The following is a 72089-nucleotide window of genomic DNA, read 5'->3' as shown; positions in this document are numbered from 1 at the left end:
TGCTATATGGATTTATTCCAGGATAGGCAACCTGAATTTTCACAAAGATGTGAGGTGGGGATGCAACAGACGAAGCTATGGTGTTAACGTACGAAATTTCTTCAACAGGCTGCGAAGAGCTGTAAGGAAAAGAAGGCACCAGGATATGGATCAATACATCCAGACCTGGTAAAGTTTGGACCACAGAAATGGTTGGAGATGCTAAAGCAGCTATTTGAAAGAGAAAGAAGAAAATTTTCCATCAGAATGGAACACATGTTATCTAACACCAGTGCATAAGAAAGGGCACATAATGACCCACTTAATTATATTGGATTGACTGTGACCCCTTTCATTGGGAGACAGTACACGAAGGTACTGAAAGGTCGCGTAGAGAAAGAAGACCAACAACGAAGTGCTCGAATTAAAAAGGATGTAAGACAGGAATGTAATATTTCGCCATTCCTGTTCAATCTATATATCAAAGAAGCTATGACGGAAATAAAAGAAAGGTTCAAGAGCGGAATTAAAATTCAAGGTGAAAGGATATCAGTGATAAGATTCGCTGATGGCATTGCTATCCTTATTGATAACGAAGAAGAATTACAGGATCTGTTGACTGAAATCGTTTCATGAGTTCAGAATATGGACTGAGAGCTATCCTTAGTGATAACGAAGAAGAATTACAGGATCTGTTGACTGAAATCGTTTTATGAGTACAGAATATGGACTGAGAGCAGATCGAAGAATGACGAAAGTAATGAGAAGTAGCAGGTATGAGGGCAGCGAGAAACTTATCAGGACTGATGGTCACAAACCAAATGAAGTTAAGGACTTCTGCTACCTTGCCAGCAAAATAACCAATGACGGACAGATCAAGGAGAACTTCAAAAGCAGACTAGCACTGGCAGAAACGGCATTCCTGGCCAGGAGAAGTCTACTCGTATCATAGACCTTAATCTGAGGAAGAAATTTTGTGGGAATGTACTTTCGGAGCACAGCATCGTATGGTATTGATATATGGACTGCGGGAAAACAGGAGCAGAAGAGAATCGAAGCATTTGAGATGCGGCGCTGCAGAAGAATGGGAAAAATTAGGTGGACTGAGAAGGTTCTCCACAGAATTGGTGAAGAAAAGAATATATGGAGAACACTGACAAGAAGAAGGGACGGAATGGTTGGACATTTGTTAAGATATCTGGGAATAGTTCCCATGGAACTGGAGGGAACCGTAGAGGGTGAAAACTGTAGAGGCAGACATCCAGCAAATAGTTAAAGACTGAGTTTGCAAGTGCTACTATGAAATGAAGACGTTCGCAGAGGAGAGAAATTCGTGGCGGGCAGCATCAAACCAGTCAGAAGACGTACGACTAAAATAATAATAACAATAATAATAATAAAACCCGTGGAGGCCCAGAAAAAGAATACGCCTCCGGTATGTTCTGCCAGTCGTAAAAAGCGACGAGAATAACAAACCACTAATAGGGCTAACCCCCTTTTAGTGTGATTAGTTGGTTCAGGACAGAACTAATGAAGCCTCGGACAAGCGCTGTCATGGTTGGGGACGACGCTTGAACCCTATGCCCGTCCACAATGGTAGCGACACTGCTAGCCACACGGAAAATGATTTAAATCCAAATAGAGGTGTTTTGCAGGACATGCTTCCTGCAACCACCCTAGAAGGAAAACAAAGACAGAGGATGAGATGGTCAGATGAAGTTAACCGACACCTCATGTTCTGTTATTACCAAGCAACAAACTTAGGAACCAACACAACTGGATAAAGATCACAAGTATACACAACATTTATTACCAGATACCTAGAATTAAAATCTTTAACAGAACAACGACTAGCTGATCAGATCCGTGTAGTAATCAAAAATAACAGGATACCCCAGTCAGAATTAGAAAACATCAAACAACAAGTACAACAAATACTGGAACAAAATAATGTACAGTCAGAAGAAGAAGAAAGGACAGTAATGCACTCAAATATCCCAGAGCCAACAAACCAAGAACAACACGCATCAATTAAACAATCAGAGCAAAACGAAATCTTAAGACAGCCACCAGAACAAGCACAAATAGAACACGAAGTGACACACATGTTAGATATCGAAGAAAAATTTCAGCTGACATATATAGAATACAAAGACACCAATACAGACATTAGACCATACTTGCATAGACCACCAAATAACCGACAAGTCGAAACAACAATAACAACTATCAACACAATCATACTCAACAAAATAAATGAAAATACAACTATGGATAAATATACACACTAGGAAGGGTTCAGAACCAACCAACACACAGAATAAACCCACAAAACCAGCATGGTAACACAGGATACAGATCAGAATAGAAAAACTGAGAAAAGATATCGGACAACTAACACAATTTATAATATAATTTTAAATGAAATATCAGACAAAAAACGAAAAAGTTCAGGTAAAATCTCACAACAAGAAGCGATAGAGCAATTAGATGAAAAGAAGCAGAAATTACAAGAACTGCCCAAACGACTTAGAAGATACAAAAAAAGTGAAAATAGAAGGAAACAAAACCAAACATTCAACAAAAACCAAAAGAGATTTTAGCAGACAATAGATAACACACACATTAAAATAGACTATCAACCAAACATAACAGACATGGAACACTTCTGGAGCAACATATGGTCAAACCCAGTACAACATAACAGACATGCACGGTGGATACAAGCAGAAACAGACACATACGAGGTGCTACTACAAATGCCTGAAGTGATAATTTTGCAACATGAAGTCACCCAAGCAATTAATTCTACACACAATTGGAAAGGCCTTGGAAAAGATAAAATAGCAAATTTCTGGCTAAAGAAGTTCAGCTCAACACATTCACATCTAACTAATTTATTTAACAGTTACATTGCAAACCCATACACATTCCCTGATACATTTACACATGGAATAACTTATGTGAAACCTAAAGATCAAGCAGACACAGCAAACCCAGAAAAATATCGCCCCATAACATGCCTACCAACAATATACAAAATATTAACTTCAGTCATTACACAGAAATTAATGACACATACAACACAGAACAAAATTATAAATGAAGAACAAAAAGGCTGTTGCAAAGGAGCACGAGAATGTAAAGAGCAACTGATAATAGATGCAGAGGTGACGTATCAAGCTAAAACTAAACAAAGGTCGCTACACTACGCATACATTGATTACCAAAAAGCTTTTGTAGTGTACCCCACTCATGGTTACTACAGATATTGGAAATATACAAAGTAGATCCTAAATTGATACAGTACATAAACACAGTAATGAAAAATTGGAAAACCACACTTAATATCGAAACAAATTCAAATAATATCACACCACAGCCAATACAGATTAAGTGCGGAATATACCAAGGAGACTCATTAAGTCCTTTCTGGTTCTGCCTTGCTCTGAATCCACTATCCAACATGCTAAAAAATACAAATTATGGATACAATATTACTGGGACATACCAACACAAAATCACACATTTGCTATACATGGATGATCTAAAACTACTGGCAGCAACAAATCAACAACTCAACCAATTACTAAAGATAACAGAAGTATTCAGCAATGATATAAATATGGCTTTTGGAACAGACAAACGTAAGAAAAATAGGATAGTCAAGGGAAAACACACTAAACAAGAAGATAACATATTGGATAACCACAGCGACTGCATAGAAGCGATGGAAAAAACAGATGCCTATAAATATCTAGGACACAGACAAAAAATAGGAATAGATAATACAAATATTAAAGAAGAACTAAAAGAAAAATATAGACAAAGACTAACAAAAATACTGAAAACAGAATTGACAGCAAGAAACAAGACAAAAGCTATAAATACTTATGCTATACCAATATTGACCCACTCATTTGGAGTAGTGAAATGGAGTAACACAGAACTAGAAGCACTCGATACACTTACACGATCACAATGCCACAAATATAGAATACATCACATACATTCAGCAACAGAAAGATTCACATTAAGTAGAAAGGAAGGAGGAAGGGGATTTATCGACATAAAAAACCTACATTATGGACAGGTAGACAATTTAAGAAAATTCTCTATAGAACGAGCAGACACTAGCAAAATACACAAAGCAGTCACTCATATAAATACATCGGCTACACCATTGCAATTTCATAACCACTTCTACAACCCTTTAGATCACATAACATCAACAGATACGAAGAAAGTAAATTGGAAAAAGAAAACACTACATAGCAAGCACCCATATCATCTAACACAGCCACACATGGATCAAGACGCATCCAACAGAATGGCTAAGAAAAGGCAATATATACAAAGAGACGGAAGGATTCATGATTGCAATACAGGATCAAACAATAAACACCACATATTACAGCAAGCATATTATTAAAGATCCCAATACCACAACAGATAAATGCAGACTTTGCAAACAACAAATGGAAACAGTAGACCACATCACAAGCGGATGTACAATACTAGCAAATACAGAATACCCCAGAAGACATGACAATGTAGCAAAAATAATACATCAACAACTTGCCATACAACATAAACTAATAAAACAACACGTTCCCACATACAAGTATGCACCACAAAATGTACTGGAGAATGATGAATACAAATTTTACTGGAACAGAACCATTATAACAGATAAAACAACACCACATAACAAACCTGACATCATACTCACCAATAAAAAGAAGAAATTAACACAACTAATCGAAATATCCGTACCCAATACAAACAAATATACAGAAGAAAACAGGAGAAAAAATTGAAAAATACATCCAACTGGCTGAGGAACTCAAGGACATGCGGCATGATTATACTATCAACTACAGGAGTCATACCACACAATATCCACGAGTACATCAACGCAATACAGCTACATCCAAAGGTGTATATACAACTACAGAAATCTGTAATTATTGATACATGTTCAATTACCTGAAAGTTCCTAAATGCAATGTAACATATACCGTACAGTTAAAAGGAAGTCACGCTTGATCAAGGTCCGCGTCACTTTCCTTTTTTAACCAGACATAACGTCTGAGAAAGGAAAGAAATTATAATAATAATGGGTTGGAGACGCGTGTTGCGTAGGCTGCCCAAGAAACAGAAAATGATAATGTACTCACCAACGAACTGTGGTAAAACTTTCAAAGGACAGAGTTGTATCAAATGTAGCTTAACGCTGTTATGAAGTTATATAAAAATAACACATCGAGAGTAGGGACTGGCAGTGGTTGAAGAACTCGAAGTGAACAAGCTTCTGCTGCAGGGATGTGGGCTGTCACCTACCCAGTTTATTCTGTATCTAGAAGTAATCCTGCAGGCTTGGCATAGAAAATGGCAGGTTACTGGAGTGACAGTAGAGGATAGCAAAATAGTTAGCATGTATTTTGCAAATGACCAGATTGTACTAGCAAAGGATGGAGATGATCTGAGCTACGTTTTCATTAAGCTTAAAGAGGAATACAATAGGCTGGCCTGAAGATGGACATGAATAAGTGTGAGTACTTGGCCTTTGAAACGATAAAAGTAAATAACTTGGAGGTAGATGGAAAGTAATACTTCTAGACGTGGAAACGGCAAAAAAATTCTTTGGGGCAATATTTAATAAACAGAGCGCAAGTAAGAATGAAATCGCTGGTAGGATTAGCAAAGAACGAGCTGTAAGAAGAGCAATGAACTCTGGTCCGTGGAACAAAAGGATAAGAACAACGAAGTTCAGACTGTAGTTTTGTACGGGGCAGAAAGCCTACGACTTTAGCAAAGGAAAATAAGGATAAATTGCTCACCGCTGAGGTGGATTACTTAAAACGAAACTCAAACTGTACTGGGATGTATAGGATTAAAAAATGACGTAATCTGACAAATGGTGAAAATGGATAAGGATATCTGTGGCAACATGGAACGAAAACAGCTTATGTGATCTAGCCATGTGAGTGGGATGAATGAAGAAAGAATATCAAATAGGATACTACTATGGATACCACCCCAGCGGAAGAGATGTGGTCGCCCACGACATAACTGAAAAGATTATGTAAAGGAAGCAGCGGAAGCAAGGGATATGAACGCTGCGGAAAGTCAAGACAGAAGAAGATGGTGACTGGTGATGGAGAAGCTGTGCCAACCGTAGATAACACGCAAGAAGAAGAAGGGTACACAGATGTGATGACAGACAATTTATATCTAACAAGGACACGATCAGACGCAATATCTTTTGATACCCATGCAATTATCAGCCGTCATAAAGGTGCTGTTAATGTTTATATAGACAGAGCTGACAGTTTAATGTAATACTGTTAAAACCGTAACGACAGCACTAATATTGGAGAATTTGCAGAAATTAGTTGAACAGTCTTTCACATAGCGCACAAGTACACTACTGGCCATTAAAATTGCTACACCAAGAAGAAATGCAGATGATAAATGGGTATTCATTGGACAAATATATTATACAGGGTGATTCAAAAAGAATACCACAACTTTAAAAATGTGTATTTAATGAAAGAAACATAATATAACCTACTGTTGTACATCATTACAAAGAGTATTTAAAAAGGTTTTCTTTCACTCAAAAACAAGTTCAGAGATGTTCAATATGGCCCCCTCCAGACACTCGAGCAATATCAATCCGATACTCCAACTCGTTCCACACTCTCTGTAGCATATCAGGTGTAACAGTTTGGATAGCTGCTGTCATTTCTCGTTTAAAATCATCAATGGTGGCTGGGAGAGGTGGCCGAAACACCATATCCTTAACATACCACCATAAGAAAAAATCGCAGGGGGTAAGATCAGGGCTTCTTGGAGGCCACCTTTGCTCAAACACACATTCTCTGTAAACTGTTTATACAAACGTTTAATACACCAACTATCAGGGCCACCAACTATCAGGAGGTTTAACACCATACTTCGTTCGAAATGCACGCTGAACAACTGTCGTCGATTCACTTCTGCCGTACTCAATAACACAAAAAGCTTTCTGTTGAGTGGTCGCCATCTTAGCATCAACTGACGCTGACGCCTAGTCAACAGCGCCTCAAGCGAACAAATGTACAACTAAATGAAACTTTATAGCTCCCTTAATTCGCCGACAGATAGTGCTTAGCTCTGCCTTTTGTCGTTGCAGAGTTTTAAATTCCTAAAGTTGTGGTATTCTTTTTGAATCACCCTGTACTAGAACTGACATGTGATTACATTTTCACGCAGCTTGGGCGCATAGATCCTGAGAAATCAGTACCAATAACAACCACCTCTGGCCGTAACAACGGCCTTCATACGCCTGGGCATTGAGTCAAACAGAGCTTGTATGGCGTGTACAGATGCAGCTGCCCAGGCAGCTTCAACACGATACCACAGTTCATCAAGAGTAGTGACTGGCGTATTGTGAAAAGCCAGTTGCTCGGCCACCATTGACCTGACGTTTTCAATTGGTGAGAGATCTGGAGAATGTGCTGGCCAGGGCAGCAGTCGAACATTATCTGTATCCAGAAAGGCCCGTACAGGACCTGCAACATGCGGTCGTGCATTATCCTGCTCAAATGTGGGGTTTCACAGGCATCGAATGAAGGGTAGAGCCACGGGTCGTAACACATCTGAAATGTAACGTCCACTATTTAAAGTGCCGTCAATGCGAACAAGAGGTGACCGAGACGTGTAACCAATGGCACCCCATACCATCACGCCGGGTGATACGCCAGTATGGCGATGACGAATACACGCTTCCAATGTGCGTTCACCACGATGTCGCCAAACACAGATGCGACCATCATGATGCTGTACACAGAACCTGGATTCATCCGAAAAAATGACGTTTTGCCATTCGTGCACCCGGGGTTCGTCGTTGAGTACACCGTCACAGGTGCTCCTGTCTGTAATGCAGCGTCAAGGGTAACCGCAGCCACGATCTCCGAGCTGATAGTCCATGCTGCTGCAAACGTCGTCGAACTGTTCGTGCAGATGGTTGTTGTCTTGCAAACGTCCCCATCTGTCGACTCAGGGATCGAGACGTGGCTGCACGATCCGTTACAGCCATTCGGATAAGATGCCTGTCATCTCGACTGCTAGTGATACGAGGCCGTTGGGATCGAACACGGCGTTCCGTATTACCCTCCTGAACCCACCGATTCCATATTCTGCTAACAGTCATTGGATCTGGACCAAAGCGAGCAGCAATGTCCCGATACGATAAACCGCAATCGCGATAGGCTACAATCCGACCTTTATCAAAGTCGGGAACGTGATGGTACGCATTTCTCCTCCTTGCACGAAGTATCACAACAACGTTTCACCAGGCAACGCCGGTCAACTGCTGTATATGTATGAGAAATCGGTTGGAAACTTTCCTCATGTCAATACGTTGTAGGTGTTGCCACCGGCGCCAACCTTGTGTGAATTCTCTGAAAAGCTAATCATTTGCATATCACAGCATCTTCTTCCTGTCGGTTAAATTTCGCGTCTGTAGCACGTCACCTTCGTGGTGTAGCAATTTTATTGGCCAGTAGTGTAAATGTACTCCACGAGATGTTAACGCGATTCGTATGAATAGCTCCTGTTAGCGTTGATACCGGCACGCGGAACAATTTAAAATCGACCTTACTACACTCATGAGATTCGTACTGGACAAATATGAACGAAGGGTGATTCTGGAGTAATCCGATTTTTTGTGAATTATATCATTCTCAATGATGAGGACATAATTAGGTATTTCTTTTAAGGCTAATAAAATAAGGCTATGGACATCGTCTTTTACTGCAGAGGATCCTTGTCATCGCTATCTACTTTGTGTGGCAGTTATTACAGACCTGTCGCTGCCAGCAGGCATACTGTTTCATTAGTTTTCTGGGCGTGAACCGTTTGAATGTTGTCTCCCTTCGAATCGTCCAACTGCGTTTAAATTAAATTAAATGAAATGTAGAATATGGAGGAAAAAGGGGAGCTTACAGTCTTGTCCTTCGTCTTTATTTGCAGAAAACACAACCTCACCACACACTCCTATGCATTTCGGAGAAGGTAAGTGGGAAGAAAGGCTGTCGGTATCACTGGCAGGAAAGGGAAGCGTTACACCATAAAGCATCACTGGGTCATTTATCAGACATTATAGAGACATTCATCACATAACGGGTCTTACATAACTGAACTTGCATTGCACTCAGAACAGATGTCCATCGTTATCAGCAGTATTAGGTGTGACCCCACGGGCATGAACACACTCTTACAGTCATTGTAGCATGGTGGTAAACCATCTCTGAATACCGTCTTAAGGAACTCCGTACCATGACTGAGACACATGCTGCATCAGTCCGTGACTTGTTATAAAAGTGTACGTCTTCCCATCACAACCCAGACATGTTCTGTGAGCTATACATTGGAGGGCTGGACAGGTGAGTCAAGGATCCATACATTCCTCAAGCCTTGCAATGTGGGGGTCTTGCATTACCTAGCTGGAAAATGTCACTTGGTACCAACGTCGTAAAATGTATGTCAACAGGGTTTACTATTTTTGCAACATTCAACAAGAACCAAATCAATTCTGTTGTCGTATCCAATAACTTCTCAGACCATAGTTAAAGGATCTGCAGAAATATCGGTCTCAGCAGTTACATCTTCCTGCGCCCTTCCACTAGGTCCTCTACGACTCATTGGCGCTGACTAGATCGCCAGAATTAGAAGCTAGGTGCGTCACCGAACACAACAGAACGCTTGACATTGTCCCAGTTATTCTAGATGTGTACCATGCAAGTCACTCTTGCCTGTTTAATGGTGCCTGCAGTAAGTAACTAATGACAAGTAGAGATCAGAACCCAGCTTACAATAATGTTTTCCCTACTTTTCATGGTGATTCTCTGTCTGTAGTTCTACCTGGATTTCAGTTATCAATCTATACAACAGAGCCAGTTGAACAATCCTACCATCTTCTCACGGCGTATTCCTTCTGGAAGGATCCGCATCTGCTCCTTTTGCCACACTGTTGTCCTCAGTCCACGACGCCATCACTCGTTCTGTAGTCATCGCACTGCTGTCAACTGTCTGTGCGATCTGTCAGTTTGATGCCCCAATGCCCTTAGGGTCAATGATTCAGGCTTTCTGGAAGAACCAAAGGTGACACACAGCTGCTCGTACACGGCCTTTGGCGATACTGTGTTGCGACCCCCACGTCTAGAATTTCTTATGTGTCCTACACGGTAACACCCATCAGTAATGGATTCTCCCAGGTGGTATTTATTTGTCAGTTCAACAACAATTCGCAAAAACAGAGAGATTGTCTTTCTTGACTACTGGTGTAAATTCAGTAGCCGGCCGCTGGTGGCCGAGCGGTTCTGGCGCTACAGTCTGGAACCGGGCGACCGCTACGGTCGCAGGTTCGAATCCTGCCTCGGGCATGGATGTGTGTGTTGTCCTTAGGTTAGTTAGGTTTAAGTAGTTCTAAGTTCTAGGGGACTTATGACCTCAGAAGTTGAGTCCCATAGTGCTCAGAGCCATTTGAACCATTTTTTTTTTTTTTTGTAAATTCAGTACAGATGAGCTTTACTAAGAACTAATGGTTGACAAATCAATAAACTATTTAGTCGCTGTCTACGTTCGAACGCGTCAACGCTGATATGTTCCGCAGAATGAAACACGGATGTCACAGTCACTGAAATCTACATCTACATCTACATCCATAATCCGCAAGCCACCTGACGATGTGTGGCGGAGGGTACTTTGAGTACCTCTATCGGTTTTCCCTTTTTTCCAGTTCGTGGAAAGAATGATTGTCGGTGTGCCTCTGTGTGGGCTCTAATCCCTCTGATTTTATCCTCATGGTCTCTTCACGAGATATACGTAGGAGGGAGCAATACACCGCTTGACTCCTCGGAAAAGGTATGTTCTCGAAACTTCAACAAAAGCCCGTACCGAGCTACTGAGTTTCTCTCCTGCAGAGTCTTCCACTGCAGTTTATCTATAATCTCCGTAACGCTTTCGCGATTACTAAATGATCCTGTAACGAAGCACACTGCTCTCCGTTGGATCTACTCTGTCTCTTCTATCAACCCTATCTGGTACGGATCCCACACTGCTGAGCAGTATTCAAGCAGTGGGCGAACACATGTACTGTAACCTACTTCCTTTGTTTTCGGATTGCATTTCCTTAGGATTCTTCCAATGAATCTCAGTCTGGCATCTGCTTTACCGACGATCAACTTCATATGATCATTCCATTTTAAATCACTCCTAATGCCCACTCCAGATAATTTATGGAATTAACTGCTTCAAGTTGCTGACCTGCTATACTGTAGCTAAATGATACAGGGTCTTTCTTTCTATGTATTCGCAGCACATTACACTTGTCTACATTGAGATTCAATTGCCATTCCCTGCACCATGCGTCAATTCGTTGCAGATCGTCCTACATTTTAGTACAATTTTCCATTGTTACAACCTCTCGATACACTACAGCATCATCCCCAGGAAGCCTAAGTGAACTTCCGATTTTATCCACAAGGAATATATATACATTGTGAATAGCAACTGTGATAATAATTCCGTGTCCAATTAGCATTGGTCCCTAATGTCCGGTTGCTCATAAAATGACGGTCATCACAGAGCACAGTTAGCAGTCTAGCTTCCAGTCCCAGGGGGAGATTAAGTTGGAATAAGCGAATTTCCTTGGTGAAGTCTGGCGACCAGTAATGGCTGTGGTGTAGCATCCTCGTGGTCTGGCTGTTGCAGGAACTGCGAGGTGTATTTTCTGGAGATGACTGTGCATCGGAACTGCTTGCAGTGGCCCAGGGAACTGAACTGGTTGAGAGCGGCTGTGCGGTGCCCTAAATACTCTCCTGGCGGAGTTAGTTATGCTCGATGCCTGAAGAGCACGTAATTGTCGGAGGCAAAGTAGTGCTCCTGATTGTGGGCTGTTATCCGGGAAGCGTGCACCTCTCGACTCGAGGCTGGCGTGCCTCGTGGGTAAGCTAGGGCCGCACGTTTTCGTGCTGCCGTCAGATCTACTTCGAAACAGACCGACGTGTCTTAGACACAATCTAGCTCCTTGTAGTGAGTACCCCGCGCTCGAAGTGCAGTTGAAATCGGGACCTGCCGAAGGATTGTTCCCTTTTGAGCTGGGGCGCAGGCAACTTGTCGAACATCGGTGTAACGCAGGCAGCTGTCGTCGCAGGCGAACGTCCTGGATGAGGTAGTCTCAGTAACGTGACAAAAAGGAATTAATGACATTTGCTAGTAGTGGGCATTGATTTAAATCAATGGGGAAAGTTGAAAATTTGTGCCATCCAGACACAGACGTCAACACAACTGTGCGGACGACCCTAGAACGCCTCCTGTCACATTCAAATTGTCCACTTATCCACTGACTATTGATGCAGAATCCCTTACTCATTATGCTTATTATTCACGTGATTTCGCTGATTCCCGTACTAGTTCGAGCATGGTGTGCATCCGCAATGAAGTGGTCATTGGCTGTCTTCGCCTTAATTATGTATGCGGTGTCTGTTCATTCGGACATGTCCGTTCTTCGTCTGTAGGGATAGATTTTTCCTCAACTGAAAATACGGTCGCGTAGTAATAGAGCTTTAAGCATCAAATTGTATAAATCCTTTGTGAGATGTTGCGGCCATATTTTTAACTCGCTCATAAACTGATATTAGTCTTGACCAGTGTATTTATTAATTTTGTACTGCCTTACGTGTTACGGCTCAGAATATCTATAACGCTTTCTTAGGTAAAACGAAAGCGAATTGACCGAACATGAATACAAAGTATCTCGTCTACATTACTTGATGACATTTGAGTGCTGAAGCTTTATAATATCCGACATATCCCATAGGCATGTGTGTGGTGCGCAAATAGAATAGCTAATTTACAGGATAAAATTAAAACCATGTGGTCAGTTGTTAAGGAAGTGTCTGGTCAGCAGCACAAGGTCGACGACTTAAAGTCTGTTCGTAGTAAAAATATTTCTGTTACTGGTAATTCAGATATATGTACAATATTTAACAATCATTTTCTGAACATTTCTGGTGAATTAAATAAACATTTAGTTTCTACAGGGAACCATACAACTCTCTAGGAAAATGCCTTTCCGAGACTGATGTCTGAAACACTCCTCTGTGATACTCCGACAAGGGGGAAATTGAGTCAATAATTAAATCACTGAAGACTATGGACTCTTATGAGTATGATGGAGTGCCTAGCATAATATTAAAGTACTGTGCGGTACATGTTAGCTCTGTACTTAGCCATATTTGTAGTTTTCCTTTAGGAATGGTCAGTTTCCTGAACGATAAGTACTCAGTGGTAAAGCCGCTTAATAAAAGGGGACGAAGGGATAATGTAGAAATTTTAGACCTATTTCTACGCCATCAGTGTTTGCTAAAGTAATTGAAAAGTCTTTGTATGAAAGGATAATTGATCATTTTATATCATATAATTTACTATCAAATGTACAATTCAGCTTTAGAAGTCGTTTAAAAACTGAAAATGCTGTAATATCTTTTCTCTGTGAGGTACTGGATGGATTAAGCAAAATATTTTGAACGCTAGGCATATTTTTTGATTTAGCTAAGGCGTTTGATTATGTTGAACACAAAATATTGCTCCAGAAGTCTGCCCATTACGAAACACAGGGGGTAACTCACAGTTGGTTCACCTCTTACTTCAGCAACAGACAACAAGACGTCATCACATGGCTGTGATGAGGGGTCTGAGTGGGGTACAGTCAAGTAGGGTCGCCCCAGGGATCAGTGTTGGGGCCACTTCCGTTCCCTATTTATACAAATTACATGCCCTCTAGTATTACGAGTAACTCTAAAATATTTCTGTTTGCTGATGACACTAGCTTGGTAGTAAAGGATGTTGTGTGCAACATTGGCTCGGTTTCAAATAGTGTAGTTCATGACATAACTTCATGGCTCGTAGGAAATAAACTAACGCTAAATCACAGTAAGACTCAGTTTTTACAGTTTCTAATACATAATTCAACAAAACCTGACGTTTTAATTTCACAGAATGGGCATATGATTAGTGATACTGAAAAGTTCAAATTTCTCGGTGTTCAGATCGGTATTAAACTGTCGTTGAAAGCTGGTGTTCGGGATCCTGTTCAAAGACTTGACGCTGCCATTTTTACTATTCGAACGGTATCTGAAGTGAGTGACCGTTCGACGCCAAAATTAGTCTACTTTTCTTATTTTCATTCGCTTATGTCGCATGGCATTATATTCTCCGGCAACTCTTCCCATTCTAAAAGGACATTTTTGGCTCACAAACGGGCGGTTCGGGCAATAAGCGGTGTAAGTCCATCAGCCTCTTGTCGACCCCTGTTCACGAGTCCGGGTATTTTGATATTGGCCTCTCAATAAATGGATTCCTTACTGTCATTTCTTGTTAACAATATCATGTTATTCCCAGGAATAAGCAGCTTTCACTCAATTAATACTCGGCAGAAATCAAACCTGCACGGCCCCTCCCGCCGGAGGTTCGAGTCCTCCCTCGGGCATGGGTGTGTGTGTTGTTCTTACCGTAAGTTAGTTTAAGTTAGGTTAAGTAGTGTGTAGGCTTATGGACCAATGTCCTCCGCAGTTTGGTCCCTTAGAAACTCACACAAATTTCAACGTTTTTTCAAACCTGCATTTGGATCGGACTTCCTTAACTCTTGTGCAGAAAGGTGTACAGTGTAGTGCTGCATCCATTTTCAAAAAACCACCACTCGAATTCAAGAATCGTAGCAGTAATCCACGCGCTTTCAAATCGAAACTGAAGAGTTTCCTAATGGGTCACTTCTACTCTGTCGAGGAGTTCCTTGAAAAATTACGCTGATTCTCATGTTATATTGTTGACTGCGTTTAATGAAACTTACGGCTTGACTTTTTTGGGTTCATAAACGGTTATTCTTATCTGTTATTACTTTTATGTTGTAATTTCATGTGCTGACACGTTCCATGACCTTGGACATTTGCTCTCCACTTTGGTCCTACGGAATTTGACGTGCAAATAAAGAAGTAAATAAAAAGTACCGGGTCTTCAGTCTGGTACCGTTCGAACAAAGTGTTCATGGTGTAATGCTCCCAATTTATGTAAGTGCTTTGGATCGGATGGAAATTTCAACTACTGTCGTTATCAAGAGAATTACTGTGTTGGGCAAAGCGAGGACTGTTCGTGATAAACCTTCATTATCCAATACCGGAAAACAGGTGGTGGGAACCAAGATGGAGATTTGAAGGCGAGCTGGCAGATTGTTATAAACCTGAGACTTTTCCTAGACGTTTACTTCCACATGGGGAGGGCTTAGTGACCCTTTCCGCAGTCGCTATAATAAAAAAGGACAGAATTATTCGGTTGATACAAAATCCATCAGATTTCACAGGAAGGGAAATTACAAATCCAATGAACGCAGTCTTGAGTCGATTGCGTCCATATTGGATGAACTGAAAAACTTAGTACGCACAATTCCCCCATAAAATCGGTTGCTCGAGATTCTGTTCCCGGCTAGGTGTTGCTAAAGTACAAGACCAAAAATCAAGATAAATATAAGTTCGATACCTTCCAAGCATTTTGTTGAAAAATGTTACAATACTGTTGGATCGTTGAAGGAAAAAGAGTACTTGAGTTCAAATTATCTTAGCAGCTATGCTGGCGCAGAGGAGCTCTCGGTGAGCTCTAGTGATATCACCTCAGGATGGCCAACTTAATGCACTGAATGTCGCCCCAGGCGCATTGCATAACAACCAGTAGAAGAGGTCAGCGCTGCCTCCCCTTTAGGTTGCCTGCAGGGAATACATTCTTTACGGCTGGAGACACACCATTTAGGTAATAAAAGTAACGGAGACGAGCTACCAGTCCTATCTGATGCAGGCCGTTTGGTTTGGGATCCTTTTCGAAAATTCGTGTGGCAGTCCGCCGCTGTGTTTGCGCACTGCGTGTTCTGGCCTCCATTACCTTGGAGTCAGAGGTGAGCAGAGTAATCGCGGTACGGATCCGGTTGCGTCGCGAGAGGATGTGCACAGACGTCGTTATTGCTGAAACACGTGCACACAGTCTCCTCTTCGAGCCGACTGCACAGCATACGTCGATGATACTGTGGCAAGAGTTGCCGCCCCGCCACCCTTTACATTCAAATGTCATTCACTGCCATGGACATTAATACCTCACATTCTTCGCCTAGAGGTCTTTCCCCCCTTTTTTTGTTCCAATTATATCTACATCTTTTCCTCGACACAGATTCCGCAAGTCACCGTACGGTACATGAGGGAGTCTACCACTGCCAGTCATTTCCTTTCCTGATCCCCTCGAAAATAGAGCGACGGTAAAACGACTGTCGACAAGCCTCTGAACGAGCCCTAATTTCTGCCACCTTATCTTCGTGGCCCCTACGTAAAACGTACTTTGGCGGCAGGAGAATCGTTCTGCAATCGGCTTCAATAGTCGGTTCTCTAAATTTTGTCAACAGTGACTGGCGAAAGCAGATTCCCATTTTTGCTCCCGAAGCATCTCCGTAATACTTGCGGGTTGATCGGACCTACCGGTCACAAATGTAACAGCCCGCCTTCAACCTTCCCCCATGTCGTCCTCTAATCCGACCTGGTGGAGATCGCAAACACTCGTGCAGTACTCAAGAATGGGTTGGGTTCAAATGGCTCTGAGCACTATGGGACTTAACTTCTCAGGTCATCAGTCCCCTAGAACTTAGAACTACTTAAACCTAACTAACCTAAGGACATCACACACATCCATGCCCGAGGCAGGATTCGAACCTGCGACCGTTGTGGTCGCGCGGTTCCAGACTGTAGTGCCTAGAACCGCTCGGCCACTTCGGCCGGCGAATGGGTCGCACTACTGCTCTATACGCCGTCTCCTTTATACATGAGCTACATTTTCTCAAAATTCTCTCTATAAAACGATCTCGACCGTTCACGTCCTGCGGTACCAACGTCACGTTCTCATCCCGTTTCTTATAGCTTTGCGACATTACGCCTAGATATCTGATCGACGTGACAGCGTTAAGCGGTACACTACTAACGCTGCTGCAGTCTTGTTTTTCCACTCATCCGAATTAACTTACATCTCTCCACATTTAGTGGAAGTTGCCACTCATCGCACCAACTACAAATACACCACAGCATCATCTGCAAACAGACATGAAGTGCTTTCACTCTGTCCGTCAGATCATTTATTTTTATACTGTAGAAGAGCGGTCCTATCACAGATCCCTGCGGCACACCTGCCGAAACACTTGTTTCTGGTAAACACTCGTCGTCGACAATAACCTACTAGATTCTGTTGCTTCGAGCCACTCACATGTCTGGGAACCTAATCCTTATGCTCGGACTTTCGTCGACAGTCTGCAGTGGATTAACGCGTGTAACGCTTTCCGGAAATTTAGGGAAATGAAATCTGCCTGTTGCCGTTGGCAGGATACCACGTGAGAAAAGGGCAAGATCACTTTCTCACGACAGATGCCTTCTAAATTCGTATTGATTTGTGGACAGAAGCTTTTTTATCTCAAGGAAATTTATTATATTTGAACTAAGAACGTATTCAAGATTTCTGCAGCAAACCGATGTTAAGGAAATTGTTCTGCAACTACACAAGTCCGTTCTTTCGCCCTTCTTTACATAGAGAAGACACCTGCGCTTCATTCCAGTGTCTTGGTACTTGGTGTCGGGCGAGTGATTCGTGATAAGTGCAAGCTAAGTAAGGGGCCAATGCCGCAAAGTACTCTTCGTAAAACCACATTGAGATTTTAACTGTAACTGGCATTTATTTGTTTTCAACTCTTCCAGATGCTTCTTTACGCCAAAGATGACTGCATCTGTCTTTTTCGTGTGGAAGCCTTTGTGACACTCAAACGACCGTATTCTTGTACGACCCTACTGCCTGAATGATTTCTTAAACATGCAATTCAAAACTTCAACTTTCCCTTTGCTGTCTGCTACTGCAACCCCCAGACTGGTAGAAAACTTCGACCCACTTAGTGATTTTATGTACGACCAAAATTTTCTGTCGTTCTCGACAAGATCTTTCGCTTAGTTATGACACTGAAAATTGTTGTATGCTTCGCGCATCGAACTTCCTACTGCTCCGTTACTCGCGCGAAAATTCGAGACATGGTCACTCGCGCGGATGACAGGTGTCATCCACAAAGCAAGTAGTCTATTTGTATACTTTGAACGATCTTTATGCCTGATTTTATACTTTCTTATTAAATGTAAATATAATACATTTAACATTCGTACACAGTATAATATATTCGAGGGTTTGAAAGAGTTCAAACATTCGAAGAACAATATCTTCAGCTGAATTACTGACATTATATGGTCCCTCTGGTTGCTTACCGACGTACGGTTCTAAATTCAAAGTGTAAGCTGTTTTACATCAACCAAAGCGAACACTTTTAACCCATACTTTGCTGGTTTGCTAGGGTTATATTGTCTGAATGGAATGGGCAGTTTGCCGGCCGCGGTGGCCGTGCGGTTCTAGGCGCTGCAGTCCGGAACTGCTACGGTCGCAGGTTCGAATCCTGCCTCGGGCATGGTTGTGTGTGATGTCCTTAGGTTAGTTAGGTTTAAGTAGTTCTAAGTTCTAGGGGACTTATGACCTAAGATGTTCAGTCCCGTAGTGCTCAGAACCATTTCAACCATTTTTTTGAATGGGCAGTTTCCTCTAAATACCAAAAGCTGTTCGTCAACAGTAAGATATTCTCTACGTGAAAAATATTTATGGCAATTGTTCGTGAACAGTTCGAGTACCTCTTCGATAGGAGCCAACTTGTCAGTCTCTCTGCGAACAACTCTATCACGGATATTATCAAACCTAACACATCTCAACAGAAACCTGAATCGGTTTCCACTTATCCATAAATAACATGATTCAAGTCAGTTTCCCTTTGAGTTATCCCACAGTTTCGATATACTCTTCCTAGAACATCTCAAAGATCCACACAGATATAACAAACCAATGAAAGCTCTGATCTCTATCGCATCTGTTTCTTTAGCATCCCTTTCCCTAGAGTAGTTACCATGAACTTCAGTGATGGATGTATTTGTGCATGTTGCTATAATGCTTATTATGTTTTCATCCAAGAACAAATTCAGAATTTCTATTTTTGTCTATTTTATACGAGCTTGATTTTTTGGTCCAGGCAAATGCGTAATAATATTACAAGATATGCTTCTAACAATGGTAGGATATTTATTTTTCCTCCGTTTAGTTATTCCATCTTTCCCTTGATGAAATACATCCTCTTGAGTTATTTCTTCCTGTGACTCATATTCATCATTCCCTGGCACTTCTTGTTCTGTTCCTGAATCAAGATGCTGTGAGCATCTTCATAACTGAACCATTCCAACCATACATTAGGATCTCTACTAAACTCTGTCCGAGGATTTGTTGCTTTTGTCATTTCTTCCACAATCTGAAAATAAAGAGAATACTAGGTAAAACGGAAGGTAACTGCAGTCAGTTTCAATAAGTGCAAATTTACGAACATGAAAGATCGATTGAATCCAGGAAAGCAATAAAGTAACACCGACTTACTTTGTTTCAGATTGTGGCAGCAGAGCTCGCGCGGATGACCGGTGTCCTCCAGACTATAATAATGTTTCATAAACAATGTATCTTTCTTAACTGAAAGCCAGCAATGATTGGAGCTAACTGCTGGAGAGTTAACTGAAAGGTGCTGAAAATGGCCCGGTCTCAATCCAGCCCTGTCAGACAAAATTGAGCGAGAAAGTCATGTGGATGAAGAGTGTCATCGGCGCGAGCGACGGAGGGCTACAGAATCGTGAATTTCTATTATGTTTTGCCTGTAGACATCTGCGTGTTCATTAGAACCGATAGTTCGCAGCTCGTGGTCGTGCGGTGGCGTTCTCGCTTCCCACGCCCGGGTTCCCGGGTTCGATTCCCGGCGGGGTCAGGGATTTTCTCTGCCTCGTGATGACTGGGTGTTGTGTGATGTCCTTAGGTTAGTTAGGTTTAAGTAGTTCTAAGTTCTAGGGGACTGATGACCATAGATGTTAAGTCCCATGGTGCTCAGAGCCATTTGAACCATTAGAACCGATAGTGCAACCATCTCTGTTTCCTCACCATTTTCCGAATTTTATAATGAAGCGACGGTGGATCTTTCCGATCCTTCATCTACTAATTTGACACATACGTCTCGAAAGAGAGATTTACAGTTAGTTTAAACTTTGCCCATAATTCCTGTAGGTCCGTCATACTGGAGCTAAATGATGTCCATTCATTGTCTTAGTGGGAGGCTAACAACTGCTATTTGATTTTTCTAGCATTAACACTCACCTAGCCTCCTTTGTTTGGATTCATTAACTTTAGAAATCGTCGTCGCTATAACGATATCGTAATAAGCAAACCTTGTGTCCATACTAACACTGTTGGTAAGATCAGGCCTGTTTCTACAAAGTCTCAAACATTCCCATTGCGTTTCGGTTGTTTAAGTTTGCAGAATACGTGCCCAAAAGTACTTCCCAACCCTTAATGAATTCATGGGCGCCCCTGTCTCTACTCGGTAGATTAAAGTCGCTCAGCATGACTACTAAGCGACACTACTGAGCAGTGCTCCGGCTAGCGCTTGTGCCGTTGACAGGTTGGCATCGTGTATTCGGATTGTGACCTCTCGTTTTGTTAGTGCGTCCACTGGCGCCACTACGTTTGCTCGCTTTGTCTGTCCGTCAGTGGCAGCAGCAGCAGCTGTGTGTCAGGCAGTTCTCTTCGGTCGGGACAGCAGTGAGGTCCGACATGGCCAGTACTCGCCGATTTTTTTTTCTTTCTTTATTGTGTTTCAATTCCCCATCGGGGCGCGCTGGCAGCAGCATATGTGCTGCTCTTCATCCGAAAGACATAGAACAAACAATAGAAGACATTAAAAAATAACAAAGGAGAGAATATGGTGAACATAGATATAAAAAAGGGGGGAACATCATGGAAGGCAATAGACAAAAAACGGGGTGATCGTAAAATGCAGATAAACTGTTAAAACTGTTTAAAAGTAGCACACCCAAAAAGCCACACACTGCGACAATGAAAAGAACACAAGGCACAGTATGACTGGAGCATGAAAGGTATCGACAGATGGTGTAGCACATAACAAACACTGACGGCAAACCTCAAGGCAGTACACAATTAAAATCACACCTCTTGATGCACAGGAGAAACAGCACTAAACACAACACTGATGTGGCACACTGACGATGATCAAAACAGATAATCTGCCAGGTGCAAGGAGATGAGGGAGACTGGAAGAAGGGAGGGAGAGGAAGAGATGGGGGAGATGAGCGGGGGGCGCGCTGAAGAGGGGCCAGGTAGGGAGGGATGTGGGAAGGAAAGAGGCAAGTATGGGGTGCAGGGTCTCAGGGGAGGGAGGGGAAGGAGGAAAATCCGCTCTGGGAGAAGGAGGGAAGAGGAAAAAAGGGGGGCCCTGGGGAGGGGGGGGGGGGAACAAGGCCAGGTTATAGTTGGAAGGAAGGGTAGATGTCATGGCGAAGTTCGTCATCCGAGAGGGGGAGGCGTTGGAAATTGCCCTGATGAAGGAGATGGAGGATGTGGAGGTGGAGAGAGGGAGGGATACAACGATAGAGGCGCGGCAACGGGCGGAGGGTGGAGAGGAAGGAGGAAACCAGAGGGGGGGGGGGGATCAAGCCTGCAGACAATGTAAAGGATGCGGAGATGTTGGAGGAACAGGAGGAGGTGGGGGAAGGGGATCAGTTCATACAGGAGCCGTGCGGATATGGAAGGCAAGGCGGAGCGTATGGCATTCAAGGATTTGGAGGGCCTTGTAAAAGCGGGTGGGGGCGGAGATCCAGGCAACACTGGCATAACAGAGGATAGGACGGATGAGGGATTTGTAGGTGTGGAGGATGGTAGAAGGATGCAATCCCCATGTCCGGCCAGACAGGAGTTTCAGAAGGCGGAGGCGGGAATGGGCTTGTACTCGCCGAGGGAGCTGGCGATATATGCACTGTCCGATGGAAGGATGTGGTCGCGGGAGTGCGCGACCACGTCGAGGTCCGGATTCAGCGAGTTGAATGGGTCGTTATATTCGAGTAGTGCAACTTTCATTTGTGTGTGCGTGTGTGTGTGTGTCCGTCCGTCAAAGTGGCCTCACGCCATTAAGCTGTCAGTCTGCGGTTTTATACTCCGACGTTTACCCTGCGTGATTTGATTGGCAACGACCGACGGTTGCTCGTTCGGTCGGTCGCCTCAGTGGACGACGCGTATCTGGTTCAAAAAATGGTTCAAATGGCTCTGAGCACTATGGAACTCAACATCTTAGGTCGTAAGTCCCCTAGAACTTAGAACTACTTAAACCTAACTAACCTAAGGACATCACACAACACCCAGTCATCACGAGGCAGGATTCGAACCTGCGACCGTAGCAGCCCCGCGGTTCCGGACTGCAGCGCCAGAACCGCACGACCACCGCGGCCGGCTGCGTATCTGGTCTTTCGACCGTTTCTGTGTTCTTTGCGTTCATGTCTACGTGCAATTCGTCTTGTTGCTGTATAGTGACTGTTCTATCATTGTTTGAGTTGTTTGTGGAATTGTCTTTTGCGGTTCCATGTGCATCTAGTCAGATTTTGAATAGGCAGTTTGGTTTTAACCCTGTCTGCGTACTAGGATGTGGTGGACCCAACTTGTGTAATTAAATGCTTGTCATTTGACGATGTTAACTGTTATTCTATCGTGGTATTGGTTGTCGCTTCTTAGGTGGATTTTGCGAGTGTGCTCGTCGGCGTTTAAGCTGACCCTAGTTCGAGCTGCCATCCTGTTAGGTGAGCATAACTCCTGGCTGCCTGTCTCACCGCCTACGCAGCTGTACGGACTTTTCTCAGGTCGATCCTTGGAGCACTGTCTGTGGATCACCCCCTTCTTTATTTGGTCTGATTGTCTCAATTGTTTAAAACTAATATTCTGTTTAAATTATTCCTATTGCTTGTGGCCTTGAATTCTTTCTTAATAAGGCCTTCAGCCGCCAGTGTAGCTTGTGTTACTCGATTTTTTTAAATGACTGTTTAAAAAATTATTTTGGTATTTTTAACGCGTAAGTGTCTTCCTCATTTGTAATTCGGGGCTTCAGCCAATGATTGTTCTGAAGTATTGCTTGTGGACTTCAGCCGACAAATAATTTTGAATTCTTTCTTAATTAGACCTTCAGCCGTCAGTGTAGCTTGTGTTACACTCAGTTTTTTTTAAAGCGGTTGTTTTTAAAAAATTATTTCCTTAAACAAAGTGTATGTATTTACTATGCAACCAACGGTAACTGATTAGGCCCCGTTCTCACCTTTTCCTGCTTTCCCTAAGTCCACGTTTCAACTACTTTAGAATGATTCTACAACTGTTATCTCCGGGAATCAGCTGGCTGGTAATATCTGAAAATTGATATGAGTTTGCATAGACCTGTTACTCGTGTCCAAATAATTTCATAATCACACTTAGTTTTGACACCCTCCAGTGGCTGGCTGAGTTTTGACTCGTTACTTGTTTTTTGTCTGTATAAATTCACAGTCACGTGTAGGACTGGCAATTACTACGGACCTTCCAACATTGAGGATTGGCGGTGTCCCATTTCGCATTTCATTTGTGTTTGTGATCCGATATACATGGAAGTTAATTGACTTTCTGCATCTCCGTAACATGTTCGTGGTCTTCCCCTGTCTCTACTCCTGGAGCACTTTGTGAGTGAAACATCTGCTGTAGACTTAGTTCTCTGATGCTGTTAGGCTCAAGGACGCAGGAAGATCTTTCAGGTAAACTGTTATTTATCTAGACATAGTGGGAGGAAGTTAGGGTGACAGTTCTGATAGTCACCATAAATAGTATTCCATTTCGTTGATGTGATTCTACTGATACTAACGCACCTACTCAACATCTAATATTCAACTCCTGAGTTGCCGACTCAGTGACGAACCGCTTTCAGTTAGCATTAAATTTGTGTCTGAAAGGACGAGGCAACTCTGTGTCCAGAAGAACGAAAACTCGCGTTTTGCGTTTCAGCGTTGTCGTCTTGAAAACAAATATGATATTGGCTGCAAAAGACCGCCTGCGTTACAATATTGCATTCTCGTTATTGAATCCAGAAAAACTCGATGCAGACGTGCAAGAAACAGCCACCCACACACAAGGAGGTGAGAAGGCAGCTGAAGGAGTACGTATGGTGGGAGTTTCACGTGGAGACCTGACCAGACCAGACCAGACCACACTGTGTAAGGACGCCCCACTCTGCTGCGCTGTGACTGGAACCACAGGGCTGCAACTCCAGGTGGGAGCAGGGCACAGCTGGACACGGCTGCGTGGCTGGCTGGAGTCTGTCATCGCAGGCTACTTACGCCACTGCTAGCGGGAAAGGAACTGCTTGTTCGGTCCTGTTCCTCATGAATCGGCTTCCCATGGTACCTTAACATCTGAGAGACTGCTGCGATTGAGAACCTCGAATTGCATTTCAAAGTGCATGCAAACTGTGACAACCGTTCATATATCATGCTTTCACTGATGAAACTTTCATTAAAATCTGAATGTTAGTAGCTCCGCGACATAGAGTACGGTGTGGGGGCGTTTCTTCTGACGATCTTTGTAGCAGTATTTGACGGACAAAATTACACTCACGTGGTCAATTGACGAGAACGTAGGAACATTACTGTGCTGTCAGTAGGCGTCACATCTCCGTGGCAATTTGAAGGGCGTGGCTAGTAACGTTGCAGCGCGGGGGCGCTGCTACCAGGAGCCAAGTAGAGAGCCCGAGAGAGTGGCCAATCGGCCCGTAGCCGCCATGTTTTTGCCAGATTGCGCGCGGGACGTGCAATTAGGTAGCGACGCAAGCAGAAAGCCAGCCACTTCACGAGTAAAATAAGGCATGTGTTTGACGCATGAGACCAAAGCAGATCCTCTAGCTTAATACTCGATACATGATTAAAACAAATGGCATTCGTCTATATTCATAGAGGCCTAATATATTTGAGAACAAATGGAAGTACCGTGAAGCAGTGTGCATTTCTGCCGAATTTCAACAGCTGTATTTTATGATGCTGTATAAACAATGACAACTGACTAATAAGAAAAAGAAGAAGTTTCACTTAATGTATCTCAGAGTACATTATGCTATTTCAGATTTTTCCGTGCGGATATTCATCGCTGAAATTAGTAAAGTCTTGTCTCTTTCCGTCCCCACATAATGCATTTTAAGTGTGCGTCCATCTTATAACATTTCCTTGTGCTGGCAAAACACGTCATTCTGTACACACTTTTAGGAGCTCTATGCCACAAAAAATCGGAAAAATATCAGTACTTAGGTACTCTACCGAAACAGCAGAAAGTAATTCAAAATAGGTAACTGTATATCCACACGATAATTATAAGTCACAGGAATGTGAATAGCCAAGACTACAGAACCAAGTGCGAGTCGCCAGTCGCCGACCGGTGTGGCCAAGCGGTTCTAGACGCTTCAGTCTGGAACCGCGCGTCCCCTACGGTCCTGATTCGAATCCTGCTTCGGGTATGGATGTGTGTGATGTCCTTAGGTTAGTTATGTTTAAGTAGTTCTAAGTTCAAGGGGACTGATGACCTCAGATATTAAGTCACATACTGCTCAGAGCCATTTGTACCATTTTTTGAGTCGCCAGTCGGAAGTACGTAGAGTTAGGGTTCCGTATACATGTTAAAACACATTTTGTAGCATGAATTGCCACTCAAGTACCATTAAAAGTATAGGAAATAACGTTTAAAAACAACCTGGATTGAGCAGGATTCGAACTCACGACCATTTAAGAAAACAGCCTGTGAACCTTGCAAGTTAAACAAAATGTTACTAACGGCATATCACAGGAGAAAATTATTTACTTCACACAGAAAGGAACAATTTGTTGGTTTCCATAACTCGCCTTTAAGATTCCCGCCTTCTCGGTTGAATTTCACTGCCCACTGATTACGTCTTTCTTCATTTCTTTGGAGAACGAGCATCATATATCCATCTTCACTTAGGTTCAAATGGTTCAAGTGGCTCTGAGCACTATGGTACTTAACTTCTGAGGTCACCACTCCCCTAGAACTTAGAACTACTTAAACCTAACTAACCTAAGGACATTACACACATCCATGCCCGAGGCAGGATTCGAACCTGCGACCGTAGCGGTCGGGCGGTTCCAGACTGTACCGCCCAGAACCTCTCGGCCACTCCGGCGGGCTTCACTTCGGTTTTTGCACTCAACAGCAGAGCAACCCGGCATTCCTCTTGACTGTCCTTGAGGCCTTTGTAATTCATATTATTAGTGACACTCAGGAAATCACTTTAAATAAAAATTTTGCCTCTAAAATAGCTGTGAATTTCTAAAAGTATCGTCATAGATCCGACCAACAGAGTGACTGTAACGTAATTGACGTAAATATAACAGACAGAGAACATGCAAAACTCCTTCAATACCTACCGGATTACTACCTGTACACAACTGTACAATGGAATTGGCGTTCGAAGCGTTGAAAAGAACCAATAGTACAGAATCATACACAGTATCTATTTATACTCGTACCAAGTCAACGTCAGTTTGGTAAAAACATGGCGTCCTCGGATCTTAGCCAGTCAGCGACGCTACCACCATTGGCCACTCTCTCCCTCTATAATAGGCTCTCTAGACCGAAGCTAAATGTACCGTCCGGAGCCAACGTGGCAATCTGCTGTGTAGTACAGTTACGACGTCAGGTACCACAGGGAGAACACTATTGACCACCAGAATGCAGAAACGGCCGGTCAAGCAGAAAGCATCGATAGATGCACTTGGATGGACCTTGACGCCTACGAAGAAGAACGTGTTGGTTGATGGAATCAAGTACGGCGTGTTCGACATTGTTTCAGTGAAGCAGGCTGTGCTGTTGGCTTATTGGAACGTGAGAACTGGTGTTAGACTTGAGCTTTGTGTGTGTGTGTGTGTGTGTGTACCTTTTTTTTGTTATGGTTTTAGGGCGCAAAACTGCTAAGGTCATTAGCGCCCGGACTGTGACTTAGGAAACAGGAAAAAAACGAAAACGGAAACTAGCAGCAATGGGAACGAAAGCCATAAAATTGGAGAAACTAAAAGCAAAAGGAAGGCTTAAAAAATCACTACAGAAGGGGGTTGGTTGTCGCAAAAAAAACTTCAAATGTCTGACGACATTTCAGTGGCACGAATGAACTCTAGAACGCGATCGGCCGATCGCGTGTCATCTGCTAAAATTGACGATATATCAGGCGACAGCTGTAGTAGGGCGCGTAACGGACTAAAATAGGGGCACTCAATTAAAAGGTGTCTTACCGTCCACAACTGAGAGCAGTGGGGACAGAGTGGGGGAGGATCGCCGCTTAAAAGGTGTCTATGGCTAAAAAGACAGTGCCCTATCCGGAGTCTAGTTAAAATTACCTCCTCCCGACGACACGTTCGGGAGGAAGAGGTCCAAGCACAGGGAAGAGCTTTCACGTCCCGCAATTTATTTTGGGGAAGTGTCGACCACTGCGCGTGCCATAAATGAACAACACGACGACATAAAACGCTCCGTAGATCGGCGACGGGAATCGATGGAATAGCTGGCCGAAGAAGAGAGACTGCAGCCTTGGCTGCAATATCGGCCGCCTCATTTCCGCAGATACCAACGTGTCCCGGGAGCCAGAGGAACGCCACCGAGACGCCCCGCAGGTGGAGCAAGCGCAGACAGTCCTGAATCCGGTGGACCAGAGGGTGCACAGGGTAAAGAGCTTTGAGACTGAGGAGAGAGCTGAGAGAATCGGAGCAGATAACGTACTGTATCCGCTGATGGCGGCGGATGTAGTGGACAGCCTGGAGAACAGCGTAAAGCTCCGCAGTATAGACCGAACACTGGTCGGGAAGCCGAAAGTGATTTGGGGTGTCGCCAACAACATAGGCACTCCCTACACCTAACGATGTTTTCGAGCCATCGGTGTAAATAAATGTGGCTTTCGTCATTTGTGCACATAGAGTGTGTGTACCTGTTATGCATGCAGCTCTGTCCAGACACTGTCACCGGCTGTGTGAGCCGGCCTGTGGGACGGGCGGTGTCGTATTTACAGGTTAGCAGGAGGCAAAATGATATACTGGCTGGATATATGCAGCCGCTCTGTGTGTATTTGTCTATATTAATTTACAGTGTCAGTTGTTCATGGGACTGACTTTGAGCAGAAGCCTTAAACTGGGTTGTAGATTCACACGGCGGTGTTCAGGGCATTTAATAGGCTTTGTCTTAGCGTTGCGTGTGAATCTGAGTAATAGACTGTTCGATAATGTCAGACGTAGTGGTAATTCTGATTAATTCGCAGTGTGTAATTCTGCAGGACCGCGGGCTGCATTAATCGATATTGAACTTCCCGTGTATTCAATTAGCTAATTTTGTTTGATTCTCTGCTTTCATCTGCGTTCACTGTAATAGTGTAAATTTATTTTCTCCTTTTATTTTATTAATTTCTGAGTATTGCATATTTTGTACAGTGGAATTCTGTTTGGCTTCTGTTTTTTTAAAAGCGTAAATTCATTATCTGCTTTTAACATTTTTGATTATTACTGATTTTACGCTCTGCGGTTGCGCGATTACCATGAATTTAAATCACTCGCTACTGTGTCCTGCATTTGGTTTGTATCGAGGAAACGTTATCCTAACAATAAACTCTTGTTGTTGTTTTTGCTATCCAGACGATTGATTCGAAACTGAAAACACTTTTAATGACATTTTAGAAACTGAGATTTTTTGTGATTAGTAAATATGATTAGTAAATAAGAGGTATGTTTACTTACTACCCAACCCCGTACTGCCACTACCACTAACACTGTTAGAAAGAACCTGCATAGTCGTGCGGTATAAAGTGGTGTTATAAAGTGGTTCAAATGGCTCTGAGCACTAAGGGACTTAACATCCATGGTCATCAGTCCCCTAGAACTTAGAACTACTTAAACCTAACTAACCTAAGGACAGCACACAACACCCAGTCATCACGAGGCAGAGAAAATCCCTGACCCCGCCGCGAATCGAACCCGGGAGTGGGAAGCGAGAACGCTACCGCACGACCCCGAGCTGCGGACTATAAAGTGGTGTTTACATGCGTCACCAAGTTGTTCGACATATCTCCACTTTTCGTAGCATCTGCGTTGGCTAGACTTACATACTAGCTCACGCGACAACCTTTGCGATCTTCCTCCGGTTTTCTGACAAGTCGAGGAGCGTACCCTGTGAGAGGCACAGAGACGCGGCAGCGGTGCTGTAGCATCTCTTTCGGCTTTTCAGTGACGCAGTGCCAGCCTTACGGTCAGTCAAGGTTTCCAAGAGATCAGTAAGCAGGCAAATACGTCGCCGGCTACTTACTGGTGCCGTAATTCAGGAAACAAATGCGAAAAAAGACCACAAAGGAAATAAATTCGCTGACTTTGTTTCTGGCAGTTCCTTGCTTAAGCTAACATTTCAGCTTCATATAAACGTTATTTCACAATAAATAATCAATAAAAAATTAACAAATATTACAATAAGAGATGAGAATCATCCAGTACTTCGTTGAAGCCAGCGTAAAATCTTCCAGCTCATTGTTGTGCAAGTAGCGTAATGTCGATAGCGTACGCGGAATGTGCAGAATATAATCTGTTTTAAAACATACTACAGGGATGAATCTATCTGAATAAAAATAGGACAATATAATATAAACAGAAAAGGTTTGCCATAATTACAATACCGTCATCGGCAGGAAGTAATAAACGCCCTACGCCACGATTATGGTTGTGGTGAAATTATTACTGCAATCCTTTGTATGCTGTTAGACCGGTTGACTCGTAATCAGAAAGCATCCGGACTTGGCTGTTCTTCTGCATGGCAGAATACGTCGCTCTTCTGTAATGGCGTGTATTGACTGCAGCGTCTCTGTATTCTGTCAGCACTTCCTTCAGACCAACTTGTGGGGCTTCCTCAGGCTGGAGCAGTCAGCTGAGAAGTCTGTACGTTGTCCGTTCCCTAAATACGCAGCAGATTTCAGTCATCTAGATCCTGGTCAATCATTTTGCCAAACCTCATAGTAGATGTAAAAGGGGCGATCAGAAAGTTTCTCTTTGAGATCGTTGCTGCAGAGTGTATGCAACTTAGCGCGACTTCGATGCGGGTATACGAGCACCGACATACAGGCAAGCGATTAGTGTGGTATTCGCGTGTTTCCGGCATGAGTGCGGTTAATTTGGAAACGTGAACCAAGGCGATGTTATTACCAAATGCGTCCAGACAGAACCAACGCGCTGTTATTCTTTTCTTGGCTGCCGAAAGAGCAACACGAGCAGATATCCATCGAAGAATGAAGAATATGTATGGGGCTGCACGTCCGTCGAAAACCACCGTTGTACAATAGTGCACCACTATGCTGTCGGCCACTGTGGGAGTCGACACCGACACAAACAAGTAAGGAGGGAAGTTGCGGTGGCCAGTAGCAGGAAACCAAACCATCTGTACAAAACTCTTGAAGATTTACACACTGAAGAGCAAAAGAAACTGGTACACCTGCCTGATATCATGTAGAGCCCCGCCGAGAACGTAGAAGTGCCGCAACACGACGTGGCATGGACTCGAATAATGTCTGGAGCAGTGCTGGAGGGAACTGACGCCGTGAATCCCGCAGGCTGCCCATAAATCCGCAGGAGTACGAGGGGGTGGAGACCTCTTCTGAACAGCACGTTGCAAGGCATCCCAGATATTCTCAATAACGTTCATGTCTGGAGAGTTTGATAACCATCGGAATCGTTTAAACTCAAAAGATTGGTCCTGAAGCCACTGTGTAGCAATTCTGGGCGTGTGGGATGTCGCGTTGTCCTGCTGGAATTGCCCAAGTCTGTCGGGATGCACAATCAACATGAAGGGATGCAGGTGATCAGACATGATGCTTACGTCCGTGTCACTTGTCAGAGTCGTATCTAGACACAACAGGGGTCCCATAACACTCCAACTGTACACGTTCCACACCATTACAGAGCCTCCACCAGCTTGAACAGTCCCCTACTGAAGTGCAGGTTCCATGGATTCATGAGGTTGTTTCCATACCAGTACATGTCCATCCGCTCGATACAATTTGAAATGAGATTCGTCCGACCACGCAACATGGTTGCAGTCATCAACAGTCCAATGTCTGTATTGAAGGACCCTGGTGAGGCATAAAACTTTGTGTCGTGCAGTCAGCAAGGGTACATGAGTGGGCTGTCGGTTGCGAAAGCCCATATCGATGACGTATCGTTGAATGCTTTGCACGCTAACTCTTGTTGATGGTCCAGCACTGAAATCTGCAGCAATCTACGGAAGGATCGCACTTCAGTACTCCTCAGTCGTAGTGCAAATTCTTGTCGAAGACTACTGTATGGAATACAAACAAATTCTTCTTTTTTAAAAATTTTCTGTCTTCAGTTTATAAATTTATTTTTATTGGGACCTGTAAGAATATATGCAAATATTTTTCCATTTTGTTCGCCCAATATCCCAACATATGTAAACTTCTTTTTATCATTTACAACAAAAGCATAAATTTTATATACTCAATTTGTGGCAAAATCTATCCACTTTCTTTTAAAACCATTTTTTATTTCTTCTTCTACTTCTCTTATTTTTTATTCCTTCTCCAAAAGATTGTGTATATCCAAGTATTCTACTTTTCTTTGTTGCATGCTTAAGTTTTCAAATCCTTGTTATGTCTTTTTAGTAGATTGTAAATATACTTCATATTTTGCTTCAATTTATCGAATAGGGAATGGAGAAATTTTACTGGTTATATTTATTCTTTTTCTAGACCCAAAGGGTAAAACAGTATTTGTTTTTATCAGTCCAAACTGTTCGATGTTTATTTCCTTTGATATTGTAGAGAACACGCTATTAAATTTAGAAAAACCTGTCTCCCCCGATTTTAAAAAGCATGCTTGTTTTAGAGAAATTACACTCTCTGGCTCTTCGAACATTTCTAAGCAATTAATAGGCAAAAGGTAAAACTAAAAGCAGATAACACAAATTTAAATTTTTTCTTTCCTCTTTATTATCTGTTTTAATTTTTATTTTCATGCATGTTCATTTTTTCGTGTTTGTTTCCCCAATAGACATATTGCAACAGATTAGTGTAAATAAGGCAGCAACTGTTTTAGAGAGTATCTGTTAATTTTTGCCACATTTTAGCGAGTGGAACAGAATAAAATGGAGCTTTCTTAAAATATTTCCTGGTGATGATGATGTTTGGTTTGTGGGGCGCTCAACAGCGTGGTCATCAGCGCCCGTACAACTACCCAATCTTTGCTCAGTCCAATTGCGCCACTTTCCTGGATGATGATGAAATGATGAGGACAACACAAACACCCAGTCATCTCGAGGCAGGTGAAAATCCCTGACCCCGCCGGGAATCGAACCCGGGACCCCGTGCTCGGGAAGCGAGAACGCTACCGCGAGACCACGAGCGGCGGACAAAATATTTCCTGGTGTCTGTTATTAATTCTAAACAGCCTGTTAATGGATCGAATTCCTGTTCTCTGTGGAAATCTGGATTAATGTAATTATAAATTGTTGCTTCCAGTCTTGTAATTCCATTTTCTTTAGCTAATTTAGAAGCGAATGTTTCCTTTAATCTACTGTGTGGACAATTTAAGAAGTCTAGAATATGGTTACCAAATTGTTTATTAACTCCAGGACTCGATAATTATCAAATAAATTGAAACTTCCTGGCAGATTAATACTGTGTGCCGGACCGAGACTCGAACTCGGGACCTTTGACTTTCGCAGGCAAGTGCTCTACCAACTGAGCTACCCAAGTACAACTCACGCCCCGTCCTCACAGCTTTACTTCTGCCAGTACCTCGTCTCCTACCTTCCAAACTTTACAGAAGCTCTCCTGGTTCGCAGGTGACAGAAAATACCTACCGATGTTATTTTGTTATTTAATGCTTGTAATATCTGGTGTGTGAACACGTAAATGGTGTTCTCAGTAGAGCAACCTCTTGTAACCTAAACTGAGATTTGTTGAGGGTGTTATTGTTACCAAGGTGAGATACTAATCTAGAATACATCACCTTCTCAAAAATTTTGGAAAACGATGTCAGCAATGAAATATGTCGGTAATTACTGACGTTTCTCTTATCACCTTTCTTAAAGAGGGGTTTAAGAATGGCATATTTTAGTCTCTCTGGAAGAATGCCTTGAGTTGGTAATGCATTACATATTTCGGACAATACCGTACTTATTATATGGGAACAAATCTTTAGTACTTATTGGAAATACCATCAAAACGAGAAGCGCTTTTATTCTTGACAGGATTTATGACCCTCTTAATTTCAGAAGTAGAAGTTGGTGGTACATTCCTGTTGTTGTGGTCTTCAATCCTGAGACTGGTTTGATGCAGCTCTCCATGCTACTCTATCCTGTGCAAGCTTCTTCATCTCCCAGTACCTACTGCAACCTACATCCTTCTGAATCTGCTTAGTGTATTTATCTCTTGGTCTCCCTCTACCATTTTTACCCTCTACGCTGCCCTCCAATACTAAATTGGTGATCCCTTGATGCCTCAGAACATGTCCTACCAACCGATCCCTTCTTCTGGTCAAGTTGTGCCACAAACTTCTCTTCTCCCCAATCCTATTCAATAGTTCCTCATTAGTTATGTGATCTAACCATCTAATCTTCAGCATTCTTCTGTAGCACCACATTTCGAAAGCTTCTATTCTCTTCTTGTCCAAACTATTTACCGTCCATGTTTCACTTCCATACATGGCTACACTCCATACAAATACTTTCAGAAATGACTTCCTGACACTTAAATCTATACTCGATGTTAAATTTCTCTTCTTCAGAAACGCTTTCCTTGCCATTGCCAGTCTACATTTTATATCATCTCTACTTCGACCATCATCAGTTATTTTGCTCCCCAAATAGCAAAACTCCTTTACTACTTTAAGTGTCTCATTTCCTAATCTAATACCCTCAACGTCACACGACTTAATTCGACTACATTCCATTATCCTCGTTTTGCTTTTGTTGATGTTCATCTTATATCCTCCCTTCAAGACACCATCCATTCCGTTCAACTGCTCTTCCAAGTCCTTTGCTGTCTCTGACAGAATTACAATGTCATCGGCGAACCTCAAAGTTTTGATTTTTTCTCCATGGACTTTAATACCTACTCCGAATTCTTCTTTTGTTTCCTTCACTGCTTGCTCAATATACAGATTGAATAACATCGGGGAGAGGCTACAACCCTGTCTTACTCCCTTCCCAACCACTGCTTCCCTTCCATACTCCTCGACTCTTATAACTGCCATCTGGTTTCTGTACAAATTGTAAATAGCCTTTCGCTCCTTGTATTTTACCCCTGCCACCTTAAGAATTTGAAAGAGAGTATTCCAGTCAACATTGTCAAAAGCTTTCTCTAAGTCTACAAATGCTAGAAACGTAGGTTTGCCTTTCCTTAATCTTTCTTCTAAGATAAGTCGTAAGGTCAGTATTGCCTCACGTGTTCCAGTATTTCTATGGAATCCAAACTGATCTTCCCCGAGGTGGGCTTCTATTAGTTTTTCCATTCGTCTGTAAAGAATTCGTGTTAGTATTTTGCAGCTGTGGCTTATTAAACTGATTGTTCGGTAATTTTCACATCCGTCAACACCTGCTTTCTTTGGGATTGGAATTATTATATTCTTCTTGAAGTCTGAGGGTATTTCACCTGTTTCATACATCTTGCTCACCAGATGGTAGAGTTTTGTCAGGACTGGCACTCCCAAGGCCGTCAGTAGTTCCAATGGAATGTTGTCTACTCCGGAGGCCTCGTTTCGACTCAGGTCTTTCAGTGCTCTGTCAAACTCTTCACGCAGTATCGCACCTCCCATTTCATCTTCATCTACATCCTCATCCATTTCCATAATATTGTCCTCAAGTGCATCGCCCTTGTATAGACCCTCTATATACTCCTTCCACCTTTCTGGTTTCCCTTCTTTGCTTAGAACTGGGTTTCCATCTGAGCTCTTGATGTTCATACAAGTGGTTCTCTTATCTCCAAAGGTCTCTTTAATTTTCCTGTAGGCAGTATCTATCTTACCCCTAGTGAGATACGCCTCCACATCCTTACATTTGTCCTCTAGCCATCCCTGCTTAGCCATTTTGCACTTCCTGTCGATCTCATTTTTGAGACGTTTGTATTCATTTTTGCCTGCTTCATTTACTGCATTTTTATATTTTCTCCTTTCATCAATTAAATTCAATATTTCTTCTGTTACCCAAGGATTTCTACTAGCCCTCGTCTTTTTACCTACTTGATCCTCTGCTGCCCTCACTACTTCATCCCTCAAAGCTACCCATTCTTCTTCTACTATATTTCTTTCCCCCATTCCTGTCAGTTGTTCCCTTATGCTCTCCCTGAAACTCTGTACAACCTCTGGTTCTTTCAGTTTATCCAGGTCCAATCTCCTTAAATTCCCACCTTTTTGCAGTTTCTTCAGTTTTAATCTACAGGTCATAACCAATAGATTGTGGTCAGTGTCCACATCTGCCCCTGGAAACGTCTTACAATTTAAAACTTGGTTCCTAAATCTCTGTCTTACCATTATATAATCTATCTGATAACTTTTAGTATCTCCAGGGTTCTTCCATGTATACAACCTTCTATCATGATTCCTATGATGTAATTTTATGAGAGTTACTTCTTGGCACCCTCGCGCCTCGGCACTAATGTCCCAGTTTAAACCGTATACATACAGTGTACAAGTTATAAAGTAAAATATCTCCCCAAATCATTGTTATATTCACTTATCACAAAAGAAATGCAGTGTCCATGGAAAAAAATATCTGTCTCAGATCCATTTTACAGTACTTACCGGATAGAATCTTGTGGTTTACTGACTGTCATCAAGTGTTCAAGTCTCCATGGAAATTATAGTCTCTTAAAGAGGTAGAAGAATAACTATCCGCTGGATCGGCAACCGGACTCTTGTTAGAATTGTCACTTTAGTTATTGCATCCACCTTCTTGTCTACACACAGTCAAGCGTTCCAAAATGATCCTTAAACTACATCAGGTCTCTACTCTCACCTCCACAAACAGAGCGGAAGGCGGTGTTTTATGACAACAGTGTAACTATTGTGTAAGCATTGTGCGTAAGATGGTTGGTTGAAATTTCTCGGTGCGTCCAAAACTATGCTGAAACAGTATGTCTATTTATTCACCACGATGACCGACAAAAAAGAAATGACAAAAGCTCAAATCAACATAAGACCGGGAGTAGAAAGTGAGTCTTCACTAAAGCAATTAGCACTGGCACATGATACGGTATTAATTTATTATTTAATTAATGTATATCTGCAAACACGGACGGCACCGATGAATAAGATTGTCCTCTGGGTTGTAGATTATGTGATTCCAGTCGTGTCGGAATACAATGCTCCATTATTCATTTCTGGAACAAGCTGAGATGGTTTAGTCTGCTGTCAAGCATGTGGTAAAGGTCGAGGCAGCGCACAGATTTACCCTGACAGACAGCACCACCCAAGTCAGAAAACCCATACATCCATTTTTCGGAGTTGGTTGCGCATAAGTCCTTTTAGAGTAATGAACAACTTATTCGATCGCAGGATATTCGAACCGCAGCTCTGGGATAACGATCAGGCTCTACATGTTTCAGGTACGCCGCCCGTTAACATGGAGTAACTCAAAGGGTGGTGTCGTGTATCTCGATGAAACTGATGTAGTCCCTGTTACTTAGAATGTGTGCAGGGATTAAGGGCAGCAGATTAACTTACAGGGGCGGAGTTGTTTTGATGTGGTTGTTTTGATGTGGTTTCACTGTTCACAAAGGTGCCTCTGGTGGACTCACTACACCTCATTGGCAGTATGTTTGGTGCAGACATTACAGCGTTGTTTGAGCACACTCTCTCCTCTACATATTTTATATTTAACAACGAATTTTACGAACAATCTGATGGTGTCGCCATGGGGAGTCCTTTGTCTCCCCTGGTGGCCAATATTTTTATGGAGGATTTTGAGGAGAGAGCACTCGACTCTGCCAATTTTAAACCGACAGTAATTTTGGCGGTACGTTGACGACACTTTTATAGTGTGGCCTCATTGTCTGGACCGTCTCCAAGAATTTTTACGTCACATGAACTCCATACATGAAAACATAAAGTTTACCATTGAGATAGAGAGAGATGGATGTCTGCCATTTTTAGACGTCTTGGTGCGACGGAAGAGTGACGGCACACTTGGTCACTCGGTGTACAGAAAGCCCACTCATACAGACCTGTATCTACAAGCTACTAGTTGCCACCATCCGGCACAAACAATGGGCGTTCTCAAAACCTTGGTCCACCGTGCCCATACTATCTCTGACGCCGACAGTCTTGAAGGGGAACTGGAACACCTGCAAAAAGTATTTTTGAAGAATGGCTTTTCACCTAGGCAAGTGAACAGAGTGACGAAGCCCTACAAATGACGGAACAAGGAAGAGGAAGAGGCCTTCAGGTCGACTGTTTATCTACCATTTATTGGGAATAATTTGTAACCTCCCCCTCACTTACCGACCTTAATTACCGTGAAAAATGAAACCGCGTGTACCTAATGGGAGTTTTGGAAAAGCAATCGTCACCGAAGTTAACCTGTCGGTAAAGAGGGAGGAAAGGGTTAAATCTAAATGAAAGGAAATGTGCTAATGAAACTGGTGGAAATTGATTTTGAAAAGGGGTAAAGTTAATAAAGAAAGTAAATGTGCAGCCGTTACGTTAACAATTAACTAGCGGTAATTAGGTATTTGAGATTTGGGGGAAATTACGGTCGCCAGTCCTAAGGACAATTACAATAATAACTGAAAAAGAAAGATTATTAGACATATAATTAGCACTAGAAGCGTGGCAACTGAAGGTTGACACGTGTAGTGTGAAAACTGAGTTTGTCAGAAGTAATAAATTTCACTACACCCTGACTTAATTTAGCAAAGGAATTAATAAAACCGGAAAATCGAAAGTTAATTTAGTGACTGAAGTTAGTAGTGAGCTTTCTTTCTGAAGCACATCGAAATTCAGTAAAATACGGTTAGTCTTGGACTACCTCAACAATCATTTCAAAAGCTACTTGAATCTACGCAATTTAGAAAGAAGAGATTTAACTTTGAACTTGAATTAAATGATTCTGAACAATTAACAATAGTAAAATTTAGTATGTACCAAGCTGAGCTGCAGTCACAGGTAAGCTAAAATACGGTAACAAAGCTCGCACTCTTAATTCGTGCTTGTGTAATCTGAATATTGTAGCCAGCTATTAATGCCATAATTGAACTTTGAAATTAAAGCAGTGAAAACGAGTTAGCTATATTACTTTAATGCTGGCGTTTGAATTTCAACGACACTCGGGTTCATTTCGGAAAAGGAAGGGACTCTGCTTGGTAATGTAATTGGGACAATGAGCAACAAACGTTCATGCTAAGTTGCTGTAATTATAGTGACGAAAATGGAACAGTTTGAAAAGCTGAGGTCTGCCATACAGTTCTAAAACTTTACGTGCGTCCAGTCTTCCTTGTCGGTTGATTGAAGGTTTGAAGCTGTCGGTCGAGGAGGTGGCGACAGTCACTCATTGTCGGCCGTCGCTGTTGCAGAAGCTGGATGTTGGCGCGCCTTCTTCTCGACACGGTCACCAGACGGAACGGGCTCTTGATGTCCTCCGGCTAATGCTTCCCGTCCGCGACACCATGTCAGAAACTATCATCGCAAGTCGAGCGCAATTACATGCTGCCAAACCCCGAAAGCGCGGCAACTCGCGGGAGCGTCACACAACACACCTGCTCAACCGCACTACTCCAGCCAGACCCCTTCTCTCTGCTCAGCCCGCGCTCCACGCGGCAGAGTTAACACTACCCAAGATCCTACACACTTTGATTCTTCACACGACCTATCGACGTAATCGTTCGATAGCAGTTTTCCCTAGGCAAGACCCAGCGTAAAAATACAAATAATATTTACGAAACAAACCAATTATACATCGACATAAATGCATAAATATACAAATAGTAAAACAATTACAATATACAAAGAGACAGAAATGTCATATCTTGAGGCAACAAAGCAAGGAAAGAAAATAATAGCACAATAGACGGAAATAGGAGGATATGCATTTCCGGCGTTACAATTTCTTCACAGATAGGCAGAATATTGAGAAAGTATCAGGTGAGAGTCATCTTTCGCCCTCCTTCCAAAATTTCATCACTGGTGGGCTCCGTTAAAGACGACCTGGGCCTGCGTAAACCAGGTGTTTACAAAATTCCGTGTGAATGAGGCAAATCGTATATAGGGCAAACAACACGAACTGTGCAGGAACGCATTGTGGAACACCAACGGCATACTCGCCTTCTCCAACCCACCGAGTCCGCAATCGCCGAACATTGTATTTCCACAGACCATTCCATGAATTACAACGACACAAAAATTTTGGCCCATACATCAAACTTTTGGAGCTCGATTATCAATGAATCTGTGGAAATAAGATTGTCTAACAACGAGACTCTCATCAATCGAGATAGCGGTTATCAGCTGAACTCTGCTTGGAATCCTGTTATAGAGAAACTTCGTAGTCGACGTAGTTATCTGCATAAAGGTGGAAATCGACCTGATATCGATACGCCAGGCTTTCACCGTAGAGGGCGCGAGACGCAGCGCACGGAGCCGTTATGAACGCGCACGCTGAGCAGCGCATGCGCAATGTCACCTCAGAAGGCTTTAAATAGCGGAGCTCAGCGCGTACTCACCTCTCCATCTCATGTGCCTCCTTTCAGTGTCTCTGCGCTCCCTCCTGCCCTGCCTTCCCTCTTCCTCTCCCACCCCATGTGTCTCCTGCCTCTTCGTGAACCCACAGTTGCCCCTCCTCTCTTCATCCCGCCGCTTCCCCAACTGCCCCATGCTCTCCCCTCCTTTTCCATCCTCTCTGACCTTTCCCTCGGCAGGTCCCACCTGGTAGTTTTATTCTTCGTCGTGTGTGCTCCAAGTGGGTCTTAAGTGTGTCGTTTCGGAGTGTTTTTAATACTGTGGCCAACTTTTAACCTGTGCATGCGCATCCAGTGTCTTCTCTGTGTTTTAAGAATCGCCAACTGTGTTTTTTAACTTTCTGGTGACTTTTTTAACTGTCCCCAATGAACGTCTACGTGTCAGTGTATTTTTACCTCCATTTTCTCCCCTTACTCTGTTTTATGTTCCCCTTTTTTATCTCCTTATGTATGTATTATTTTATTCTTGTTTTAGTTGTCGTGTCACTCGGCTGAAGTGCGGCGGATTGTGCTGCTGACAGCCCTCCCCTGCCCATATGGGGCAGGGGAATGAAATCACAATAAAGAAAAAAAAAGTGTACTCGCCAGTACTACTACAGTGGCATTCACCTGAAGATGGCCAGAAGACTCTGCGCCGAAATATCGTGGCAGGAAGTTACTGATATCCGGCAGTTCTCCCGTGTTTTTATGGAACAATCAGTACGCCGGGAAAGCTTTAAACATCACAGGGGCGGAGTTGTTTTGCGGCTTGTTGCAACAGACCAACTTCACTGTGGGATTTCGGGGAGCAGTATTCTCGCCCCATAAGCGACTTTTGAAAAAGACGGCATCATAGATCTACCCGGTCGTCATCTACGAGCTGCGCAAAGCCATGTGGAAGTGGTTGAATCGTCACGTCAGTATTTCCACAGAGATTATTGGAGACTGCTACTTGGACCATTTGTTTCGCCAAGGTCTTAATGGAAAATCCTGTACGGAATTCCTGCAGAATACGTCGGTTGTTTTGCTGGAGAATGTGCCGTGAGCAGTGCAGCTGATGCATGATGGAGCACCGACACAATGCAGTACAATTTTTCGCAACACTTCATCTTCCCCAGGAGACGCATGGGGCGAGCACGGCTAAGCACTTGGCTGACTCCACCGCTATTTTCCTTTTACCTGTGGGGCCACCTGAGGTACTGTGTGCTGATCAGCAGGTCATTGAACGTCACGCCCCTGTCCTCAGGTCGTTACAAGGCTCAGTGAGTTCTGCAGTAAGGAAAATGGGCACTCATTTAATCATCTCACGTAAGTGAACATGCCGCCACCCAACATCCATATCGACACACTCAGTTACGTACAGCATTTTCACTTTAGCACTAAAACACTGAACGTTTCTATCAGCTCTAACTTTATTTGATAGAAACTTGATTTGAACTGATTTTGATGAGTCACTTGATAGAAAAGTATAAAGTTGCACTTGCAAAAAATTATAGTTTGCTGCTGCAGCTCTCTGAAAAATAGCCGAATAATTTACGGTCACAGTTCCGCGGAAATAGTAGTTTTTCTTATGTCTGCCTACCTACAAATATTTCTCTCAGTTATTATGCAGCACATTAGAGAGAAAAAAAACCTATGTATATCTACACAGATTGTAATATTCCTCCTTTTGACTTGTGTGTGTTATTTACTATCCAGATATGTAAGACGAGATGTAATACTTACGTGTATTTTGTATTTTCTGAACTGGTTTACAAAACATACTGTCATGCAAAGCCAACTGTAATATTCTTATACTATACTGTTAATAATAAGCAATGTAACAAACAGAAATACAGTTACCTATCCGGACAGCAAAACCACAAAAGCGAGTGTGTTAACCTAAGGAATAAGCATAAGACTTTAACTCGTTTCTTCAAATAAGTCATTAGTACAGAGGGAAGGCAAATAACAGTAGTTAGACTACTATTCCGCATCGATAACAATATATGTGGTTGGTGGTACACTATTATTCGCCAGTCTAATTAGGCACACGTAGCTAAGCTGAGTAGGACAGCAGAAAAGATTCCAACTCCCTACTTACCTAACAGACTTCACTTTAGATTTAGATAAAAGATGCTTCAGCAATACAAGAAAAGTTTAGCCGCTCGAAAAATAACTACAGTACCCAGTTGCTTAAGCAAACAAACTGATTTCATGAAAGCAAAAGTAAATTTGGACAGGGGGAGGGGTGTTTCTGCATCAACATATTTGGTAATTAACATTTCATTGGTTCACTATAAACTGTTTAACTTTACTATTTATCACCATTAATCATCAACTTAGTATTTCCTTTCATTAATACGTAATGTGAAAGCAGCAAACATTTTATCTAATGTGGTCTCTGAATCTGGCATAACCTTACGTAATCATTTTAACACAGAAAATAATAGCAATGTTAATTATGAAATTCTCAGTTATTATGCTGGCGCTGTACGTGCTGCCTCTAAGATCACTGGCCACCGAATGACTTTGTTCGCGCCCGCTAAAGCGCGCCAAACGTTTCCGCTCCCACCTTTTCATACGCTTACACAGCTTTCCGTTCCTGACGGAACTACTCCATCTTTTATACTACACATATCTCATACAGCCCCAAGTAAGTGCCAGTAACTGTTACATACATAGTTACATCATAGCACCTTTTTACATTTAATAAATATAACAAATAGATATCTTTCCAATATTTAAAAGTAAATGTTACACCCTTTCCCTTAATATGTACATTCATTTTAATCTTATCAAAGAGTTCCAGTATCGATTTCGCTTCAAACAAGATGTCTCTACTTCCGCTTTAACAGTTTCAATAAAATATTTACCAAAAAATTTTAAAAAATATGAACAATAATGTCACAAGGTGACAGAGTCCAAAATACTGTACATAGGTAACGCTGTAATCGGATATTTCAGAATTTTTTTGCCCGTTTATGTTGACGACGTCCTACTCTACAACACAGATAAGAATTTTTATGTTCTGTGAAATTTTCCATGATTCTCAGAGGCCAATGTCCGATAGAAGTTTCAGAGCAGAAATCGAAAGTAAACAAGACACACGTGAATTCATTCCACACGTGTCAGTATTCACGTCCGTCTGTCTGGTCGTCCTCCCGTATTTCGCTATTTTCCCCGTAGTCGTGATTAGCGGGGTAAATATTTCTGTGTAATCTGCGGAGCGCACACAGTCGGCAGCTGTTTAGCTATTCTCAGTAATTCCGCGGGTACAGCTTAATCTGGACTGGGTGGGGCGCCAGTCGGCCGGTTGTCCCGTTTTATTCCTGCCGGCTTATCTACGTACAGGTCTGTGTGCGGTCTCATTTCCGCCCGTTACCCGGAGGTAATCTGCTGAAACAAACATTTGAAAATGATGAAGTATTCATGCCTGCGCACATCCCCGACGGCAGCGGTGGTAATAGAACGCAATGCAACAGGCTAGCCTGTGAACCTGTAACATTTCATCACGGCTTGTTCTATGTAGGAGAACGCCCTACTATTCCTGGTTGGCTAAAAACTAACTTCTCAACACACTTGGACCGTCTTAGCTGATTGGTACGGTAAGGGGGTGCATGGCGGTTCCTATCTATGACTTATCTCCACATTAACAGCGTAGTCGCCGGCTGGAGTGGCCGAGCGGTTCTAGGCGCTACAGTCTGGAACCGCGCGACCGCTACGGTCTAAGGTTCGAATCCTGCCTCGGGCATGGATGTGTGTGATATCCTTAGGTTAGTTAGGTTTAAGTAGTTCTAAGTTCTATGGGACTGATGACCTCAGAAGTTAAGTCCCATAGTGCTCAGAGCCATTTGAATAGCGTAGTCAGGCTCTATACTTTCTCTTACCTGTAACCTATTCTACTTTAAATTCAATGCAGCAACTCATGCGTTGTTCACTATCCTGTGAATTCTGTATCCCTGCCAAATCATAAGGTTAATGTAGGAAAGTTTGGTTTTCCACTACTAAAGAAAGTAACGAAGTTATGGTAAAAATCACGTATATTCCCAAGGCATGTTGATCTCTCTAAACATAAATGCAAGGTCACTCAATGCAGAGTTTCAGCGTAGTGGGATGCCACTTTATGAAACTGTGGTGGTGGGTTCGTGTCCCATTGTACCGCTTGATTTTTCATATTCGCGTTTTCTAAAAGTTTGTGTGACTCACTTATTAAATTAATGGAAACAATTACCGTAATGCAATTTTTGTCATATGATGACTTGATGGAGACCGTGGCTATTGTTTGAAGACAAATGTTGATGGTGTTAGGACAGCAACCAGCCACAGATTTACTTTCAGTTCCTTTATTCAAAGGGTACCGTTACCGGTTTCGAATCGTGATTCATCCTCAGACGGTTTACACGCTTTCTTTATGACATGTGGAACAATCTACGTGAGCAACAATAATAATGCAGTGGGAATGCATCTACATCTGTTGGACGAATGTTATAAAAACAAACACTCCAAACCGACGTTTCACGTAAGTCACATGCAACGACAATCTGTAACGCAGCCATCTTTGTGTGGGGCGTTTATAATTATGTATTATTTATATTTTAGGACAAATATTCTGTAAAAAAACACACAACATGTCATAAAGAAAGCGTGTAAACCGTCTGAGGATGAATCACATCGATTAGAAACCGGTAACGGTACCCTTTGAATAAAGGAACTGAAAGTAAATTTGTGGCTGGTTGCTGTCCAAACTCCATAAATTACCGTAATATTAGCTGTTACATAGATATAAGTTCGCTCTCAGTCAGGATTTTTTTTTTCGAATTTGTAAACTTTTATAAGCTTATTATATGTTCATAGATATTGGAGTTTTTATTGATGTATACAACAGACAGAACAACATGACTAGCAAATGGGCAAGGGAGAAAACGTGCGTTTTAATAGAGCTAACGTAGGGATTTTACACGCGATCATTTTCGTCAACGAAGTATGTGGTTGGCGTAGGACACCGCTGAAAGCACAAAATCGCACTGTTTTCGAGCAGTAAGGATTCATCAAGCGGGAAACAGAAGAGTGTGTTTTCGGCGAACGAGAAGCGTAAATGCATGTTTTACGAATAACTAGTACAGCCTTTTAATGAAAAACGCAACCTAACTTCAAATATGCTTGACGGCTTTAACCATCCTGAATCGCAGATGGAGAGTCATGCGGGCAAACGTAACTATCAACATACAGACAACCCACCAGAAACCACGTCCGCCTGCCGCATCATGAACACTCTCTACCCAACGGCCTGGGCAGAATAAAATTATGATTATGAGTGACACTATAACTGAACACGGTCAGACCAGAATTATGTTCTTCATTTAACATATTGCATCAACTGTGGACAAATTTCACGACAGAGACACTATAGATTTCTAGTACAAAATCGTGAAACGTATTAACAGTTGCGCCGTAACAAAAAAAAGAATAGAGCGCATTAACCATCCCTTGACGTTCCTTGAAACAAAACTCATCCAGCAGATGGATACCATACTTTTAGAAGCCTCGACCAACATGTAAAGCGAAACTTCTTACAGCGCTGAGCTACATCTCCCGAAGATGACGAACAGGAGACGTCTCTAACTTTGTTGCAAGATGTTGGTGTTATTCAGCCGATGACTCAAGAAGATTTATCGCTGGTAAATCGTAGTTGAACTTATAAAGTGGACCGTGCTCCATTCAGAAGTAAACGAGCTGAAATTGACGCCTGAAACGAAAGGAATATGATGCAGTTCAAAAGGACAGAATTGACGACAATAAATTGAACCAAGTTTAAAGAAAAACCAAAAAGTGGATACCAGAAATAAGAACTATTTTTAAAATATGCTGTCGATTTTTTTTAAAGTACGAGGTGCATTCAAGTTCTAAGGCCTCCGATTTTTTTTCTAATTAACTACTCACCCAAAATCGATGAAACTGGCGTTACTTCTAGACGTAATCGCCCTGCAGACGTACACATTTTTCACAACGCTGACGCCATGATTCCATGGCAGCGGCGAAGGCTTCTTTAGGAGTCTGTTTTGGCCACTGGAAAATCGCTGAGGCAATAACAGCACGGCTGGTGAATGTGCGGCCACGGAGAGCGTCTTTCATTGTTGAAAAAAGCCAAAAGTCACTAGGAGCCAGGTCAGGTGAGTAGGGAGCATGAGGAATCACTTCAAAGTTGTTATCACGAAGAAACTGTTGCGTAACGTTAGCTCGATGTGCGAGTGCATTGTCTTGGTGAAACAGCACACGCGCAGGCCTTCCCAGACGTTTTTGTTGCAGTGCAGGAAGGAATTTGTTCTTCAAAACATTTTCGTAGGATGCACCTGTTACCGTAGTGCCCTTTGGAACGCAATGGGTAAGGATTACGCCCTAGTCGTCCCAGAACATGGACACCATCATTTTTTCAGCACTGGCGGTTACCCGAAATTTTTTTGGTGGCGGTGAATCTGTGTGTTTCCATTGAGCTGACTGGCGCTTTGTTTCTGGATTGAAAAATGGCGTCCACGTCTCATCCATTGCCACAATCGACGAAAAGAAAGTCCCATTCATGCTGTCGTTGCACGTCAACATTGCTTGGCAACATGCCACACGGGTAGAAATGTGGTCGTCCGTCAGCATTCGTAGCACCCACCTGGATAACACTTTTCGCATGCAGGATTGTGTGCACAGTACCCACAGAAATGCCAACTCTGGAGGCGATCTGTTCAACAGTCATTCGGCGATCCCCCAAAACAATTCTCTCCACTTTCTCGATCATGTCGTCAGACCGGCTTGTGCGAGCCAGAGGTTGTTTCGGTTTGTTGTCACACGATGTTCTGCCTTCATTAAACTGTCGCACCCACGAACGCACTTTAGACACATCCATAACTCCATCACCACGTCTCCTTCAACTGTCGATGAATTTCAATTGGCTTCACACCATGCAAATTCAGAAAACGAGTGATTGCACGCTGTTCAAGTAAGGAAAACGTCACCATTTTAAGTATTTAAAACAGTTCTCATTCTCGCCGCTGGCGGTAAAATTCCATCTGCCATACGGTGCTGCCATCTCTGGGACGTATTGACAATGAACGCGGCCCTATTTTAAATCAATGCGCATGTTTCTATCTCTTTCCAGTCCGGAGAAAAAAAATCGGAGGCCTTAGAACTTGAATGCACCTCGTAGAAGTTTCATTGAATTAAGTTTCATGGCAGTGCAATAGATCTTTTTATGCATGAAAATTAACAGCCACTGTGTCCCCCTTGACAACAATTACTTGAGATTGAAGCAATCGTCTAGCGATGCACCCGATACTCGCCTACCTGCTGAAATACACGCGTGTGTCATGTCCTTCAGTAATTCTGTAATTCAATGAGTGTAAGTTCGTGACCACCAGAGCGTATCAATACGGAAGCCACACGTTTTATAAGCATTTATGACCGAAAATTGTGCTGTGCGTTTATTCGGCGATCTTATGAAAAAAATTCACTGGTTCTGCCCGAATATTTGCTGTTACAAAATTGAACACGTGTCGTTCGCCGCCTGCAGTGTAATTGCGGTTTCGCTGTTGTGGGAACGCGATCTGCGGTTTAGGCCCGCAGCCACACATTATCGATGCCTGCAATAGAAACAGCAGATCGGCTTGTGTATCGGGAGAACTGGAATCCAATAGAAAGAGCAGTTCAATTTGTCTTCTGTGTCCACAGATATACTCCGCAAGCTACTGCGCAGCGAGTAGCCGAGAGTACTTCCTACTAATAAGAGCTACATTCTGTCCTGTTTCATGCCCGTCCTGAGAGAGGGAAAAACGCCTGTACAGACTCCAATCCCTTTCATCTAATTATCACAAGAGATACAACGTGCTTGCTGCAGAACACTCTGGTCGGTGTGGCTGCACTCTCGAAATGTAGTGGATGAGTCTGAAAGTGATTCGATGAGTCCTCTCTGCCAAACAATTAAGTGTGAATTGCAGAGTAGTCACCTAGACGAGGATGTAGATGCATGCTTGGATGGCCACTCAGCACTTGCACGACCGACAATGAGCTCAAGCATGCTGTCAACAAATGGCTGAAGCACCGGGTGAAGCTATCATGTGATGGAGGGATTGAGAAGGTGGTTCCACGGTATAACAAGTGCTTGAATTTTAGTGGCGGCTATGTGGAGATGTAATGTCAACACATAAGTGCAGATTTTATTTATAATAAAAATCATCAGCTTATTCGTTTTTAGACAAGAAGAGAATAGAAGCTTTTGAAATGTGGTGCTACAGAGGAATGCTGAAGATTAGATGGGTAGATCACATAACTAATGAGGAGGTACTGAATAGGATTGGGGTGAAGAGGAGTTTGTGGCACAACTTGACCAGAAGAAGGGATCGGTTGGTAGGACAGGTTCTGAGGCATCAAGGGATTAGCAATTTAGTACTGGAGGGCAGCTTGGAGGGTAAAAATCGTAGAGGGAGACCAAGAGATGAATACACTAAGCAGATTCAGAAGGATGTACGCTGCAGTAGGTACTGGGAGATGAAGAAGCTGGCACAGGATAGAGTAGCATGGAGAGCTGCTTCAAACCAGTCTTAGGACTGAAGACCACAACTCGTTTTTAATGGCAAACCGCTGGTGAATCTGTTTATAGCCTTCGTGAAGTGTACCTCTCTTTCATAAACAGTATCGGGCATGGGAATGAGAAACTTCGTTGACACTAAGGTGTATGCACGGTGATACATGCGCCCCTATGAACGGTTTTTATCCAATCTAAAATGATTTCGAAACCTAGGCGAGATTTTTATATTCTCTCGCTCATTATACACAAACTTTTATTTCTAAAGGACTATTAATTTGTGCATAGTGAGCAAGAGAATATGAAAATCTCACATATTGTTTTTGAAAGCTTTTTAAGTTGGATAAAACCCACAGGGTCAGCTAAATCACCCTGAGAGAGAGAGAGAGAGAGAGAGAGAGAGAGAGAGAGAGAGAGAGAGCATGGGAACATAACCAAGAGGCGCAATTTTAAATTCACACTTCGTTATTAGATTTTTTTGCGTGAAAGAAATAGCTGTGACAAAAAACATTGTTAATTACAAAGATTGTTACAGACGGGCACAACGCGTTCCCAGGCCCCACATTATGCCAACAACGTCCGCCTGCCGCATCATGAACACTCTGATTATAGGTTGGTACTGGAAACTTCTAAAACAAGAAAGCAGGGTAAATGCAATTTCACTAGCCCTCAACCCATCACAAGCTAAAATATTTTCATAAATAATAATAATAATAATAATAATTAATGGACAGGTAGACAATTTAAGAAAATTATTTCTAGAACGAGCAGAAACTAGCAAAATACACAAAGCAATCACTCATATAAATACATCGGCTACACCACTGCAATTTCATAACCACGTCTACAACCCTCTAGATCACATAACATAAACAGATACGAAGAAAGTAAATTGGAAAAAGAAAACACTACATGGCAAGCACCCGTATCATCTAACACAGCCACACATCATACTCACCAATAAAAAGAAGAAATTAACACAACTATTCGAAATATCCATACCCAATACAACAAATATACAAAAGAAAACAGGAGAAAAACTGGAAAATACATCCAACTCGCTGAGGAAGTCAAGGACATGTGGCATCAGGATAAAGTTGACATTATACCGATTATACTATCAACTACAGGAGTCATACCACACAATATCCACCAGTACATCAATGCAATACAGCTACATCCAAACGTATATATACAACTACAGAAATCTGTAATTATTGATACATGTTCAGTTACCCGAAAGTTCCTAAATGCAATGTAACATATACCGTACAGTTAAAAGGAAGTCACGCTTGATGAAGGTCTGCGTCACTTTCCATTTTTAACCAGACATCACGTCTGAGAAAGGAATATAATAATAATAATAATGGTAATAATATTTCAATAAATAATAAGTTTGAATAAATGCACATGGCGTCAATTAAAAGCGATTCAAAATTACTCATCACTTGCTTTACTTGAAAAGCAATACACTCTAACTTTAGCAGTCTAGTAACAAACGATTAGTGATGGTTGCTGTGATAAGGTAATGGGCCAATAATTGCAAATTTAAGATTATTAAACAAGGGTATATTTTCATAAACTTGGCCCACTTAAGCTAACTCAGTAATTTTAAACATAGCTGCGTAACAGCAACGGTTCCACGTAATAAGATGAAAAACAGCCGACCAGTTGCAAAGGATAAAGTAATCTTTACCTAGGTTTCGATAGGTTTAAACCTATCTTCTTCAGAAGACGGCAGTATTACATTAACATGGAGTGATACGTCGTTGCAATTTTTACAAACATCTCCATAGCTCCATTAGTTCAAATACAATATAGCCCTAAGAGTAGGGTTTGTCAGATAAATAAAATTAAGTACATGGAAGTCGGAGAGCGTGTAAGCAACACGCTCTCCGACTTCCATGTACTTAATTTTATTTATCTGACAAACCCTACTCTTAGGGCTATATTGTATTTGAACTAATGGAGCTATGGAGATGTTTGTAAAAATTGCAACGACGTATCACTCCATGTTAATGTAATACTGCCGTCTTCTGAAGAAGATAGGTTTAAACCTATCGAAACCTAGGTAAAGATTACTTTATCCTTTGCAACTGGTCGGCTGTTTTTCATCTTACTAACTCAGTAAAATGGAAATCACACAAACCTTTAAAAGTAGCTTTACACACACATATGAAAGTAAAACATTGACTACCAAATTAACGTAATGTTCGGAACAGGGCAAAACACACTAGACAACTGAAGCACGGACAATGAACAAAGTTTTAAAGACTTACAAATGCTCGGCTGTAACGAGTCGAAGCAATGCTCAACTCTGTTCAGCCAGATAGAATATCTTTCCATCGGCCCACAAAAATCCTCCCCAAAGCGACAGCAACTAAAGGCGCTTAGCATTGATCGTATTCCACTTGTAACGAACCACCAAATGCCGCCGCCCAGTACAGTTACAGAGGCCAGCTAGACCAGCTGCAAAGAGGAGCTCCCTTCACACAGAGCGCCATATCTCCATGTAAGCCCGTACAGGCAGCTTAATAACACGTCACAACATCGCTCTGCTTCCACTGCTGTGTACTACAAGTTTTAAAGTATACTTCGGCACCACAGCGGCTCGTGTCGTGCCTGCCGTAAACTCGACGAAGCGCTGCTATCTGCTCAGTAGTAATCCGCCACATTCACTTGGCCGTCCACAACTGTTTCCACCTGTCCGCGCTTTCCTCCTTTAAGCTTCGGCGCTGGACGCTCGCCACCTCGCAACGAGCGATACACCGCAGGCCTGTATCAAGACTCTCAAAAATGTTCAAATGTGTGTGAAATCTAATGGGACTTAACTGCTAAGGCCATAAGTCCCTAAGCTTACACACTACTTAACCTAAATTATCCTAAGGACAAACACACACACCCATGCCCGAGACAGGACTCGAACCTCCGCCGGGACCAGCCGCACAGTCCATGACTGCAGCACCTGAGACCGCTCGGCTAATCCCGCGAAGCCATCAAGACTCTGTGCAGTCGACTATGGACCGTCTCACTCGTACAAATGCGAAGTATGAGAATGGGTTCTGTAAAGGTTTTGTAACGTAGAGAATGCGGTAGACGATTAGCTAACCGCACAGTGCTAGATTCAAGAGTATTTTCTCGTTTTTTCACTAAACTGTATGTGATTACTTCAGTGCCCAAAAGTCACATTTCATCAGAACGTGGAAATGAAGAGAGTGAGGATGGAGTAGAAGACATCATTCATTTCATATAATGTATTACTTCACCAAGCACACATGGAATTTTTACATGTATCGGTGTTCCACCTACAAGAATATGGCGTATGTTACGAACGCATGGCATTTATATCCTTATCATTTATAACGGAGACAACATCTTCCATAAGGAGATGAAGGTAGAAGAATGCAATTTTGCAATTGGATAATTGTAAACCGTCGAGGAATACCATTAACACTATTTACTAACGAGCCCACTTTAGCTTGTGATAGTAGTCAATGACACATGAAACACACGTCGGTAGTTCAATGAGCATATACATGTATTTGCGAGACACATTTTCAAGAACACTTCTCTGTAAATGTTTGATGTGATACGCTGATGAGCCAGAACATTATGACTATCGATCTGTTATCGATATAGACCCGTCCAAGCGATAGCGGTGTCACTTAGCGAGGAATAACTGCAAGTCAGCCGCACGCAGCGTGCATGCTGTATCAGTGTGTGCTGTTCTATCTGAGTCTGACCGTCTGACCGAGGGCAGATTCGGTTCAAAAATGGCTCTGAGCACTATGGGACTTAACTTCTGAGGTCATCACTCCCCTAGAACTTAGAACTACTTAAACCTAACTAATCTAAGGACAACACACACATCCGTGCCCGAGGCAGGATTCGAACCTGCGACCGTAGTGGTCGCGCGATTCTATACTGCAGCGCCTAGAACCGCTCGGCCACACACGCCGGCGGCAGATTCGGAAACCGCACGACTTGTCAGGCGTTCGAGGAGTGCTGAGGTGAATGTCTTCAACACGTCGCGAAACCAAGGAGGAACCACTTCCACCCCTCGTGGAGTTGGGCATCCACCCCTCATTGCAGATGCGGACGTCGTCTGCTGAGCAGACTGGCGAAACAGGGCGGGCGGCGAACTGTGGCGGAACTAACAACAGCGGACAGAGACAAGCTGGCGGCGGTTCCATTATGCTGTGCTGAATGTTCTCAGGGGCATCCAGGGTCCACTAAAGCTCGCGTGAGGCACCACAACGGACAAGGAGTATCGTACTCTGCTTGCAGACCACTTACGCCCCTTCATGGCGATCGCGTTTCCCGACGGTGGCGACATTCATCAAGATAATGCGACATGTTACAAGGCCAGGAATGGTTCGAGGAACACAGTGGCTAGTTCCAATTGATGTGCTCCCCCCCCCCCCCCCCCCACCTCACCGGATCTGCAACCGGTTGAACACATCCGGGATGAGATCGAGCGTGGCGTTAGAGTTCATGGCCCCCCCCTCCCCGGAATTTTTGGGAATTAGGTGAATTTTATGTGTACATATGTTTCCAACTCCCTCCAGTGACATACCAAGGACTCATTCGTTCCTGTAGGAATTCGTGCTGTAGGAATCAGCATGGGTTTCGAAAAAGACGGTCATGTGAAATCCAGCTCGCGCTATTCGTCCACGAGACTCAGAGGGCCATAGAGACGGGTTCACAGGTAGATGCCGTGTTTCTTGACTTCCGCAAGGCGTTCGATACAGTTCCCCACAGTCGTTTAATGAACAAAGTAAGAGCATATGGACTATCAGACCAACTGTGTGATTGGATTGAGGAGTTCCTAGATAACAGGACGCAGCATGTCATTCTCAATGGAGAGAAGTCTTCCGAAGTAAGAGTGATTTCAGGTGTGCCGCAGGGGAGTGTCATAGGACCGTTGCTATTCACAATATACATAAATGACCTGGTGGATGACATCGGAAGTTCACTGAGGCTTTTTGCAGATGATGCTGTGGTGTATCGAGAGGTTGTAACAATGGAAAATTGTACGGAAATGCAGGACGATCTGCAGCGAATTGACGCATGTTGCAGGGAATGGCAATTGAATCTCAATGTAGACAAGTGTAATGTGCTGCGAATACACAGAAAGATAGATCCTTTATCATTTAGCTACAAAATAGCAGGTCAGCAACTGGAAGCAGTTAATACCATAAATTATCTGGGAGTACGCATTAGGAGTGATTTAAAATGGAATGATCGTATAATGTTGATCGTCGGTAAAGCAGATGCCAGACTGAGATTCATTGGAAGAATCCTAAGGAAATGCAATCCGAAAACAAAGGAAGTAGGTTACAGTACGCTTGTTCGCCCACTGCTTGAATACTGCTCAGCAGTGTGGGATCCGTACCAGATAGGGTTGATAGAAGATATAGAGAAGATCCAACGGAGAGCAGCGCGCTTCGTTACAGGATCATTTAGTAATCGCGAAAGCGTTACGGAGATGATAGATGTACTCCAGTGGAAGACTCTGCAGGAGAGACGCTCAGTAGCTCGGTACGGGCTTTTGTCAAAGTTTCGAGAACATACCTTCACCGAGGAGTCAAGCAGTATATTGCTCCCTTCTACGCATATCTCGCGAAGAGACCATGAGGATAAAATCAGAGAGATTAGAGCCCACACAGAGGCATACCGACAATCCTTTTTTCCACGAACAATACGAGACTGGAATAGAAGGGAGAACCCTCCGCCACACACCGTCAGGTGGCTTGCGGAGTATGGATGTAGATGTAGATGGAGATGTAGATGTAGATGTAGATGCCACGATGCATCGTCGTTATCCGTGACAAAGTTGGACATATCAGTTATTAAGCAGGTGGTAGTAATGTTCCGGCTGATCAGTGTATGATAGACTATCAGTTGCATGGAGCTGTTATGTTGCAGCATATTCTTACAGGGTTCCTTTACCTAGGCAAACGAGCTTCCAGCTGTATTTGAAGAAATTATTTTTGCTACAAGGATGGGTATGTGCTTCTAGCATGTCTTCAAGTGACACATCATCTAAACCTAACATTCGCCGGGATGCATTTGCACATCTCTTGGCCACAATGTGGCCTGACCTTACTCCTTTAGATGTTTGCGTATGGCGATTGGTGAACTGCGAAAAGTTCAAACGAAAAGTAAACACAGGAGATGAACTGATAGTTCGGATCATGATTAGTGCTGCCCTCATAATAGAACCCAAGACGATCTCTGAAGAGCTACAGATGATGTTGTCAAGAGATTTCAAAAGTGCAGTGAAGTCGGAGGTGGAATTTACGGAAATCAACTTCGAACTTAATCATTTGCCTTTGATTAACAACGTCTATGACTAAATCAGCCACCTTTGTTTAACAACTTGTGTGAATATTTCTTGGATAAATTCTAACAGCAGTATCTCACTAACCGGTAAAGACTAGAGACATGTTGTACAAAATGTTTCATCCAACTAGCCTATACTATCACCTTTTAACGTATACTATATACATCGCATGACAAAAAAAGTGAAGCGCTCAAAATGGGAGGCGGAAACAAAATGGAACATCACGGATTGAGAAGATATGTTGTGTTATTTCAGTGGTTACAGATTCGAGTCAAATCTACAAAGGACTCAGCACTCTCGGGTATCTTATTGTTCTTAATAGATATTAACGACTTGCCACTCTATATTCATGAAGATGCAAAGTTAGTTCTTTTTGCTGAAGATACAAGTATAGTAATCTCACCCAAGAAGCAAGAATCAGCTGAGGAAATTGCAAATAATATCGTTCAGAAAATTATTAAGTGGTTATCTGCAAATGGACTCCCACTAAATTTTGAGAAAACGCAGTTTATATAATTCTGTACAGTGCATGGCATAACAGCATTGATAAATATAGACTATGAACCGAAGTCTGTTGCTAATGTAGAATACTCAAAATTTCTGGGTGTGTGCACTGATGAGAAATTGAATTGGAAGAAACACATCGCTGATCTGCTGAAACGATTAGGTTCAGCTACTTATGCTATTAGGGTTTTTGCAAATTTTGGTGATAAACATATCAGTAAATTAGCCTACTATGCCTATTCTCATTCACTGCTTTCATATGGCATCATATTTTGGGGCAATTCGTCACTAAGACAGAAAGTATTCATTGCACAAAAGCGTGTAATCTGAATAATAGCTGGAGCCCATCCAAGATCACCTTGCAGACATTCATTTAAGGAACTCGGGATATTCACAGTACCTTCGCAATATTTATATTCACTTATGAACTTTGTCATTAATAACCTATTCAAATTCGAAAATAACAGCAAAGTGCATAGCTTCAACAATAGAAGAAAGGATGATATTCACTATTCTGGATTAAATCTCACTTTGGCACAGAAAGGGGTAAATTATTATGGCAAAAAATTCTTTGGTCATTTACCAAATCGTATTAAAAGTCTGACAGAAAGCCAACAAACATTTAAAAGAAAATTAAAAGAATTTCTGAATGACAACTCCTTCTATTCAATAGATGAATTCTAAGATATGAAGCAGTAATTGTAAAATATTTAATTAATTAATTAATTAATTTGTGTAAAGAAAATTTATGTTAAAGCGACACGTTCCACACCATTACGAATTGTCGTATTCATGATCTACGGAACAAGGATTAATGTATGTATGCAGGATAAGTCTACATATCGGTATGACGTTGCACGCTCTCTGGCCGGTATGGATGAACTGATTCAGTTGGCTCACAGCTGTTGTTACTGGTACTTGACATCCCTGATACTAGGGCGATAGAGTTGGTCCCTCACATGTTGTATTGAGGACACATCCGGGGATCTTGTTGGCCACGAGAGTACCTCAGTATCAGTCAGTTCATAGAGACACGTGCCACGTGTAGGCTAGCGTTGGGCCACGGTATTGTGGAGTGGGAGGTAATACATGACGACGCAGGGTGTCAGTGGAATAAGGTTTTGCTGTCAGAGTTGCCTCAGTCGCTGCCAACTGTGACCCACACCTGGAACCCGGGAGTACCACCGCTGTGCCTCTCAAACACATTGGACGAATGGGGCCTCTCCTTAGGTCACCGTCATACTCACCGACAATGTCGCAGAACCACTATCCATCGCTGAACACGATGCGAAACCATTCGTGCAGTCCATGCTTCCCGGTCACGACACCACTCCACATGTAGCCGCTTCAAGGAAGGAAGACAGAAACACTAGTGTTTAACGTCCCACCGAGATCGAAGTCATTGGAGACGGGGCACACTGAATCTGGAAGGCCAAACGTGCATTTGAACCGTCGTGTCTGCACTCCTGAAATTTAGTGCCTGAAGTACTAAGTCGCGAAAACATAAATACGCACACTTTCAGACTGTTTGTCTACCGCCCACTCTCAAATGTCAAGTGGGGAAAAGGAAGAGTTAAATCGTTCCGTGAGAGCTCCTTTTTCTCTTATTTTATTGCTATTTCCCCCGCGTAGATGGGACACAGCAAAGTCTGAGTAGTAAGTATTTGACTGAAATTTAGCGAAAAAAAAACTCTGCGCAGTGAAAAATGCCATTGTTTTAATGATTGCCATCCCAACTCGCGCATCATATCCATGACATTGTCTCCAGTATTTCGCGATAATATAAAACGAGCCGCCCTTCTTCGAGGCTTTTCGATGTCCTCTGCCAATCCTATCTGGTAAGGATCACGTACCGCGTAGCAATACTCCAGAAGATGTCGGGCAAGCGTAATGTATATAATTATATTGATATGGTGTCTGCTCTTTCGGACATGTCCGAAAGAACAATAGTCTAGAACGAAATTAGAACTATATTAATACACTCCGCTGCTAACGGGCGTTGAACTATATCAACGGGGACAGGTGAAAATGCATTGCCCGATCGGGACTCTAACCCGGGATCTCATTCTTACATGGCAGACGCTCTATCCGTCTGAGCCACCGAGGGCACGGAGAATAGTGCGACTGCAGGGACTGTCTCGCACACGCCTCCCGCGAGACCCACATTCTCACCTTACATGTCCACACACTACATTCGTAGTGTCCCACCCCAACACACTCATTACTCGTGGAAGACATTCTTACCAAGTCCCGTAAGAGTTCGGGGAATATGTGTGCATCCGCAGAGAAGAAGGAGGTCATGGCCGGTGTTGGCAGAACTATGTACGAGGTGCATTCAAGTTCTAAGGCCTCCGATTTTTTTTCTCCAGACTGGAAAGAATTAGAAACATGCGCATTGTTTCAAAATGAGGCCGCGTTCATTGTCAATACGTCCCAGAGATGGCAGCACCGTACGGCAGATTGAATTTTACCGCCAGCGGCGACAATGAGAACTGTTTTAAATACTTAAAATGGTGACGTTTTCCTTACTTGAACAGCGTGCAATCATTCGTTTTCTGAATTTGCGTCGTGTGAAACCAATTGAAATTCATCGACAGTTGAAGGAGACATGTGGTGATGGATCGGTCGAAAGTGCGTTCGTGGGTGCGACAGTTTAATGAAGGCAGAACATCGTGTGACAACAAACCGAAACAACCTCGGGCTCGCACAAGCCGGTCTGACGACATGATCGAGAAAGTGGAGAGAATTGTTTTGGGGGATCGCCGAATGACTGTTGAACAGATCGCTTCCAGAGTTGGCATTTCTGTGGGTTCTGTACACACAATCCTGCATGACGACCTGAAAATGCGAAAAGTGTCATCCAGGTGGGTGCCACGAATGCTGACGGACGACCACACGGCTGCCCGTGTGGCATGTTGCCAAGCAATGTTGACGTGAAACGACGCATGAATGGGACTTTCTTTTCGTCGGTTGTGACAATGGATGAGACGTGGATGCCATTTTTCAATCCAGAAACAAAGCGCCAGTCAGCTCAATGGAAGCACACAGATTCACCGCCACCAAAAAAATTTCGGGTAACCGCCAGTGCTGAAAAAATGATGGTGTCCATGTTCTGGGACAGCGAGGGCGTAATCCTTAACCATTGCGTTCCAAAGGGCACTACGGTAACAGGTGCATCCTACGAAAATGTTTTGAAGAACAAATTCCTTCCTGCACTGCAACAAAAACATCCGGGAAGGGCTGCGCGTGTGCTGTTTCACCAAGACAACGCACCCGCACATCGAGCTAACGTTACGCATCAGTTTCTTCGTGATAACAACTTTGAAGTGATTCCTCATGATCCCTACTCACCTGATCTGGCTCATAGTGACTTTTGGCTTTCTCCAACAATGAAAGACACTCTCCGTGGCCGCACATTGACCAGCCATGGTGCTATTGCCTCAGCGATTTTCCAGTGGTCAAAACAGACTCCTAAAGAAGCTTTCGCCGCTGCCATGGAATCATGGCGTCAGCGTTGTGAAAAATGTGTACGTCTGTAGGGAGATTACGTCGAGAAGTAACGCCAGTTTCATCGATTTCGGGTGAGTAGTTAATTAGAAAAAAAATCGGAGGCCTTAGAACTTGAATGCACCTCGTACTTATATGGATACGGTGTCTGTTCACAAAGTCTGCAATCTTTGGCCCTCCTGGCGCAGAAGTCTATTTCATCGACACAGACTCACCAAGGAATTCCCAGCTACGTGCTCAATGGACCACGAGTTGTGGCCCCCTCGTGCTCAGCCTGGCCGCGGCTTTGACGAGCATCCTGTGCGGCCGCCCCAAATGTGAACATAGAATATTTCCAGGGCGCCACAACTTGCCTGTTACCTCACACATTTCATGGCACTTTTTATTGTTACTCCTAAATATTTACGCTGTGCGATATGCTCCGGATGTTAACCGCTAATCTTGTAATCGTATACGTCCGAATTCTTTCTTTTCGTCATGACGCCTTGTTCGCCACTAACTACTAAAAAATGAAATGGCTCTGAGCACTATGGGACTTAACATCTATGGTCATCAGTCCCCTAGAACTTAGAACTACTTAAACCTAACTAACCTAAGCACATCACACAACACCCAGCCATCACGAGGCAGAGAAAATCTCTGACCCTGCCGGGAATCGAACCCGGGAACCCGGGCGTCGGAAGCGAGAACGCTACCGCACGACCACGAGATGCGGGCCACTAACTACTGCTACCTGTCTTATAGTGCGCCTGAACAGCATGGCTCTCTGTTATTTGACACTCTTTCTTACTAACCCCTACCATTCTTCATTAACACATGACTCTGTGCCTAATAAACACCTAAAAACGCAATAAACTTTAGAATTAAATTGCTGAGCAATAGGTAAATAATAATATGTCGCTTCTAGTTAGAACCTCGTAAAATAATTGCGGGAACATGCCGAAAATTTAATTTTTCAGCACGACAATAAAGCACCGCTCTGGCACCTGTATATAAGGGCATTCCTTAACAATGAGCTACCTCTTAGATGGATCGGGTGTAAGGACAGAACGGCTCTCGCGTTGCACCACTGGCCTCCAACGTAGTGGGCAGTTTGTGAAAGAATCAGTCTACGCGCCTCACTTCCCAACAACTTTGGTTGACCTGCGACACTGCATACTAACAGAAGTGAGTGCAGTGTACTCCAGATATGCTCGTAAAAATACGGGACAAGTTTGACTATCGTCTGGATGTTTACCGTGGGTCTGATGAAGGGTTCATTGAACATTTGTGTGAGGCCAATGAAAACTTTGTTCTCAAACGTAACTGATGCAGTGAGGGAGCAGTTTCAAGAAACAGACTTGAAAATTTTCCTATTTCACTGTTGCTTTCTGGTACGCTTATACATTTACCTTGCTCCGTTGTGTGTACGCAACGCCACCTGGCAGGCAGTGGTCGTAATCCTACGGCTTGTCGGTGTATGCAGGGTGAGGCGTAGCGCCTTCGCTTCGCTCCTGTCACTTGTTAGGACGACATCGTTATAGGCATGAGTCATCGACAGATGTCACCAGCTGACATGGACCTGAGTCACAGAGCTGCACGTAGTTGTACTAGTAGGCGGCAGAGGTCAGCAGTTGACGGACCATGCTAGCAGTCGTAGTCAAAACAATGTTGTAAAGTTATGTTTGATTAATATTTAATGTATTTGCATAGTTATAATTTTTATATGTGTAGTAATTAGCAGTGTGAGTGTTGTATGAGTAAAGAAGAACAGAAGTAAATGAAAATTGTTCTGGTTATTCACGAAGTACCAGTTAAACTATGCAGGGGATTTAATATAATTAAATGGGCAGTCAGTTTATGGTACTAATAAATCGTGAGTAGAACACAAATTAATCGGTAATTTCAGAAGGAGTAATTTTATATTTGATACTTTTCTAAATTTATTTATTTAGCAATTGCCATAGAAAGAAATATTTCACTATGATTGGTCAATGAAGTAAAGCGCGGGTTAGCGCGGGATAATACTGCAACCTGATTTGCTGTTTGTGATATCAGCCAATCAGAAAAATGCAGGCTCACGCCAGTATATGCTGGGAACAAAGCCTTTGGTGTGTTCTAGGTAGGTCGGGGCTGAGGGTTCGAACTGGTAACATCTCATTGAAAGCAGCTCTGACGAAAGTACTGTAAAATCGCGGAAAAATGCTAATTACGAGTTTGCGAAGTAGTACAAAGTGTATATAAGTGAACGGTATAGTGGAAGTCGTATAGAATTTCGGACGGAATATCAAAATTATTTTTTTTGACTGTTAGTTAAAGCTGCGTGGCGTGTTGTGCGATCTAAGACTGGAGCGGATATTACGTGTAGAGCAGAGGGCACAACATTTGAGCGAGCATTTCCATAACCAAACGATCCGGTGAAATCTATTAACTTCGGTAACGGGTGTAAATACCATAAACTGGCTACGTGTGTGATTGTAGTGCGCGTGTGAACTTTACATTGTGTTACCACTTAGTACGGACTTAGCAGTATTAACTGTGCTCTTTATCGTAAAAATACACCTGAAAACTTACATTCCCAAGTTAAACCTTTTATATCAGTAGCTAGCCACATCCCGTTTACCGGACAATTCTATGTACGTTGCGACCTGCAGTAGACAGTAGTGGTCTAGTATTTTCTACTACAGCTTTTAGCTAGACAAATGAACATTGCTGGACACTGGCAGGGCGGTAAAAAGTAGCGTGCCGCGTCGCAAGGGGTGAGTAAAAATGCGGAGGCACCAAAAGCACAATACATTACCATGCCTAATACGAGATAGGAAACCCGATGGCATTCAGAACAGCTTCACGGCGCCTCGGAATGGATAAACACAGGTCCTCTACGGTTTTACAGGGAATCTTATACCACCCTCCCTACAAGATAGTGGCGAGTTCAGGTACCGATAATGGCGGTGGATAGGGACCTCATAGTCTCTGCCCCTAAGTAGACCACAAAGGCTCAATAATATGGAGATATGGTGACTGTGGTGGAGATGCGACAACTGGTGCTCACAAAACTAGTCCTGGACGAAGGGAGCTCAGTGGGGAGGGGTCCTGTCGACTTGGATCACAGCATCACTACTAGGAACAAATATTGTACCATGGAATGGATCTAATCAGCGAAAACCATCATATAGGCCGTGGCAGAATTGGGACCTCGCACAATAACCATGGGATCCATATAACGGCACTATATGGCTGTCCAAACCATCTCCAAAACCCCATCATGTTTCACTCTTCGAGTTCGTACGCAAACACGGCCAGAAGTTTGAAACATCTACATCTACATGGATACTCTGCAAATCACATTTAAGTGCCTGGCAGAGGGTTCATCGAACCACCTTCACAGTTCTGTATTATTCCAATCTCGTATAGCGCGCCGAATGAATGAACTCCTATATCTTTCCGTACGAGCTCTGATTTTCCTTTATTCTATCTTGGTGATCGTTCCACCCTATGTACGTCCGTGTCAACAGAATATTTTCGCATTTGGAGGAGGACGTTGGTGATTGGAATTTCGTGAGAAGATTCCGTCGGAACGAAGAACGCCTTTCTTTTAATGATGCCAATCCCAAATCCAGTATCATTTCTGTGACACTCTCTCCCATATTTGGCGATAATACAAAACGTGCTGCTTTTCTTTGAACTTTTTCGATGTACTCCGTCAGTCCTATCCGGTAAGGATTCCACATCGCGCAACAGTTTTCTAATAGAGGACGGACAAGCGTCGTGTAGGCAGTCTCCTTAGTAGGTCTGTTACGTTTTCTAAGTGTCCTGTCAATAAAACGCAGTCTTTGGTTAGCCTTCCCCACAACATTTTCTATGTGTTCGTTCCAATTTAAGTTTTTCGTAAACAGTGTGAAACAACACTTATCCGATCGAATGAGTTTCTTCCGTTGCTTCGTAGTCCAGTTTTTACGGTTTCGGCAGTACGTCTTCCTTTTACGGTTACTCGCATTTCAGATCTGTGGTTCTGTAATTCCAATTTGTCCTGCAGTCCCCAGCTTTTGGAGCTCTATTCGTCTCCTTTCAGAGCTGACAGGGTTCAGGAGAGGGACATTTATTTCTACAGTGAGTTTTGAAGCTATCGTCCTCTCATTTTTCGTAACACTCGTCTTCAATGAACGTTTGCCATTATCATTGAATACGTATCGTCTGCGTTCTGACTCAGCGGATGATGTCTTTCCTCTTCCCCTGCACGTGGTAGAAATCTTTAAAATTACAATGAAATGAATACCCCTAGCTGCATACAGGCGTTGATATAAATCAACGGGGGCAGTTGAAAATGTGTGCCTCGACTGGGACTCGAACCCTGGATCTCTTGCTTACATGACAGACGCTCTATCCATCTGAGCCACCCACGACACGTGGGATAGTGCGACTTCAGGGATTTATCTCTGGCACGCCTCCTGTGAGACCCACATTCCCAACTTAGTGTCCCGCACTATATACATAGTGTCCCTGCCCATTATACTCATTACTCGCGGCGTGTTGCCGAGTCCCGTAAGAGTTCGGGCACTGTTTGTGCATCCGCACAGAAGAAGAAGATGGTCAAATGGCCGGTGAGCCTTAGCTATATTTATATATGAAGATGCTATCTGTTCTTTCGGACATGTCCGAAAGAACAGATACCATCTTCATGTATATGTAGAAATCTTTGAAGCGTTGCCTGGTCTTGAAACGGCACAAGTTTCGGCTGCCTTGGGTTTGGAAGACCCTATCATAAGAGCACCAACGATTTGCCGCTTCCGAATTGCCTTAGCTCCAACATACTGCACACAACTGCACAGAGCACTATTCCGACCATAACTGACGCTTGCAACTAACTGAGGACACTTCCCAGGTGTCTTTCGTGGTCATATACAACAGCGCCATCTGCAAGCTTGGCTCGCACCTCCAGTTACGAGGGTTGTCCAGAAAGTAAGTTCCGATCGGTCGCCAAATGGAAACCACAGTGAAAACCAGAAACGTTTTATTTGCAGCAGTTAGGTCCACCTTCTACCTACTTGTCCACATAGTCGCCGCTCCCATTTCGAGTTCTGTCGTAGTGTTGTATCAACTTACAAATATCCTCGTCGTAGAAAGCAACCGCCTGTGCTTTCGGCCAGTTTTCTGCACTGGTCTGCACCTCGTTGTTTGTGGAAAAAATTTGTCTTGTAAGCAGAGATGAGACTCAGGGGGAGCCAATTACGGACTGTATTGTGTGTGGGTGATCAAACACTTTTCATCGGAAACACTGCAGGAGCGTCTTCATTGCCCCTGCAGTGTGAGACCGAGAACTGGCATGAAGAAGGAACTGCTCTACAGTTGTGTTATGTGGGCTGCATGACACAGGCGAAATCTCCAACCAGGCCCTCATACTTGGCGGGTGAAGCTATTACCTACTCACCTTTACGTGCTCACTGTTCACTCAAAACTGAAAATAGCGACGCGACACGATCGACGGGCATACTAGAGGCACACCCCAACACATCTGTGCAAAGTTTCACCGGATTTTCCCAGTGGTTTCCATTTCGCGTCCGATCGTAACTTACTTTCTGGGCAATCCGCGTCTGTTCAAGCACACATGTCTCTCTGTGTTCCTATATTTTTGTCCAACCCGTGTATATGTAGCACAGAGTTTTGGTGTTGCTGTGGGCTCACTTTACCATATGACGTCACGCTGGCAGAATTACGCTCTCCGCCTTCTATATTCGGCCATCGTGTATTCGGCCGAAACCCAGTTCCGCTTATCAGCATTCTGATCTCATCTCCGCCACGGAGAGTACCCCCTTCTGATATTATTGTACAGAACTCGCTCGGCTGCACTTGCTACGCGAATGCGTTCGCAATTTTGTAGAACACTCCATTATTCCGTGATTTATCGACAACGGGGGAAAAAGCGATTTTCGCATTTTCTCTGTCGACAAACAAGCGCGCAATTCCCCGTAGCTCCAAATCAAATACCGCCCCGAAAAGAGTGCATCAGGGGGTGGGGTTGAGGGGTGGACTATAAATCGACGTGGAGGGAGGTTTTTCCATTATTAAGGGCGCTCTCCGGCGAAGCAGGGAATCGAATCGAACTCATCGCGATGGCTCCCGCGCCCAGAACACTGCAGAGGTCCACCGCAGCAGGCAAGCGTGCTGTCCCCGGGGACCAGGCACGGGGGCGCCTTAAGCTGGCGAACGCGATCTGCCGGCCTCCTAGAGGACGAGGCGAGGAAAAGAAGCGGAAACGTTGTACGACACACCTTAAGGGGCTCCGGAAAGGCTCAAAATCATGAAAAGTTCAATTTTTACTTTTTTGCGTTTTCTGAATCTGCAGACTATTACCTTTTAATAGATATATAATTTATTCAATTCCGAAGACTACAACTATTTTTAAATTTTTTTTAAATGTGTTCTACATGGGCGTGACCCACTGTGGCGCTGTTAAACTGCTGTCAAATGGTGTTATTATTAACGTCCGTGTTCATCGGGTACATTTTAGTGATGTGAGATAAAGCATGTGTTGTGGCTAACCTGTGATGGTTCAATATATATCGCTGGTGTGATTGTCGATTGTTTCATGTTTATTTACTCTGTCGTTATCTCGAAAATATTCGTAATTAATTCTGTTTCTAGAGTCTCTGTTTTGTTGAAGTATAATAATGAGTAAAAGTAAAGTTGCTGTTGCGACTTTCAATGATGGCAACATTGTAAGGTGCAAGGTATTTAGAAATATGGGAATGAAGATAGGTTCTAACATGGTACGAGCGATGCTTGCTTTAGACAAGGAACGCTTTCGGGCTGCAGACAGGGCTGTAAAGAGTCTAGAAATACAAGCAAGAGTAAGCAGGAGGAGGAACAAGAGGAAGCTAGAGGAGGAGTTTGCAGAGGATGAAGATAATCCATCCTATGGACCTGGAATGCACTAAAAAGTTAATCCAATCTTTGTCGCTCGATTCCCAAAACTTTTATTTTCTCATACTAATTACATGTTTTCTAAGGATCTTCCAAACATATTTGTTTCAAACTTTCAGTAAATGTTACACAGCACCTTCTGCATAATTTAACACAGCCTTTTTCCAAAAAACTGTATATTTTTGAATATATAAATAAAAAATTGCAAAAAAATTTTGTGAATTTTCATTACAATTGAAAAAAAAATCATCTTTAATAACTGAACTAAAATTTTGTAAAATCCCTGTGTTAAGTTGTAGCCCATATTCCAATAAATAATCTGTAAAAAGTTCAACTTCCTACCTCAAATACTTTGTGAGGAAAGATGTAATTTATAAGCGTTATTTTAACATTGCAAGTATGGGGCGTTCCGGAGCCCCTTAAGCCGTCGGCACACGGACCGTGCATCCGAACGTTGAGCGGGCGTCTGAGCGTTGACCAAGGAGATACAACAACACCATCTACGTCACACTCATGCCGTGTCCCTTCAGTACTAACAAGGGAACCTCCCCATCGCACATCGCAACCCCCTCAGAATTATTGTAACTTGCGTGTTATGAGAGTAGGCTATTTGAAGGCAGCGACACACTGAAGATCCACCAAAACCGCATTGTTCTTGGCACAATTTGTTATAATTAGATTTCAATTGGTAACATAATTATCTATCCACCCTGTTTTTTCTCTCGATGTCCTCCTTTATATCTTGTGTGTATATCTGAGGCCGAAGAGCGGCGTAGCATGCTGCTGCTGGCCTGCCTGTTCCCAGGTTTGAAAATAACAATAAAGAAAAAAAACATAATTATCTACGACTAACGTTTTTAGCTAGGCGTAAGACACTATGGTCAATAACACGCAGGGAGTTGTTGGTTTGGTGTAACAGCCGGCACGGTAACCCAGCGTGTTTGGTCAGAGGGTTAGCAGCCATCTGTAATTAAAAAAAAAAAACTGAGCTAATCGATCAACAACGAACTTAAACGGATGTCTTATGACGTCCTCCCCGAGCAGATGAAGCGAACGAAATGAGATTAAAAAAAAAAAGAAAAAGTGTGATGAGTAGCATGTCTGTCCACGAGTGAGATTTTGTTGGGGCGGTGATTCGCGTCTTAACACTTCCAATTTTTTTTTCCTAACATTCGCGTTTTTATTAGGTTCTGATACTTTATTATTTGTTTAATGAAAGTATATTCTATAATATTTGATGTTATGTAAATATAAGTTCACCTTTTTTTGAGGGGTGACTGTTTGATTGGCTTAATCTACAGGACAGCTTGCGCTAGTTGCATAAAGATATTTCGCTCCTTTTTCTTTTACGCTTCGTAATTGACATGTTGCAAAGATTCTGCTACTGTGTAGGAACAGTGATCAAGTGAGACTGACCTTGGGGTTTTACTAAAATGTGGGGTATGATGAAATAATGTTTATCTTATGCGGAGAAGTATTCCAAATTTGTACCGCACTGTTTGTAATGGAACTTTTATAAGCATGTGTCCTTATTGATTGGACATGGTACTTTCCTTCTCGTGGACGATGAAGGAAATGTGGGTTTTAATACAGCTAACGTGGGAATTTTACGCGCGCGCGTTGAGTAAACAGTGTGATTTACGAACTAGAAACATTCCTCAACTGCCACTGGAATGCGTTGCGATCGCGTATACCACGTTGTGGCCCACGTACCGTATGCACAAGTCGCATCGTTCCTGAGCGTTCAGCAGCACGGTGAACTTGGCACGCTCAACGTTAACGTTCGACAGCACGGTCCGTGTGCCGACGGCTTTAGACTAGTCGAATAACGTTGTGAGGAACCGACCCGCAGAATTACAGACGAATATTCTTAACATCGGTTTGCTGCAGAATTTCAGGACATAATCTGGGTTCGGACGTAAGAAATTTTCTGTAGCTCGAAAAGCGTATGTCTCCGAGTCGGCACGGTTTTAGAAAGCATCGCTTCCCCTTTTCTCGCATGATATTTTGCGAACGATGCATGAAGGCAACAGGCGGATTTCATATTTCTAGATTTCCGAAAAGCGTTCGACACTGTACCCCAATGCAGACTGTTAACGAAGATACGAACACACGGACTAGGTGTGAGTGACACGAAGACATCTTAAGTAATAGCATCTAGTATTTTGTCCACGATGGCGAGTGTTCATCAAGAGACAAGGGTGTCGTCAGAAGCGGTCCAGGGAAGTGTGATGGGGCCGCTATTACTTTCTGTACACGTAAATGACCTAACGGACAGGGTGTGGTTGCTGGTGATGGTGCGGTGTACGGGAAGGTGTCGTCGTTGAGTGACTGCAAGATGATACGAGATGACTTAGTAGTAGTTGGTGTGATGATGGGCAGCTGGCTCTAAATATAGAAAAATGCAGGTTAATGTGGATGAGTAGGAAAACAATCCCATAATGTTCGGATACTGTATTTGTAGTGTCCTGCTTGACACAGTCAGGTCGCTTAAATATCTGAGCGTAACGCTGCAAAGCGATATGAAATGGAACGAACATGTGAAAACTGTGGTAGAGAAGTCGAATGGTCGACGTCGGTTTATTGGGAAGATTTCAGAAAAAGTGCGGTTCCTCCGCAAAGGAGAGCGCACACAGGACGCAAGTGCGACCTATTCTTGAGTACTGTTCGAGTGTTTTGGACCCTCACCAGATGCGGTCTCCTAGATTTGTTACGTGCAGGTTCAACAGACACACAAGTATTACGGAGATGCTTCGGTAACTGAAATGGGATCGTTGGAGGGCAGGCGACGTTCTTGTCTAGGAATCCCACTAAAAAAATTTATAGAACCGGCGTATAAAGCTGACTGCAGAGTGATCCTACTGTACATTTGGCTTAAGGACCACGAAAATAAGGTACGAGAAATTAGGGCTCACACGGAGGCATTTAGAAAGTCGCTTTTCCCTCGCCCTAACCTACTACCGGGGCAGGATAGGGAACGTCTCGTAGTGGTACAGGATACTTTCCGCCACGCACCGCACAGTGGCTTGGGGATTATGTGTGTAGATATAGATGTACGTGAAACCACACCGTAGTGGGTCTAGCAGCCGAGTTATCAAGGAGCTACGAAGGCGAAGAGAGCTTCATCGCAGAATTTAACCAGGTCCCCATTTGTTTCACACACAAAACTAAACAACACAATACTGAGCGATCCGAAAAGCGCCTGATGAAATCGAAAGGAAAAATTTGGCAATTGGCTTGAATAAAAATGCTAAGGAATTTTTGTGTCAGGTAAAGTTAGTAAACGTGCGCCACCACACCTAAACTGACTGACGCAATACTCATATCCCAGGAGGCGTAAGTGAAGAGGGCTTCCCCCAGTTTTCTGACGAGTTGAATATTAACCCTTTCGTAGTTCAAATTTATTTCGCACATATTTGAAAAATAAAAGGTCCAAAATTGTCTTCTTTTGCGATAACTAAAACACTTTCACTACATAACATATTTTCTTTCTTTGTGTGTGAGGAATGTTTCTTGAAAGTTTAGCCGTACCTCTTTGTAACACCCTGTATACAAACCGGCAGACTTTCTGAGCTGTGTAGTTACGTTTCAAAACAATGTATATGATGTATAAGAAAGTAGAGTAAGTTACTTCAGACATTCCTGGTATGGAAATGGTGGGGATTCAATCAGATTTTCGTCAAACAAGCACACTATGCCACCTATAGTTCCATTTGATATACAGAATATCGTAGATAAATATGAGACAAATGGCTCAAGGAAAATTTAATTATATGAGATCTATAGAGCACCTCCACCTGAGGTACAGACAGGATTTTCCCATTGTGGGCGACGCTGGGATGCTGTTCCAATATCGGAGGGGCTCGGCAATAGTGACGGTCTAAGTAAGGGATAAAAAGCTCAAGAAAAATTGAAATTTGTGTTAGGGAGAGCGTTCCGTGCAGGTCTGTTAGCTATACTGCTGTGGTAGGCTAATGGCTAACACGCTTGCCTACTGAGTAAAGAGACCCGGGTTCAAGTCCTGGTTGTGGCACAAATTTCAATTCATTTCTTGAGCTTCTGTCATTATCATAGAATTCTACATATCCATCCATAATCCATAGTGCTATTTCTCCAAGTTCTGGAAGCATCTCGCTACACGCTAGCACTAGACAGATATGAGATACGAGCGTCCCAACGCTCAAAACTGTATATTACTTTAGTGAGACATACGAACCCCACAGCCATGAAAGGGCTAATAGGGCGACGGGATGTCAAGTTAATTTCCGAGCCAGTATCAGACTATGGAAAGGCAAACTACGTCCCTACTTGCAAGGGACCACTGACTTCTATGGATACTGAGGAAAAGTGGAAAAAATCGCAACAGTAATATTGAAAAGATTTAGAAAATATAAATGATAAATGTATTCCGAAATTGCAATTAAACAGTAATACTTCACAGAGGAGAGCCTTCAGTGACATTTGCACAATAACAAAAACTGTATGTAGAATGAGCACTGAACTAGAACTACAGTAGCTTAACTAACAACTCATGGGAGAGAGGATTCTGTACAATATGAATCAGGCATAGGCAACAAAACGGGAAGGCGGAAAGGGGGAGGGAGGAGTGAAGCAGACGTAGATGAAACGTATCGCTGCTGCACTCCCGTTGTGTCGCGAAACACTCGCGATAGCCAAACGACCTGATCGAACCCGAGCGACGTTACTGAACTCTGTCCAAAGCAATGAGCAGCTAAACTTTACTGCAGCGTGGCGGCGAAAGCTGATATCAAGGACGCGTTTGGTGAGATGGCAGCTGCTGCTCCTTCCAAGAAGATCTCGCAAAACAGGCGGTGCGGCGGCCGTCAGGGGTTTTTGTTAGGCCAGGGCTGCAAACTAGTTCTTTGTTTTTTTCTTCTGACTGGTTTGATGCGGGCCATCACTAATTCCTCTCCTGCGCCAACCTCTTAATCTCAGAGTAGCACTTGCAACCTACGTCCTCAGTTATTTGCTGACTGCATTTCAGCGTTTTCCTCTACAGTTTTTACCCTCTACGGCTCACTCCATTTCCATGGAAGTTATTCCGTGATGTCTAAATATATGTCCTACCATCCTGTCCCTTCTTTTTGTTGGTGTTCTCCAGATATTCATTTCCTCGCCGATTCTCCGGAGAACTTCCTCATTCCTTCCCTTATGAGTCCACCTATTTTCAACATGCGTCTGTAGCACGACATCTCAAATGCTTCTGGTGAAACACGTATGTATGCAGGGTATTCATTACCAGCGATGGCGAGCCATGAGAGAATCTCTGACCAGAGAGTTATTTATCGTTGCTAGTCTGCGCTTGACCGCGCGAGAGTTCAGTTGCATGTAGCGAGTCGGTAGATTCAGTTGCGAAAGAGAGCGAGGCAGTTGTGGTACGTAGCGAGTCGCGAGAGCATGTAGTTCAGTTCCGAGTTGGCACTTGCGATATGTACTCGGTCGGAGTCGGCGGGCGTCGACATGGGTCTCTGGTCACGATTCAGGACAAGGTATATTGTTAACTAAGGTAATGAAGCAGCATTGCGCTCAGCTAATAATGTATTGTAATTGTAATTAATTTGTTCAAGAAATCCCCCAATAATAATTCTGTTTTCAAAGCAATCGTTATTAAAAAAAATCATTACAATTGAATGTTCATTTCTCAATTTTTGTGTCGAGTTTACATTGGGTCATTATTTTTCAATATTTTTGTAGCGAAGGTACAATCGCTTTTATTTCAATTTAACGATGTTTTGTGGGAGCTCAACAACATTTGCGTCATTATTATTCAGTAATCTTGTGGGGAAATAACTTTTGGCACATTTTCATTATCATAGACTTTTCTTTTATTTCTGCTGGGAGGTTGCGTTGAGCACGATTCCCATTAACATTTAAATATTGCTATTTTTCAAAATTTTGTGGGGAGGTTACACTTTGGCTCGATTCCCATTAAAATTTAATAATTGCTATTTTTGAAAATTCCGCGGGGAGGTTACACTGGTTTCTTCTTTTCTGGTTTTCCCGTACCGTAGCGTACTACCGTACAATGCTGAGCTCCAAACATACGTTCTCAGAAATTTCTTCTCTTGGCAAGGAATACCCTTTCTCCCAGTGCTAGCCCGCCTTTTACGCCCTCCTTGCTCCGTCCATCGTGGGTTATTTTGCTGCCTAGGTAGCAGAATTCCTTAATTTCATCTACTTTGTGATCAGTCCTGATGTTAACTTTCTCGCTGTTCCTATTTCTGATACTTCTCATTACTTTGGTCTTTCATCGATTTCCTCTCAATCCATATTCTCTATTTATTTGACTGTTCATTCCTTTTAGCAGTTCCTGTAATTCTTCTTCGCTTTAACTGAGGGTAGCAAAGCCATCAGCGAATTTTGTGATTGATATCCTTTCTTCTTGAATTTTAATTCCACGCTTGAACGTTTTTTGTATTTCCGTCATTGCTTCTTCGATGTGTAGACTGAACAGTAGGGGCGAAAGACTACATCCCTCTCTACACCCTTTTTAA

Source organism: Schistocerca cancellata, chromosome 1, assembly GCF_023864275.1.
Source record: "Schistocerca cancellata isolate TAMUIC-IGC-003103 chromosome 1, iqSchCanc2.1, whole genome shotgun sequence".
In the NCBI taxonomy this organism is placed as follows: domain Eukaryota; kingdom Metazoa; phylum Arthropoda; class Insecta; order Orthoptera; family Acrididae; genus Schistocerca; species Schistocerca cancellata.
Note: the sequence above shows the minus strand (reverse complement) of the source record.